General features: G+C 52.1%; 2 long non-coding RNA genes across 2 annotated transcripts; both read left to right on the forward strand.

The window, feature by feature from the left end:
• The first annotated feature begins 15,682 nt into the window (after nt 1–15,682).
• Nucleotides 15,683–23,659, forward strand: LOC122457261. Its single transcript, XR_006276737.1, has 4 exons — nt 15,683–15,729; nt 19,458–19,541; nt 20,632–20,656; nt 23,610–23,659. It is a non-coding gene; the product is annotated as an uncharacterized LOC122457261 (long non-coding RNA).
• A 14,111-nt stretch (nt 23,660–37,770) lies between these two features.
• LOC122457247 lies at nt 37,771–52,958 on the forward strand. The gene is made up of 3 exons (XR_006276720.1): nt 37,771–37,817; nt 52,371–52,487; nt 52,586–52,958. It is a non-coding gene; the product is annotated as an uncharacterized LOC122457247 (long non-coding RNA).
• Nucleotides 52,959–71,426: the final 18,468 nt, after the last annotated feature.

Genomic DNA, 71,426 nt, shown 5'->3' on the forward strand with positions numbered 1-71,426 from the left:
TCCTTGGGTCCTGATTCTGTCATCTCAGATCTGCTTAGACTTTATCAGGGGACATTTGAGTAACTAGACTGAGGTCCCAGTTATGCTGGTATGCCCTAAATATGAGATTTGGACATTCGACTATGACCTATGAACTGAATTCTAAAGGAACTCTTTGCAACTACAAAGCACCATCTCTGCTGTGAATCTGAACCTCAGTGAACTGAACTCATGACTGTATATATATTGATCTTTTAACCATACTCTCTCTCTTTTGTTTTTTAATACATTTTAGTTTAGTTAATAAGAATTGGCTGTAGCATGTATTTGGGTAAGATCTGAAACATTCATTAACCTAGGAGGTAATGTGTCCGATCCTTTGGGATTGGTAGAGCCTTTTCTTTTATATAATGAAAAAAGATTTACAGAAATTTTCATCATATTTGACATGGGTACCAGCATGGAGGCCTGAGGCTGCATCACTTTAAGGGAACTGTGTTGTTTGAACTTTTGAGTAACTAGTAAGGCAATAAAGAAGCTGTTTTATGCTGGCTTGGTAAATCTAAGTATTGGAATATCCACCAGTTTAATGGGGATTGTCTGCCCCATTCTTTTCAGTTCACCATAAGTGAACCATAGCTGGCTCACCACTAGGACCCCGGTCACACAGTGATATAGACAAAGTCACATATTCCACTTTAGATCTTTTCAGTTACTACCCTTATCACCACCCTTATCCTTGTTCCTGCTAGTTCGAACAAATGTCCTTGTATTATCCTTAGCAGCGGTTGGTATGTTCCTCTATCATCTCTTAAGCCTGTATTTATGAAGTTACTTGAGAACTCTGTGTGTCTCTGTACCATCTCTCAGGTCAGGAGCTTGATTGCTTGGTTAGCCAATACCCCATCTGTTACTATACTATCAAGGCCTACTTTAGTTAGCAGCCTTAGGTTCATATTGCTAGTTTTGCCTATGGCTCCAACATGGGCAGCACGTAATGGAGGCTGAGGGAGACTAAGCCACCACAGACCTCTGCTAATGCTCCCCGCCACGGCCCCAGGGCTGGGCCATGGTGGGGCTCATAGCTCCTCCAGGCGACCGGGGCCTGGGGTTCCTCCGGCTGGCTGGGATGGCTCACGCAGAACAGCGCTCAGGTCAGCTACGGTGGGTGGGCAGGCCGGGACTCGGGGTGGCTCGGGCTGGCCAGCCGGGGCTCCTCTGGCCGCGGTGTGGGACTGGGTGCTCCTCTGGTCCCGGTGGATGAGAGCAGAGGGTGGGACCTCAGGCAGAAGGTGTGATGTATGGGGCTAGCCTCCCCAAATGGGTGTTTTGTGCACCATCCATGGGCTCCAGCAAGGCCTTCACACCTATTCCCACATTTGTCACACAGGGCTTCAGGCTAATTAACCTCTAGGATAGTGGTTCCCAAACTTGTTCCGCCGCGTCCGCAGGTTCGGCCGATCGTGGCTCCCAGTGGTTCGGTGCTCCAGACCAATGGGGGCTGCTGGAAGCAGCGCAGGCCGAGGGACGTACTGGCCATCGCTTCCAGCAGCTCCCATGAGCCTGGAGCATCGAACCTATGGACGCGGCAGGTAAACAAACCGGCGTGGCCCGCCAGGGGCTTTCCCTGCACAAGCGGCGGAACAGGTTTGGGAACCACTACTCTAGGAGATCACAGGGGAATCCTGTGGGCATAGGGCAGAACAAAGCATTGGCAGAGTCCACCTGTGACCCTTGAGGGCTTAAGCATGGTGCACTCTGGGGCAGGGCAGAAAATGGAATTTCTTTCCCTGTGCAAAATTTACATTAATTTCCCTTGAATTTTTCAGCAATTAAATTTTAACTTTTCATTAAAAAATTGATAACCTGAAAACTGACAGGCGGCAGGGAATATTAGGTTTTGGCCACTTCTAAAATGTTTTGGGTTTTGGTTTTCCAAAAAAAAATCAAAAATGTTCAAAGAAAGGAGGGGCTTCCACAAATAAAAATTTAAATAAAAAATCATTTAGTCAAAATATAGTTTTCTATCAAAAAAAAAATCTTGATGTAAAATTCTCAGCTGGGCCTGCTGCAGTTGTCATTATGAATGTGTTCTCTGTGCTATTGGTGTGCTGTGCTGTACAGTTAGGTATCATATAGCACGGTCCATGCCCTGAAAATGTGCCATGGGTTATATTCTGAACTGGAGCATTAAACTTTCCAGTATCCTTTGTGTAAGGGTCCCCTTACTAACATTCGGTGGGGGTATTTTGGTTGCTAGCTCCCAGTACCAAAAGGGGAAGGGTCTATGGGAAATCAGGGACTGAGACTGACCGTCCCCAGGAACAATGGGGAGAGGCCAATGCTCCAGGTCAGCCTGATTGACAGGGCAGGCAATTGTCAGGAGGCCCAGGTGGGTCCCGTCCTCCCTGTGAGCTGGAATTGCCTGGGGCAGACAGAGTGGGACTGAGCTAAGGAGAGAGCCGGGGCTCAAACTGAGCTGGGGAGCAGGGCCGGGCCAGCCAGAAGGGCCAGGGCAGCAGCTCAGGAAGTAGGTCAGTGCTGGGAGCAGAGTCACAGAAGCAGCCCACAGAGCAGACCTGTAGCAACCAGAGCCAGAGGGGCCAGAGAAGCAGCCCAGGGAGATGGAGGCAGACCAGCAATAGCAGCCGTGCTGAGGCAGAGTGGAGCTGGAGCTGAGGCAGAGGAGCTGGGGCTGGAGCAGTCCGGAGCCGGGTGCAGTGAGCAGCAGCAGGTCCAGCACAGGGAGACGCCCCCAGCCAAGAGGTCTTGCAGGCCAGACTTGGAGGGGAACCATAACCCTGACGGGACGGGGGCAACGCTGGGAAGAAGGGTCCTGCATCTAGAGCCTGAGAGCGTGTGGCCACCGCCAGAGCAAGTGTCCGACCCGCAGCATCCCTACAGCACAGCCAGGGCCTGAGAAGGGGCCTTGGACGTGTGTGGAACAGACTGAACTTCCCTTACATCCCAGAGACGCTGGTTGTGACGTCCCCATGCCACAAAGTGGGGTGACATGTTTTCCTTTAATCTTTCCTATTTTTTCCTTATTTTTTTTAAAATTGGTTGCCGTTTAATAAATTGTATTTGCTTTGAACTGTATGTAATAATCAGTGGGTCAGGGAATCATTCAGTGTAGAGAAAGCACCCCGGAGTGGGGTCACCCTAGCTCCTGCCCTAAGTGACCACGACAAGGTTGGGGGTCGAGACCCCCCAGGAATCCTGGGCCCAGCCTTGTTGGGGTTATGCGGAGTGTGCCACACAGCAGAGTGGAAGGGGAGTCCTTGAGGTCAAGCAGGCCTCTGGGTAAAGGGAGTGGGAGCGAGGACTCAAATCCTTTCGCTAGCCCAATTCACCGGGATAGTGTATACACCAGAAAAACTCCCCACAATAACAGGATCATTCCCCTGCTTACATTTGTTGCAGTCTATCCTGGGCATGTCTGTGGCCTGGTCTAGCTGCCCGGTCAGTCTGTCAATGTCGGGCCTTTGGTACACATCAGATCTGCACGCACCACTGAGCTTCCTGAAATCTCTGCCAAGGCCAACAGCTCCATCTGGTCCCTGTTGCTCATTCACCGTTAGGTGGTTTAGCCATCCCAGATTGAGCATCTTCTTACCCTCTTCAGTCAGACTCTGGATCATTGTCTCTGGTACCTATTGCTTAGAGGGAGAGTCCCCACACCCACACTTTGGGGTAGTCTCAATAATAAACTCAAACCAGAACCCCAAGTCCATACCCCCAAACTCTGGGGAATTTCAGATTAGGAGCCACAGCTGGAACTAAACCTCAGGGCCCATCTCCAGTTGCTCTGTCCCAGTCCAGCATCCCCCTTCCCCCGGTCCCCTCTTTCACTGATGAGCCACAACAACCTTAGTGTTTAGAAATGTGAGCTGGCTTGGAATCATTAAACCGAGAGGGGACGTCTCTTTCTACCAGACATGCTCTAGCTCAGCCAGAAGTTAGCAGCTCAATGCAGGGATCCCTGGGGGAGGCTCTCTGGCGTGGCCTGTGCAGATGCTCTGACTAGATGGTCCATTGGTCCCTTCTGGCCTTTAAATGTATGACTATGAAAATAAACTGCCCTGGAATCCTCATGAGAACAGACTAAATGGAGAGAGAAAGAGAGAATGAGGCAGGTTAATGTGTGAGGACAAAAATAACATTGTGAGAGCGGATTTTTCAATCCCACATCACAGCGTGTGACAAACCCAAGCCCTGCTGGGCTGCTAGCTCGGGGTCAGGCCCAGGGAGAGCTCGCTGCTGGGCCGGGGAAGAAGAGTTTGCACAGCTCATCCTGCAGTTTCCGCCCTGCGCGACTGCACGGAGCAGCCGGACTGTGTGTGCAGAGAATCGCTGAGCAGGAGCCGCTACTCTTGGCACCAACTCTTCTCTCCCTTCCCTCTTCTGAGCAGCAGCCTGTCACTCTCTAGTCTTGCAGCTTCTGGCCCCATTAATAAACTCTGCAGGGTTGGGGAGCTGGGTCTAATTCTGCCCGGGCTGCCCTGGGGTTTGGGCCAGTGGAGGGAAGCAGGATCTAGCCCAGAAGCAACAGGGGGTGGGACGGTCTGTGAGATCAATTAAATCCCCTGGGGCAGATTTCCCAGCTTGTGTCTCTGACATTTTCCCTGTTTCCCTGTCCCATCTCAACTAGGTTCTTCCCCTCTTTGGATGAAATAGCCCAGGGTCATTGGCCTTCCAGGCAGGTACCAAGTTGGTCATTGTTACCCAGGCTTTCGGGACGGCCGGGGGCTAATGGGAGGAAGGACAATCTTGTGTCTATGGTAGTAGACTGGTGCTCAAGAGCCCTGGGTTCAACCCCTGACTCAGCTGCAGACTCCTGTGTGCCCTGGGCTCAGTCACTTAGTCTGTCTCTGTGCCTCAGTCTCCCCATCTGTGCTAGGAAGATGAACTTCAGGAGTGTCTGAGGATAAACCCATTAGTGATTGTGAGGGGTCAGATACTCCAGTGACAGGGGATGTACAAGGAAATGGAGAGCGTTGATGGGAAAAGCATTTTATGCCAGGGCTTCTCTATAGACAGGGAAATTTACCAGTGTAATTAAACCGCTCTAGCTTTGCTGGTGTAACTCCCGCAGGGACACTTATATTGTGGAATCAGAGCCTTTGTCAGGTTTATTCATAGATTCTAAGGCCAGAAGGGACCACTGTGACCTCCTGTATAACACAGGCCAGAGAACTGCCCCCAAATAATTTCCATTTGAACTACTGTATCTCTTTTAGAAAAACATCCATGCTTGATTTAAAAATTGCCAGTAATGGAGAAACCACCATAGCCCATGGTAAGTTTTTCCCATTGTTAATTATCCTCACCGTTAAAAATGTACGGCTTATCATTAATATTGTTTTCAAAACAAGATAAGATATATCAGAAAAAGGTTCTCTTATACAAGAACCCGGGTGTGTACAGGGACTTACACTGGTATAATTTGAGCGCTATAAATTCACCCCTTAGCTGATACCAGATAATTTCCCATGAAGTACTCTAGTGGCAGGGGTTGTGTGTTTCATGGGCAGGTGCTTTGTTGAGTCCAGCTGCTTTGGGAACATGTCAGCGGTGCCCACAGCTTTCACACAGCTGCCTTTGTTGCCTCAGCAGGAAATGATAAAGGTTCACCTTACAGTGAAGGTTGGGGCAGCCAAGAACTGGACTTGCCGCTCAGCATCCGCGCAATGTGGTTGTGCCAGAGGAGCTTTAATTACAAAATCACCATCACAGGTGGCACTGATCGCCCTTGATTGTAGTCTCCCCAAGGGACAAGGATAGAATGGGTCATGGGGATGCAGCCCCTCGCACCCCTGCAGCTGGTCTCACACACAGATTCAGCTCATACATAATTGGCACAAGCACTTCTGGCCAAACCTTCCAAAATGTCCAGTGATTTTGGGAGACCAATGTGAGATAGCTTATGGGGTGACAGACAGACTGCACTGAGCCCCCACCTGTTGGTAATCAATCCCTTTAAGGTGTCTTAAATGGGGGCCCCAAATCACTAATAGTTTTTGAAAGTCTTGGTCTCTGTGCTTAACGATGCAATAAACCGAGCATGGTATTTAAAAATAATATTGTATCTATCTACTCCCATATACATCCTCTGTCTATCTCTCTATCCATTGATCTATCTATCAGTCTCTCTATCGCAGGCTCTTTGCAGCTGATTCCTTTCAAGTCTCTGTTAAAGCACTAGCACAGAGAGGAGCCCTGGTCATTTCTTCCCTGTGTGGAGTCATCTCTCTGCTCCTTTCAGGGTCTGAGTGAGGCAGCTGCAGGATCTGTGGAGCAGGGGGACCTCACTCTGTGGATGCTCTTGCTTCACATCTCAGCTGCACTTGCAGCTCTGGCTGGGGGATGGGGTGAATTCCCCTTCTTTACATCCCGCTATGCACAGTTCATGATCCCGTCATCAATCTCCCCTTCACCCTCCCATGGTGGAGACTTTCTCTGTTTCTGTGGCCAGTCTGGGTTGGGGTCTCTCCAAATGAAAGCTCCAGAGCCATTTCTCTGTCAGAAGAGAACCGACCCTCTTACACGGCAACCTGATCCCCAGGCCAGTTAAGTCAGTGGAGTCTTTCCATTGACACCAAGGAGCTTTGGATCGGGCCCTTTTGGGGCAGCATTGTTTGAGCTACAAGCAGTTCCCGGCTGCCATCCAAGGGTGCCAGCCGCTCAGCCTGAACCACAGCCCCTGGGATCACTCTGAGCTAGAGCCACCACAATGTTGTGATCTAAAAATGACAGATTTTTAAGTGAGAGATTTTATCAAACACTTTCATTATTTCCAAAGTTTCCATTTTTACAAATGAAAAATTAAAACTGCTTTGGGAGTTTTGTAAAAACAAAACTGGAAAATTAAAAGAAAAAATGAAAATTTACATTTAAATAACCCACTTTTCGGACAATTTTTAAAAGGTTTTGAAACAATCATTTTAAAAAACTTGCCACAATATTTATCCTTTTCCACACTGGCATTTTCTGGGCACCGCTTATAAGAAGAGGTAGTGTTAAACTCTGCTCCTCTGACCCTCACCTGAGCATCTGAGCTCCCCCAAACATCCCTTGTCCAGCTGCTGGCAGAGCTGACTCCATCCCAGCAGTGAAATGTGTCCAGCCACCATCCCAGGACAAACCAATCCTGCATCAATTATTATGAAAAGTTGATCTGCAAAACTTGTACTCCTGACACATTTCCCTTGAGGCCCTCGGCTGCTTGGCTTCCCGCAGAGGTGTAAACGTCTGTTCACAAGACTTTCTTTCTGTAAGTCGGAGAATGGTCCCACTATTGTGGGGAACTTTCCTGGCGTATGCACTACCCGGGTGGAATGGGATAGCAAAAGGATCTGAGTCCTTGCTCCCAATTCCTTTACCCAGAGGCCTGCCTGACCTCGAGGGCTCCCCTTCCACTCTGCTGTGTAGCAGATTCCTTGTAACCCCAAGAAGGCAGCACCCAGGTTTCCTGGGGGGCTCCTGCCTGTGTCCTGACTGTAGGGATGCTGTGGGTCGGATTCTTGCTCAGACAGTAGCCACACACGCTCAAGCCGTAGGTGGCAGGACCCTTCTTACTAGTGTCAGCCCCCACCCCCATCAGGATTATAATTCACCCCCAAGTCTGGGCTACAAGACCTCTTGACCAGTGGCATCTCCCTGCGCTGGGCCCTCTGCCCAAAAGTCCCCCTCACACTCCCTAGCTGCTCACTGCATCCGGCTCCAGGCGGCTGTAGCCCGAACTCCAGCCCCAGCACTGCTGCTGCTCTACCTCCTCTGGCCTCTCTGGCCCTGGTTGCTGCAGCTGTCCTCCCAGCATGGATCTGCTCCCTGGGGTGCTTCTCTGGTTCTCTTTGGCTCCTGTTGGTGCAGCTCTGCTCCCAGCTCATCTCAGGATCCTGCTCTCTCCTTAACTCTGCCCCACTCTGACCCAGAGCAGACATGGATTACAGGACTCCTCTGGACTTCTGATTCCCTCATTAGCTTGCCTGCCCAATCAATTAGGCTGACCTGGAGCGTTGGCCTCTCCCTATTTCCCCTGGGGACTGTCAGTCTCAGGGTCCTGACTTTCCATCAACACTTCCGCTTGGTACTGGGAGCTACCTAGCCAAAATCCCACATCAGTTTTAGTGAGGGACAAACAGTCCTTAACATTTCTATTACACATTTTTCTTTGGCTTTTTCCCTTGGTCCCCCTACTTCCTTAGTCACATTGATTCCAGCTCCTCACCTGCTCACAGCTCATTTCTGGATGCTCTTTCTCAACTGCCTTTTGTTCTTCCCAACCTGGCAGTGGGGGGGTGGGTGACTTGAGAGGGAACAGGATATGGGGAAGGGACCTAGGGCCCATCTCTCAGCAGGGACAGCAGACTCCTCAGCAGCCCAGAATGGGGAGCAGGGGCAGTCAGGGATGGACGGGTGGAAGTGGCTTGAGCTGATTGCGGAGGACAGGGAGGGTGAAGACTAAGCAGGTGGGGAAGCCAGTGCAGACCTGTAGTTGCTGTTCTCGGGGGCAGGGGGAAATTCACCTCTGTGCAGAGGGTCTAGGATGAGGCCAGACACCATCTATGTCCCTGTTAAGCCCAGAGGGTAAATTTCCCCCTGGGGGAGCTGGGTCCTTCTCACCAGGGACTGGAGGCAAAAGATTCAGACTCATCCAACATCCCAGGCCCCCCAATCACGCAGTGACCTTTCACCCTGGCCCAGCTGTGCCTTTAGCCAGGGGCTGTCTCCGTCCCCAGGCAGTGAGATGGGATGGGAGGTGTTTCCTCTGTGATATGTTTAGACTCAACTAAGTAAACCAGGCCCCTTTGGTTCTTAATCTTGGAACTCTAAATAGAGACGCTGTGGCCGGAGCACGGAAGGGGGGCGGCTCGGGGCAGGAAACGGGGAGCAATAATGACTATCAGACCCAAGGAGGAGACAGAGCAGGTCAGAGAGAAGCTGCAGCATTTCTGCTGCCTGAGCCCTGCAGACCCCAGGGATCCTGGGAGCAAGGAGGGGGCTGGCTGGAGTATTCAATGTGGGGGAGCAAACGGGGGCAGATGGGAGCAGAGAGAGAGACCGGAGCTTCCCTTCTGCTGAAGTCAGACAGGGCAGATTAGGGAGGTGGGAGCAGGGAGCGACTGTGAATTGATCCCTCCGCATCCCCATCAGAAACAGGAGCTGCTGGGCTGTTTCCATTTCAATTGGTTCCCATCACCACCCTGATGATCCTGTCTCTGTGCCTCTTGCTGCCCGGTGAGTATCTGGGACCTCTGTGCTAATTCGCAGCAGGTTGGTGGGAAACAAAATCGAGAGCAGCCCCTGGCCCAGACTGTCGGCAAATCCTCTTCAGTGGCAGAGAAATGGGAACCAGTGTAAATACTGAGTGTGAGAGCTACTGGGCCAAATCCCCAGTAGGTGTAAATCAGTGTAGCTCCACTGGAGTCAATGGCAGTTTACACATGCGGAGGATCTGGCCCTCTAGAGAGCTGAAGGGAAAGGCGGTTCCCAGCTCAGCCAAGGTCTCTGTGTGCGAGGAACCTGCCATGCCCCAGATCTAACGTCCTGCCTGGTTTGCTTCTTCACCAAAACACAAATCAGGAATTTTTTCCTATTAAAGGCAGTTTTTGTCCCTGAAGAGGGACCTCAGACGGGGGGAGGGGGGATTTTATCTCCAGCACTAACCACACGGCACCTTCCTGTTCCCAGTGCTGAGTGCCAGCAGCCAGGAGATCTGCTCAGCTCCCGGTGAGTCCGTGTTTCTATCTGTCTGTCTGTCCCCAATCTACCCATGGCATTTACCCCTCCCCCTTCAGGCATCCAGCTACCAACCCTTCGGCTGCTCCCTACTCACTGTGGTGTCAGCGGAAATGGCAGGGGAAGGCAGACGTGGCTGTGTGGGATCTGACCAGGGTGAGCAGATCTCCTGGTCCACTCCTCCCTGTCCTGCTACCTCTCAGCTCAGCTCTGACCTGAGGCCAGTGTGACACATCGCTCAGAGAGTCACATCCACAGCCTGTCCCACCCCTGGGGCACTGGCCCTGGGAAGCAGAGAACCCCACGGCTCTGACCCCAAGGGATTTACCTTCCCATGGCACCAGCTCCCAGCCCCTCACAGGCACAGGCCTCTCCTCTGCAGCTCATCCCCCACATGGACTCAGCCTGCATCTCAAAAATGTCAGCAGTATCATTAATAGTCAGCCCTGGGCAGGCAGGCAGCATTCAAGAGGGTACTGCCAGAAGGGACCATTATATAATACAGACTGAGCTCCCGTATGAGCTGGGCCAGGGAGCCGCACCCAGTGACCCTGTGTCCAGCCTAGCAGGGGCTGATGCAGCCGTTTTCTTTTCTGGCTGCCAGGGCAAGGCAGCAGCGGTGTGCACTGCGGGGACGGGGAAGGTGGTGGGTAGATACTGGCCTGCCCAGTGACAGTAGCAATTCCCCTGTGAGTTCAAAGCTGAGTCCCATTACCCTGGCGATTCCTGGGAAAGGGGGGTCCGGTCCCTGCCGCTGTCGAGCACCTTCCCTTAGCCTGGGCCTGGAATTGCTGCCAGTGCCCCCTGTTCCAGCTGGTGACTGGGGACGGGAGGGGCACAAGGACAGGGAGGATGTTAGAGCAGACGTCGGAGTGGTTAGGACACAGCTCCTGGGCTGTCAGCTGGTGAGCTCCATGGGGCAGCAAGTGACCTTCACTGCATGGGCTGCTGGGGCAGACCGAGATGTTGGCTGTTCCCTGCCTAGACAGCCCTCAATGGCCAGGGGCTGGCCACGCTGAGGGGTCACCTCTCACCCGGCCATACTGCTCCAGCTGGATCAACAAGTTGCCTGCATCGGGGCCCCTTGTTCTAGGAGAGTGTGCAGCACCAGACAATGGGAACCAAGTCCATGTGAGCATCCAGGCTCTTTCCTAACCCAAATTATCCCATGGGATTAGAGCTTCCAGTCACCAGAGAGAGCTGAGCGCCGCCAGTGCCCCACCTAAAGCTCTGACCCATTCCCCTTCCCAGGTGCTCTACGTGCTCCCACCCTCTACCTGAGCCAGATGTTGGCCGGGCCAGGGGACTCCATTCGGGTCCAGTGCTCCGTGTTCTCCCAGCTCCTGGTCACCCGCGTCATCTTCTGCAAGGATGGGGAGGAGATTTCATCCCAGAGGGGCTTGGAGAAGAAGGTCATCTATGGCTATAACCATGTTGTGTCTGGAGTCAGCTCTGGGAATTACACCTGTGGGTACGAGATCAAGGACAGTGACAACCGTGTGAACCAATCCCAGCTCAGCCCTGCCCAATGCCTAAGAGTCAGTGGTAAGGCATGTGTGTGTGAGTGTTTCTGTGTGTGTGTGTCCGTGTCCATATCCTTGCTCAGTCCTGCCCAGCAATTCAGCATCACGTGAATTTGGGGTTGAATGGCAGAGCGAGAACAACAATTCATTAAGAAACCCCTGAAAATCCAAATGCTGAAATTCATCAAAATCTGAAACGAAAAATTTCTAACAAAATAGCTTTCTTCAAAATTTGACGCAGGGCACCCTATCCCCAATTTTCACCCATTTCAGCTCAGACGGCCCAACCCAGACACGTGGGGGACGGGGATATCATAGAAATGTCTGCCTGGAAGGGACCTCAAGATGTCATTGAGTCCAGCCCCTTGCACTGAGGCAGGACCAAGTAAACCTGGACCATCCCAGGAATTTGTAATCTGTTTTCAAAAACCTCCAAGGACAAGAATTCCACAACTTCCCTTTGAAGCCTATTCCAGAGCTTAACTAGCCCTATAGTTAGAAAGCTTTTCCTAATGTCTAACCTAATCCTCCCTTGCTGCAGATTAAGCCCATTACTGCTTGTCCTACCTTCAGTAGACACTGAGAACAATTGATCCCCATCCTCTTTATAACAGCCCTGAACATATTTGGAGAATGTTATCAGGTCCCCCCATCAGGCTTCTTTTCTCAAGGCTAAACCATGCCCAGTGTTTTTAACCTTTCCTCCTAGGTCAGGTTTTCTAAACCTTTGATCATAGAGACTAACAAATTTATTAGAGCATAAGCTTTCGTGAGCTACAGCTCACTTCATCGGATGCATTTGGTGGAAAAAACAGAGGGGAGATTTCAGAGTAGCAGCCGTGTTAGTCTGTATTCGCAAAAAGAAAAGCAGTACTTGTGGCACCTTAAAGACTAACAAATTTATTAGAGCATAAGCTTTCGTGAGCTACAGCTCACTTCATCGGATGCATTTGGTGGAAAAAACAGAGGAGAGATTAATATACACACACAGAGAACATGAAACAATGGGTTTATCATTTACTGTAAGGAGAGTGATCACTTAGAAAGCGGTGTTGGAGAGCTGCCTAGTAGCCTCTTGTTCATACTCTGACCTATTCATGATGACGACAGCACCTCCTTTGTCAGCCTTTTTGATTATGATGTCAGAGTTGTTTCTGAGGCTGTGGATGGCACTGTGTTCTGCATGGCTGAGGTTATGGGGTAAGCGATGCTACTTTTCCACAATTTCAGCTCGTGCATGTCGGTGGAAGCACTCTATGTACACACAGAAAACATGAAACAATGGGTTTATCATACACACTGTAAGGAGAGTGATCACTTAAGATAAGCTATCACCAGCAAGGGGGGAGGGGGAAAGGAGGAAAACCTTTCATGGTGACAAGTGAGGTAGGCTATTTCCAGCAGTTAACAAGAATATCTGAGGAACAGTGGGGGGTGGGGTGGGGAGGGGGGAGAAATAACATGGGGAAATAGTTTTACTTTGTGTAATGACTCATCCATTCCCAGTCTCTATTCAAGCCTAAATTAATTGTATCCAGTTTGCAAATTATTTCCAATTCAGCAGTCTCTCCTTGGAGTCTGTTTTTGAAGCTTTTTTGTTGAAGGATAGCCACTCATAGGTCTGTAATCGAGTGACTAGAGAGATTGAAGTGTTCTCCAACTGGTTTTCAACTCTCAGTGGGATCAGAGGGTAATGGCTTGTAGAAAGTGGTGTTGGAGAGCTGCCTAGTAGCCTCTTGTTCATACTCCGACCTATTCATGATGACGACAGCACCTCCTTTGTCAGCCTTTTTGTTTTTGATGTCAGAGTTGTTTCTGAGGCTATGCCCTCTGATCCCACTGAGAGTTACCAAAAGAAACTACAGCATTTGCTCAAGAAACTCCCTGAAAAAGCACAAGAACAAATCCGCACAGACACACCCCTAGAACTCTGACCTGGGGTATTCTATCTGCTACCCAAGATCCATAAACCTGGAAATCCTGGACGCCCCATCATCTCAGGCATTGGCACCCTGACAGCAGGATTGTCTGGCTATGTAGACTCCCTCCTCAGGCCCTACGTTACCAGCACTCCCAGCTATCTTCGAGACACCGCTGACTTCCTGAGGAAACTACACTGCATTGGTGATCTTCCTAAAAACACCATCCTAGCCACTATGGATGTAGAAGCCTCTACACCAACATTCCACACAAAGATGGACTACAAGCCGTCAGGAACAGTATCCCCGATAATGTCACGGCTAACCTGGTGGCTGAACTTTGTGACTTTGTCCTCACCCATAACTATTTCACATTTGGGGACAATGTATACCTTCAAGTGAGTGGCACTGCGATGGGTACCCGCATGGCCCCACAGTATGCCAACATTTTTATGGCTGACTTAGAACAACGCTTCCTCAGCTCTCGTCCCCTAATGCCCCTACTCTACTTGCGCTACATTGATGACATCTTCATCATCTGGACCCATGGAAAAGAAGCCCTTCAGGAATTCCACCATGATTTCAACAATTTCCATCCCACCATCAACCTCAGCCTGGACCAGTCCACACAAGAGATCCACTTCCTGGACACTACGGTGCTAATAAGCGATGGTCACATAAACACCACCCTATATCGGAAACCTACTGACCACTATTCCTACATACATGCCTCTAGCTTTCATCCAGATCATACCACTCGATCCATTGTCTACAGCCAAGCTCTACGATATAACTGCATTTGCTCCAACCCGTCAGACAGAGACAAACACCTACAAGATCTCTATCATGCATTCCTACAACTACAATACCCACCTGCTGAAGTGAAGAAACAGATTGACAGAGCCAGAAGAGTACCCAGAAGTCACCTACTACAGGACAGGCCCAACAAAGAAAATAACAGAACGCCACTAGCCATCACCTTCAGTCCCCAACTAAAACCTCTCCAACGCATCATCAAGGATCTACAACCTATCCTGAAGGACGACCCATCACTCTCACAGATCTTGGGAGACAGGCCAGTCCTTGCTTTCAGACAGCCCCCCAGTCTGAAGCAAATACTCACCAGCAACCACACACCACACAACAGAACCACTAACCCAGGAACCTATCCTTGCAACAAAGCCCGTTGCCAACTCTGTCCACGTATCTATTCAGGGGATACCATCATAGGGCCTAATCACATCAGCCACACTATCAGAGGCTCGTTCACCTGCGCATCTACCAATGTGATATATGCCATCATGTGCCAGCAATGCCCCTTTGCCATGTACATTGGTCAAACTGGAAAGTCTCTACGTAAAAGAATGAATGGACACAAATCAGACGTCAAGAATTATAACATTCAAAAACCAGTTGGAGAACACTTCAATCTCTCTGGTCACTCGAATACAGACCTATGAGTGGCTATCCTTCAACAAAAAAGCTTCAAAAACAGACTCCAACGAGAGACTGCTGAATTGGAATTAATTTGCAAACTGGATACAATTAACTTAGGCTTGAATAGAGACTGGGAATGGATGAGTCATTACACAAAGTAAAACTATTTTCCCGTGTTATTTCTCCCCTCCACCCCACCCCACACCCCACTGTTCCTCAGATATTCTTGTTAACTGCTGGAAATAGCCTACCTTGCTTGTCACCATGAAAGGTTTTCCTCCTTCCCCCCCTGCTGCTGGTGATGGCTTATCTTAAGTGATCATTTTCCTTACAGTTTTCAGACTAGCAGCCCTGTTAGTCTGTATTCGCAAAAAGAAAAGGAGTACTTGTGGCACCTTAGAGACTAACAAATTTATTAGAGCATAAGCTTTCGTGAGCTACAGCATCCGATGAAGTTAGCTGTAGCTTACGAAAGCTTATGCTCTAATAAATTTGTTAGTCTCTAAGGTGCCACAAGTACTCCTTTTCTTTCTCCTTACAGTGTGTATGATAAACCCATTGTTTCATGTTCTCTGTGTGTGTATATCAATCTCCCCTCTGTTTTTTCCACCAAATGCATCCGATGAAGTGAGCTGTAGCTCACGAAAGCTTATGGTCTAATAAATTTGTTAGTCTCTAAGGTGCCACAAGTACTCCTTTTCTTTTTGCGAATACAGACTAACACGGCTGCTACTCTGAAACCTAAACCTTTGATCATTTTTGTTGCTCTCCTCTGGACTCTCCAATTTGTCCACAACTTTCATAAAGTGTCACACTCAGAACTGGACCCTGTAGTCCAGCTGAGGCCTCATCAGTGCAGAGCAGAGCGGGACAATGACATCCTGTCTCTTACATACGTTAGCCCTTTTCACAACTACGTTACACTGCTGATGCAGATTCAGTTTGTGATCCACTCTAATCCCAAGCCCCTTTCAGCAGCACAGCCATCAGCCAGTTATTGCCCCTGGTGTAATTGTGGTAGGGCAGTCTATGGGCCTGGAGTGGGGCCATGCTCTTTTCTTATCTCTTGTGTATTTATTGCCTAGGTGATGACTCCAGCAGCGGTGGTGTCAGGGGTTCCTCCCCACAAGGTAAATGCTTCTGAAGCATGTCTTTATTCTGGGGGCTCTATTTAGGGAAAGGTGGGTCCTGGGCTGGGCAACCCCTAGTCTGAATGTGATCACTGTGGCAATGGATGTAGAGGAAACACACAACCACAGAACAGGGTGCCAGGCTCATCCAATGCAGCACATTCTCCCTGCAGGTCTCCCAGGCTTTAACCAGCATTGCTGAGCTGGGCAACATCTTTGCAGGGCAGGAAAATGGCTCTTTCAAAGGGGGAATCCCAAATCCTTCTAATGGGAAAGTTTCATCTGGAGTTCCCTAACACCCCCTGCTAAACCGGCAGTCAGTGAATTATTTCCTCCCTCTGCACTCACTGTATTTGGTGTTGTTCTGGAAGGAGGCACCAGATGCGTCATCACACCTGGGCTCACAAGTTCTGTCTCTCTGTGTAATTAGTTATTTACGCTCTGTGCTCCAGTCCTGGAACAGAGATGTCACAACCAGCATGTGGGCAAACCCCTCTTTCAGGAATCTCTGCCCAACACCAGTGCCCGGTTCCCAGGGACTTTAGCAGAACCCCAACCTGGCTGTTTGCCTCAGCTCCACGCAAAGCATTTGTATCAGCAAACTAACCCACCCTCTCCTGAAGATACAGCTGGTGCCAAGGCCTTGTGCTGCCCTGTGCCCAGGGCAGGGTCACCCCCGCGGTGACCTGCCAGCCACACTGGAGAGGGGCGATAGGGCCTGGGCTGCTGCATCTGTCGCTGGCTCTTGTGAGGCCTTTACATAGAATCCTGGTGCAGCCTGAGCAAACTGGGGCAAGAGTGACCCTGTGCTGGGGAAAGGGAGGAGCCTCCCCAACAACCTCCCATCAGGGGAACGTGTCCCCTGCAGCATGATCCCCCCCCCCCCCCCCTTTAGATGTAGGACTCTGGTAGCTCACACGGGGTAGCTGCTGTTCTGTGTCTAGTGCTCGCACTGCAGCCCCACATGCTGATTTGCACACGGCCATCACCATGTCCCTTTCCATGTTGCAGGGCCAGACATGTTGTCCGTCGCCATCTGGGCCACTCGCTGCACCCTGGTTCTGCTCCTCCTGGTGTCTGCGCCCATCATCACCTTCATGCTGGAGAAACGGGGCCTGCCCCAGCCTGCAGGACTGGAGAAGACTCGTGGTGGGAGAGTCAGCATTTTCCGGGATGGGGAGGGGGACAATGGGGGATCTCCATTGACCAACTGTGAGCACGAGGAAGGGTGAGGAGGAGGCTGGGGAGATACCAGTGACCAGCTCTGAGAGGGTGTTGGGGAGACGCCATTGGTCAGTGATGCAGAATAGGCCCCTGTGATAACAGTTTTTGCCCAGGTAACTCCTCCAGCCTCCTTCAGTTCCCCTTCCTTCCCCCATCAGGGACTTTATCAGTCACTGACTAGGGTTGCCAACTTTCTATTGGCTAAAAACCAGACCCCTGAGGCCTCGTCTGTGCCCGCCTCTTCCCCAAGGCCCTGCCCCTTCTCTGCCTCTTCCCAGGCCCCACCCCCCGCTTGCTCCTCTCCTGCCTCCCCCATCATTCTCTGCTCTCCCCCCATTCCTCGTCTCTGGATCGTCTCCTGCCCCCTGCCCTGCTGGGCTCCCTCTGCTCCGGGGCTGAGATGGGAGCTGCTGCAGCCTGATGCAGGCTAAGCACATACTGACATGGGTTGATGACTTGGCGCCTCGCTCCCTCTCCCAGTAACTGGACCTTCAGGGTCTGATCAATACACCTGACCGGACATTGCTAGGTCCCCTTTTTGACTGGACATTCCAGACAAAACCTGGGCACCTGGCACTGGCAACCCACTGCCCTGCAGCCCTCTGCTCACTCTCAGCCAGTCCAGGGCCACGCCCGAGCTCTTTCAAATCTTAGCCCTGCCATGAACTGTCCTAATCAGACAGCCCAGCCCAGGTCCCTCCTTCTCTGCAAATAATCCCTCCTGCAGAGGGGCTGTAAATTTAGAGGAGGTGGATGAGTTAATGATTAAGGCACCAAGATAACACTTCTAGAAGGTTGAGGTTCATTTCCCAGCTCTGCTACAGAATCCATGGGCCTGTCACTTCCTCTCCCTGGACATCAGCTCCCCATCTTTGACATGGGGATAATAATTCTGCCTTGTCTCAGGGGAGAATTTTCAAAGCCCCTAAGGGATTTAGGAGCACAAATGCTCTGTGCCCACTGCCTTGTGTTCCTAAGTCCCTCAGGTGCTTTTGAAAATTCTCCCTTAGACTGTGAACTCTTCCAGCCAGGGGCTGTCTCTCACAAAGGGTTTGTCTGCACAAAGACAGGTTTCAGAGTAGCAGCCGTGTTAGTCTGTATTCGCAAAAAGAAAAGGAGGACTTGTGGCACCTTAGGGACTAACAAATTTATTTGAGCATAAGCTTTCGTGAGCTACAGCTCACTTCATCGGAAAAGATGTTAGACTTTGTGTAACAGCGCCACCTAGTGACTCCTGCCAGAGTGATACTAATGCTAATTGTGCCTCAAGAGCTCCTGGGGATACGACATTTCTGTCCTGTGAGAAATTCTGACCTTTCACATTTTATTTTCATCCTGAATCAGGATGAAATGTCAAAATTTCAGATTTTGCAAGGAACACAAATTCAACAACATTTCAATTCTGAAAGACTGAAGAGCCGTGTCGAAAGGTTTTGATTTTGAAGAAACAGCATTTTCTGATGGAAAACTCTTCCACTGGGTATTTTTCAACAAGTTCTGCACACATCTCTGCATGCTGTACAGATCTCTGGCCCTCACTCAGGAAAGCTCTCAAGCGTATGCTCCAGTCCAACCCTATCCACGACAGCACCTATGTTTGTGCTTAACTTTAAGCACTTGCTACAGTCCTTAAAATGGCTGAAGTTAAGTTTTAACCTGGGTGCTGTCCCAAATAGTGATGCAGATGATACAGGGGGAGGGATAGCTCAGTGGTTTGGAGGAGACACTTGATCTGCTAAACCCAGGGTTGTGAGTTTAATCCTTGAGGGGGCCATTTAGGGATCTGGGGCAAAAATCTGTCAGAGATGGTACTTGGTCCTGCTGTGAAGGCAGGGGACTGGACTCAGCTCAACTCAATGACCTTTCAAGGTCCTTCCAGTTCTATGAGATAGGCATATATTATACTATATTCCCTGAAGCAGGGCAGTTCCCACAGGATTGTTTCCTGCCTTGAGAGCTGGGTGGAAATCCTGGTTTGTTGTCACAAAAAAATTGTGAAGAAAACTATTTCATTCAGAACTTTTTATGGAAAATTTCAGTGTTTTGATGAAAAAATATTCATGAAGCTCAACACAAATTTTTCATTTAGCCTCATTTTGACAAGACAGTTTCCTTTTCTGGGGGGTTTCGGAACCAAAATGAGACAAAACTGTTAATTCAGAACTACACAAAATGTTGTCTTTCATTTCAAAATTATTTTTGTGAAAAGACTAACATGGTCCTTGCATGTGAATTGTTTTGGGGAAAGTTTTTGATTTCAGTTAAACTGTGTTTTGATTTAAAAAAAATGTTTAGCAAAAGAAATTTTTTGGAAAATCTTCAACAAACTTTACTCAGAAAGAACAGCCAATAACCTCACCCTGCAGATAACCGTGGGCTGAACTCCCTGGGTAAGTTCATGAGGATATTAGGGGTCAATTACCACAGGGTTCAGCCAGCTCCAGCCAGTGCGGATTTGCTGGTGGCTGCTTGGAGAGGCCATTCACAGCACGGTTTTTTCCTAGGGCTGCATCTAAACCTCCTGTTGGGAATTACAATCCCTACCGTCCTGGTTCTGGCTGTGGTGCTTTATCTGCTGGGAAAGAAAGGTGGGTATGAGAGTGATGCCAAGCAGTGTTAGCAAATGTACAGACAGATGTGGCAGAGACAACCCCTTTGATCCCCTGTACCCAGTGTCTCTGGAATGGTGGGGAGAGAGATGATCAAAGACACAGTGAAATTGATCATTTGTTTTTGGGAATCTGGCTGGGGAGAAAGATCAAAAGATGATAAAAGGGATTATCATTGTGATCAATTATTTCTATTGCAATAGCACCATGGAGCCTCAGTCACAGATCAGAGCCCCACTGTGCTAGGTGCTGTACATTATTTATTAGGTGTGTTACTGTAATGCCCTGGAGCCTTAACCAGGGATCAGGACCCCACTGTGCCGGGTGCTTCACAGATCAGTAACGAAGGGGACAGACCCTGCCCCAGAGAAGGTCACAATCTAGGACCCAGCCAGGGGCGTGTGTATGGATGGAATATCATCACGCAGGTACCTAAGGCTGCAGTTCAGGAAGGCATCCCCTAGTCAGGAAGGGCCCTTATGCCTGTGCCCGTGTGTTAGTGCTTTCCTGAATCAGGACCTAACAACTCTGAAAATAGAGCTCTGGACACAGCTCTGCCCTGCCAACCTTTCCTCACCCAGCGTCTCAAGCCCCAAGCTTTCACAGCACTCGAGTCACCCCAACAATCTTGAGATTGGCTTAAAACTCAGGGGATTTCGAAGAAGTCACCAGTGTGGGTTCTTTGTATTTGTCTGGGGGATTTGATCTTTGGGGGTCTTTGGGTCATATCTTCAGGCTTTTCTCCCCAAACATGAGGGTTATAAACTTACTTTTTTTTTTTAATGAAAGCCGAGATTCTCACTGAAGCCCCTGACTCTCAGACCTGGGGCTTTACATAGAATATGAAATACCATGAGATTGCCACTAAAATTGTCAGACTTGGCCACACCACTCCAGGGGCAGTCAGTGGGGCTGGCGCAGGAGAGAGCTGGGCTGGGCCGTGGGGACAGGCTCTGCATCAATATGATGATGAATTTGGGCCCTGTCACTCAATTTCTCTCTCTCTCTCTCTCTCTGCCCATGAGGAAACGTGGCCGCATCTCTGATAACATTGTCTCATTGCTTCCAGTTGTGTCTCTACCAAGGGATCAAAGGTAGGAGGAAATTACTCCCTTTCCCATCTCATTTTCTTTCTTGGTCTGTTCTCTCTGTGTCAGATAATGGCCAGCAGCCACTCCAGAGTCCAAGTGGATCTCAGCTCTCCTGCTGCGAGGGACAGGGGGGAGGGAGGGGGGGTTCAGTCTGGTTATTGTGCAGGGATTTTTGAAAAGGCCAGGGAAGGATGGATTTTACCTAGGGAGGTGGTGGAATCTCCATCCTTAGAGGTTATTAAGGCCCGGCTTGACAAAGTCCTGGCTGGGATGATTTAGTTGGGTTTGGTCGTACTTTGAGTCGGGGCTTGGACTAGATGACCTCCTGAGGTCTCTTCCTACCCTAATCTTCAATGACTCTATGATTTCCTGGTCGGGATGGGATCTGGGGGTTAGGAGGAGACACTTTAAGGAAGGGGTTAGCCAAAGAGGCATGTTCCCATTGAATTCACCTGCAGCAGAGTGAGCGTGTTTGAAAATCACCCTGACGTGTTTGAAAGAATGAAAGTAACCCCATTTCACACTCAGGGGGTGTCGGGGCTACTCACCCACAAAGCAGCCATGACCAAGCCAGCTAGTTCCCTAGAACCAGGTCTGTTCTTCCGGGGCGGGGCTAGGAGTAGCCAGTCCTGGCTGGGAACCAAGGATCTCCTGTCCATCTAGCTGCAGTGGGTAACGTGCAATGTTAACTCCATCGGCTACAGCTCCATGGGCAGCATGTGAGTCCCCCGTTCGGGAAGACAAGCCCTGGCCCGATCTCTTCCCCCCAAGGCTGTGCCCCTCCCCTCCCCTTTTGCTCCCTTCCCCCACCAGATCCTTGAGCCCCCACCATGGCCAGAGGAGCCCTGCCTCAGCCACCCTGAGTCCAGGCCCACCGGCTCGCCCAGGCCACCGGCCGACCTGCCCCAGCTGCCCCAGGCTGCCAGCTGGCTCACCCGCCCTGCCCGCCCTAGCCTCAACCGCAGCCAGCTTTGGGGGAGAGGCTGAGTGAGGGCGGGAAGAGGAGTAGTGTGGGCAGGGCCACGGGGGAAAAGCAGGAGGTGGGAAAGGATCCTCGGGGCAGAGTGTGAGTGGGGCTGTTTTGGGAGACTTAGCCTCCGCTGGTCTATGATACCCGCCACCCATGTGCAGCTGGTTTAGTGCCAGGCAAGGTGCGTCCACACATGGACTCGCCCCAAAACACTCACAGTGGGTTCACTCACAGCATTCATGAACTTGGTGCAGGTCTGTGGGGCGGGTGACCAAGGCGTTGCCCTGCCACACGCCTGCTGGGGAGAGCTGGGCAGCAGGGACGCCTGTGGGGATTCAGAGTGCGCCGTACGTGTGAATAACACACAGGGCAGAGGGGGAGCTTCCAAGTGCTCCTGGCTCCCTGTCTGCCCAGCACCACACCCAGAGACCCTGCAAGGACCCTGCAGAGAGTCTCTAAGGGTCACTTCCCATTGCTCTGCAGCCAGCACCTGTCACACAGGACTCCCCTCGACTCCTGCTGCCTTCCCCCTCTGTCCCTTCTGCAGCCCGCAGGGCTCACTGCAGCCCTTCTGAGGGCCACGGGGCCCATACACTCATTCTAAGCCCTGAGGGTGGGTCAGAAAGAGCAAGGTGGGAGACCCGGGAGTCCATGGGTTGACCAGGTGCACACAGAGAGGGAAAGGCGCATGGGGAGATTAGAGACAGTTTCCAGGCTCTGGCAGTGTCCTGCCCAGACTGGGTTCCCAGTGCAGCGACTCTCCCAGTAAAACTGGTGGGGGTAGAGGGGACATGACACACAGACCCTCAGTGCTGAGAGACCCCACCCCGACTCCCAGCTGTGTATGTTCCCTGCCTGCCTCCTGTGCCCCCCACCCATAGGGCTCTGTAGCTGCCTCTCCCCAAACATTCCTTCCTTCCCTGCTCCTCCCATATGACCATACTGTCCCACCAGACACCCCCACCCTGCCTTCCTGGGTCATGGGAGCTGATTAGCAGACTGGGATAGAAAGAGGGCTCTGAAGATTCAATTCCACATTATGCAAAGACATTAAAGTTGAGCCTTGAGGATGAACATTCACCCTTTCTACATTGTGAGCAGCCCTGGGCCAAAAATCCAGCTTTATTTTGGTGAAAAAAATTCAAAAAAAAATTTTGTTTGAAATTTTTCACAGAAAATGTGGGGGTTTTGACAAAAGAATTTTTTGACAAAAGAATTCAGAATGTCCATTCAAAAGAAAACAAAATCAACATTTTCTTTAAGGATTTTTTTTCACTGAAAAATTCATTAAATCATACAATTTTGGCCAAACATTTGACTTTGGTTAAAATATTGTTCATGAAAAAAATTCCTGTTGAAAAAGGTCACCCAGTTGTAACTTTGTGAAAATGACAGTGTTCTCTTCAACTTCTGTCCTGAGATGTCAGGGTTTTTCTGTTTCCCCCAATCTTAACCCTGTGCTGACCTAGTGGGGTTTTGAGTGGTGGGTTTCTTGGCCATTTTGCTGAAGTAGAACAGGATGTTCAAGTCTCAGCCTTATTAGACTTTCCCTCCATAAATGATGAAGCTGCTACCTTCCCTGATTATCCAGAAGTAGGGCTTGCTGCCTTTCCACTGAGTGTGAGCTGAATGGAGATGTAAGGTCCTAGCAGGAGAACCAGCCCTGGGAAGAAATCTCCTCACAGCTGGACCTCTAAAAACAGACTCAGTGTCACTAAGTTTCAGAGTAGCAGCCGTGTTAGTCTGTATTCACAAAAAGAAAAGGAGTACTTGTGGCACCTTAGAGACTAACAAATTTATTTGAGCATAAGCTTTCGTGAGTTACAGCTCACTTCATTGGATGCCGATGAAGTGAGCTGTAGCTCACGAAAGCTTATGCTCAAATAAATTTCTTAGTCTCTAAGGTGCCACAAGTACTCAGTGTCACCAAGGTGACACACAGCACGCGGCATCGCTGACACCCCCTGTCCTTATTACTCCCCACAGGGAACGAGCCCAGCGTGACACCAGCAACACTCCTGCAGATCATATTGAATGTAAGAACTTTTGGAGAGTATTGGAGTTACCGGGGTCACCTGCACATGAGGGAGAAAGGCGAGGGCTGGGAGTAAATGTGTTAAAGTAGGGGGTGGACAGATCCCAGGTCAGACTGTCTGGCCAAGAGTTAGAGAAACAAACTGCCTGAAATCAAAGTGAATGAGGAGAAAATGTTCTCAGGGTCCCAGGGCTCATGCATCTGAGTCCCTGAGGTTCCTTTGTCCCATCCTTTGCCTGTAATACCCAGTCCTGCATTGCCATGGCTTAGGACAGTGGTTCTCAAACTAGGGCTGCCACTTGTTCAGGAAAAGCCCCTGGCGGGCCAGGTCAGTTTACTTGCGGGAAGGGCGGCAAGCACATCCTTCGGCCCACGCCGCTTCCCGCAGCCCCCATTGGCCTGGAGCGGCGAACTGCGGCCAGTGGGAGCCGTGATCGGCCGAGCCTGCGGACGGGGCAGGTAAACAAACCGGCCTGGCCTGCCAGGGGCTTTCCCTGAACAAGCGGCAGACCGGCTTTGAGAACCACTGGCTTAGGGCACTGTGGCAAATTGTTACCACTTCCCCTCCTTCATGGAAAGGGCACATGCCGGGGAACGCTCCCATTGGAAAGTGTCCCACCCCCTTCTCTGGGAGCTGGGTGCCTCATAGGCATAGTTTAGGTGCCTCATGGTCCTGGTCTCTTCTTTGAGCCAGGGTCTCTGACTCTCCCATGATGCACCACTTTCTCCCCTCATGGTGACAGGAAATAGTACATCATGGGAGTCCCTGGTTGCAGTGAATCGCGGGAGATGAAGCCCGGCCAGTCCAGCCTGTAGAGGAGAATATGAGCATGAGGCAACTGACCTACAAGTCTCATGCGGATCCATGCTGGTTTTCTGAACCAGAATATTTCTGGTTTTGGCCAAAATAGTTCAGTTTGGGGACACTCATTTTTTTGAAATTTTCTGCCGAAAGCCACCTCCGTTTGTGACAAAATAGCTCTGTGGAAAACCCCGACAGACAGTTTCCACTGAACATCCTCAACAGCCACATTAAATCCTTCTGCTTTGGTATCACCTAGCGACTCTGATCAGGAACAGGTTCCATTATGCTCAGTGCTGCTCACCAGGGAGCCCTGCCCTGGTTGTGGGGAGAGGTAGGAGCCGTGGGGTTATAATTCGTGCTCAGTGAGGTGCCTTCCCTTAAGGACATTTACACCCAGTGACAATGTGTAACTGTCCTTCTCTCCCCAGATGCCTCCGTGAACTGGGTGGGAAGCTCCAGGGTGAGTCGCAGCTTTTATTAACGACAAAGTGAAATGATAGAAAAGAGCGATTTGTTTGCCTGTTCCAACTCAGCAGTGAGCCATGGGCTTCAAACATGGATTTACTCAGGATTCCCAGGCTTCAAGCTGTGTCTGTTACCCTGGTCTCACTGCTGGGGTCACAGATCTCCACCCAGGCGCAGGTGGCTGCCTCCCATAGCTGCTGTTAGCCTGGCCGGTCAGGCCCTACCCCCCATGGACACACAGACACGCATCCAGGTGAGAGGAAAACATCCTTCCCAAACTCCACACCGCAGCGATAGGAGAGAAACCCTCATGGCCTGAAAATCTATCAGTTATAGAGGGGCTCTCAGCACCAGCCTCTGCAGTCAGACAAACAACCAAAGCAGAGATGTTCAAGGTTAAAAGTCCCCATTAAAACTCCTGGGAACTGGACATTCCAATCCCACAGGCAGGTTTGAAAACCTCCTTCGAAATGTTACCCAAGTGGGAATCAACTCTAGTGAGACAGATCCTATAAGTGAAGCCCCAGCACCACTCGCTGGTAACCCCCCTCCCCATCATGGACCTCCCAAAGGGGAAGGAAGACAGAAAAGGGGTGAAATCCTGGCAGTTTCAAATTGACTTCTATGGGGCAGGATTTTCCCCCATGGGTCTCCAAGCAATGTAGGTGTCAGAGGGGCGTGCGCGGTCTCACACTGCTAGCAGCGGCTGTGCGGTGGTGCACACACCCTGGGTACCATGTTAGTGGCAGGGAAAGCTGCAAACACACAGCTTCCTTCCCCCAACTGCTTCCTTATGATAATTATTTGTCCACACTCCAGCTGACATTGGCAATGAACAATGTGATACAGCATGGCCAGAAGGCAGCAGGAGAGTGATATAGGAGAGATATGTAAGTCCCAGGATGAGGAGAAGCCTTATTCCCTGTTGAGGGAAGAAAGGTTTCTATAGATTAATTAAAAGCACCTGAAGCCAATTAGAGCACCGGAAGCTAGTCACCTGATAAAAAAACCCTGCTTCAATCAGCAGGGGAAGGAGATGGAGATGGAGATGGCAGTTTGGAGGAGTTGAAGTAGAGGAGAGTTAGGAGAAGTGCTGTGGCTGGCTAGAAGACCAAGACCCTAGGTAAAGAGACACCCGGCTTGTGCAGAGAGAGAAGGCAGGAACCCCACAAGCTGAAGAGCAGGAGAGGGAAGTAGCCCAGGGGAAGGAAGCACTAGTTCAAGTGGTTTACCACTATCCCTTGGGCCCCTGGGCTGGGACCCAGAATAGAGGGTGGGCCTGGGTCCCTTCCTCTCCACTACCCTTCTCTGGGTTACTAGTGGGACAGTAGATACCCTAGTTCAGGGGCAGGAAACTGTGCCCCGAACTTCCCCCCCTCCCAAAAAAAAGAGGAAGCGTGGGACCCATCACAATCGTACTGGCAATTTGCCACAACAATAACCCTGGATTTTTATTTCTCCTCCTCTAAAGATGGATGGGAGGAGTTTGGGTCACTGAAGTTCTGTCATTTTTATCATTATTAATTATTATTATTAATATAACATTGTATTGAGTGTTTAAAGCAGTGTCACAAAGGGAAGAGCTGTGTGTGGCTATCATGGAGGGCTAGCTGGTCTCCTTGGAGTTAAGGTTGATGTTAGCATCCCGTTATCAGCCTGAATTTCACACACACCCCGAACAAATCCATTCCAGAGGAAATGAAATTTGATAACCACATCACATGACTGTGTAGATCTTGTCCTGAAAATCTGGGGCAAAGACCTCAAGTGATCTCAGAGAGTTGGAGCCTCATTCACTTTTCAGAGATTTTCCGAGTATTACTTTGGCTGTTCTTATACTAACAAATGCCGATTTATCCTTTAGAGCTTTTAGTAAGTGGTTGTAGGACAGGGTACTACTTACAGAGATATTTATGACTCCTGTGAATTCAGAAGCTGGTTTAACCCTATCAGAATTATATATATAGGTTTCCCTTTCACCCAAGCAGTTAGTCAATACTCTGGGTCTGTGCATAGTTACAGTGAGAGGAGAAAGTGATGACAGAGTCAGGTATATTTGTTGATGCAACCCTACTTATTTACATCTACAAAGTCCTGTTTCCCTGAACACAACAGGAACCAAACAACAGGAGGCACTTTCTTTGATCCCAGCTGCAAGCCTCTTTCCAGCCAGCACGCTGCCCAAAAGCTCGCTCGCTCTCCCTCTTTCTCACTCTCTGAGCTTTCAGGGTCCTGCTACCTGTTCTTCTCTGGCTGCGTCTGGCTTTCTTATTGATTCCTCTGGTTGCTTCTGAGGTGTTTCTGCTGCTTCTCTCACACAGCCTGGCCCTGAGGAACCCTGACCACATGGCCCTGCCATGCCCAGGCTTTTCTGCGGTCTGCTCCTTGAGCGGTGGTTTTCCATTGCTTCAGCTGAGACCAAATAAAGGGACATTTAATGGTTCCCTTATTTAGCTTGAATGAAAGGCGGTTATCACAGCCACCAATTTCAGCAAGGAGCTGCGGTTGCCCATAGATCAAAGACACACTTGTTGGGAGCCAGCCAATCTTCAACATAACAATAAAATAATAAAAAGTGCTTGGAACCATTATAAATATTGCCATTAATAACATCAATCATTAAGATACCAAACTGAACAGGAAAAAGCTACACTGCCTACAGCACACATGAATCCTTATTTCAGATAAGATAAGCTGTGAAAAAGGCTAATGCAGTCTCCTAGGATATGTCAGGTGAGGTATTTCCAGTAAGGACAGGGAAGCGTTATTACCATTATACAAGGCACAGGTGAGACCTCATCTGGAATGCTGTGTGCAATTCTAGTCTCCCATGTTTAAGAAAGATGAATTCAGACTGGACCAGGTGCAGAGAAGGGCTACCAGGATGATCTGAGAAATGGAGAACCCACCTTACGAGAGGAGACTCAAAGAGCTTGGCTTGTTTAGCCTAACCAAACGCAGGCTGAGGGGAGATATGATTGCTCTCTATAAATACATCAGAGGGATAAATAACAGGGAGGTGGATGTTACGCGATTTATGTTAAGTGAATGTCTACACAAGAACAAATAGATATAAACTGGCCATCAACAAGCTTAGACTTGAAATTAGATGAAAGTTTCTAACCACCAGAGGAGTGAAGTTCTGGAACAGCCTCCCAAGATGAGCAATTGGGGCAAAAAACCAAAATTGCTTGGTAAGTTTATGCGGGGGATGAGACTATCTACAATCGCTAGTAGCTGATCTGCAACTGCTAGCAGTAAATATCTCCAACGGCCAGAGATGGGACACTAGATAGGTCGGGCTCTGACTTACTATAGGTAATTCGTTGCCATGTGTCTGTCTGGTGGGTGTTGCCCACATGCTCAGGGTCTAACTGAACACCATATTTGGGGTCAGGAAGGAATTTTCCCCCAGGTCAGATTGGTAAAGACCATGGGGTGTTTTTGTCTTCCTCTGCAGCATGGGGCACGAGTCACTTTCAGATTTAAACTAGTGTAAATTGTGGAGTCTCTGTAACTTTAAGTCTTTAAATCATGATTTGAGGACTTCAGTAACTCAGCCAGAGTTTAGGGGTCTGTTATAGGAGTGGGTGGGTGAGATTCTGTGGCCTGCAATGTGCAGGAGGTCAGACTAGATGATCATGGTGGTTCCTTCTGACCTTAAAGTCTATGAGTCTATAATAACAGCCCATCACAGAAAGAACCTGGAACTACCTCGATGGGTCAGCTGACTTGGAGAGAAGGTGAAAGACTCCTCTGCCCAGCTGGAAAGTGTCAGGGAAAAAGCCAAGCTGTCTGGGGAGCAGAAAAGGGACAGACCAAGTTCTGGGGAGGGGGAAATCTGAGCTTCCTGCCTCAGAGGGGTTTATGTAGGAAGTAAAAAGAAAAGGAGTACTTGTGGCACCTTAGAGACTAACAAATGTAGGAAGTGCGTCCATTGGTGTTTCCCAGCCTAGATGCCCATTAGAATTGCTCCTGCTATACGTTCAACGGTGGTGTCAGTCAGACATTTTCTGGCTTCATTTTTCTGGCTTTAGGCTGGCTTAGCAAAAAAGTAACATCACTGTGTTTTATCTTAAAGCATCCACCACCCCAGAGAGAAGAGACACCGACATACGCAACCATCGCTCTGCAGCGGGACAGATGTCATTAATGCTCTACTTGCTGAAATGCAGGACTCATCAGTATGCAGCTGCATCATAGAACCTCCAAAGGGGGACCTTCTCTGAGGCCACAGTTGGACAATGCACAGTGACCCTAAGTACTGTAGGACACCGGAATATTCTTAGGACAAATGTTGCCTTCTGGAAAAAAAGTTTCTTCTGAGTAAAATTGGGAAAAATACCCAAACTCTATATTCCTACCCCCTGACTTTTTATATCGACAGTTCAGCTCCCAAGTCCTCTTAGCTCTGTTTAGAGATTCCATTTTCAACCCAAAGTGTACAAAAATCATGAGGCAGCCCTCCCCCCCCCCATCCCAAGAGTGCCTTAAGAATTCATGAGATTTTTTTAAAATTATGCATTTTGCTTGCTTTTGTTTGACTTCTGGTGTTTGACTGTTTGGAGGTCAGGTTTTCCAGGTGTTCTTCATAGCCAGGAGGGCTAGAAACTTACTCATTTCAACAAAACCCAAGATTTTCACATAATCCCAGCACCTCAGGAGTTGGGCTTTAAGAAAAACAGCAAATATTATGAGATGCACTGTGAAATCATGAGAACTGACAACAGCGTCAGGGTCTCCTTTGAATTTGCAGGTCTGTTTAATGTCATGTGGGTTTGTAGGGATAAGATGAAATATAAATAACAACCAAAAAGTATTAGTCACAAGCTATGGCTTTGTGAAACTGTTTTTAGCCTCATCCAGAGAATGCAGCCATGTGGATGCAAGAGAACATCATGCCAGTATTTGGCTCCCTGGAAAGCAGTCACTGCTTGAAGCAATTAAACGGCTTTGGTGTTTGGGTTTGAGCTATGTTTGGCAGGAATTCTAGACTGACGGTCAGATTTCTGTAAGCACCCAGCAGCTGATAAAATTTTGCATTTGAGGTCAGCGATTGTCTGTTGCTGGGTCCTGGTTGCTTTGGAAAATCTAGCCACTGCATTTAGGAGCCTAACTGAGAGCTGAACAATGGAAAATCTGTCTGTGTTGTGAGCTTTCAAATGAGTGACATAGGCCCTGCTGCTAGTACAATCAGCACCTGATCAATGTCTCTGGATCATGCTGCAGATACTGGTGGATTTGGGAATCATACTTTCCCTTTTGTACCTTTGTTTTGTGTTGCTAGTTGAAGCTCTTTGAACAGTTGTGAGTGTGTTTAACTATCCAGAGAAGCACTTTTCTGCAGGGCTTCGAGCTCCCTTACACATTTCCATAGCGACTCAGGGCAACTTTCAACTTTCAGGTAATTAAGAAACTGAATTGTGCAAAAGAAAAAAAAATCATCTTCATTGTGACTGGCATCTTCTGCTTCAGGTTCATGCAGACGGTAACCCACCTCCTTTTCTCCCTCACAGCTGGCTTTAATTTAGCTTTGCCACTCCCAGCGCTCAAAAATCACAGGTCAGGCCGCCCAAATCATGAGAAGAAAAGGAGTACTTGTGGCACCTTAGAGACTAACAAATTTATTAGAGCATAAGCTTTCGTGAGCTACAGCTCACTTCATCGGATGCATTTTGGCTTAAAAAACAAGAGCCTCTCAGAAATAATCAGTGTTGGGTTTTCTATTTGCTTTTGGTGTTGGAGCCTTTGAAGTTTTATCTACATAGTGATGCTCAGGAACATTAATCCCAATTAACTAAAGGTATGCATCGAAAGTGGATTGGTTAAACTGCATTAAATTCCTGTGAGGACACTCTTACTCAGAATTAAACTCTTAATTCAACCGAAAAGAAAAGGAGTACTTGTGGCACCTTAGAGACTAACAAATTTATTAGAGCATAAGCTTTCGTGAGCTACAGCTCACTTCATCGGATGCATTTGGTGGAAAAAACAGAGGAGAGATTTATATACACACACACACAGAGAACATGAAACAATGGGTTTATCATACACACTGTAAGGAGAGTGATCACTTAAGATAAGCCATCACCAACAGCAGGGGGGGGAAAGGAGGAAAACCTTCCATGCTGCTTCGATGCTGCTTTTCCACAATTTCAGCTCGTGCACGTCGGCGGAAGCAGTCTATGTAGAAATCCAGGCTGCTGTTTCGACCTTCAGGAGGAGTCCACCCAGAATCCTTCTTTTTGTAGTGTTGGCAAGAAGGTCTCTGTGGGTTAATATGTTGGTCAGAGGTGTGTTGGAAATATTCCTTGAGTCTGAGACGTCGAAAATAGGATTCTAGGTCACCACAGAACTGTATCATGTTCGTGGGGGTGGAGGGGCAAAAGGAGAGGCCCCGAGATAGGACAGATTCTTCCGCTGGGTTAAGAGTATAGTTGGATAGATTAACAATATTGCTGGGTGGGTTACATTTGCTCCAACCCCTCAGACAGAGACAAACACCTACAAGATCTCTATCATGCATTCCTACAACTACAGTACCCACCTGCTGAAGTGAAGAAACAGATTGACAGAGCCAGAAGAGTACCCAGAAGTCACCTACTACAGGACAGGCCCAACAAAGAAAACAACAGAACGCCACTAGCCATCACCTTCAGCCCCCAACTAAAACCCCTCCAACGCATCATCAAGGATCTACAACCTATCCTGAAGGACGAGCCATCGCTCTCTCAGATCTTGGGAGACAGACCAGTCCTTGCTTACAGACAGCCCCCCAATCTGAAGCAAATACTCACCAGCAACCACACACCACACAACAGAACCACTAACCCAGGAACCTATCCTTGCAACAAAGCCCGTTGCCAACTCTGTCCACATATCTATTCAGGGGATACCATCATAGGGCCTAATCACATCAGCCACACTATCAGAGGCTCGTTCACCTGCGCATCTACCAATGTGATATATGCCATCATGTGCCAGCAATGCCCCTCTGCCATGTACATTGGCCAAACTGGACAGTCTCTACGTAAAAGAATGAATGGACACAAATCAGACGTCAAGAATTATAACATTCAAAAACCAGTTGGAGAACACTTCAATCTCTCTGGTCACTCGATCACAGACCTAAGAGTGGCTATACTTCAACAAAAAAGCTTCAAAAACAGACTCCAACGAGAGACTGCTGAATTGGAATTAATTTGCAAACTGGATACAATTAACTTAGGCTTGAATAGAGACTGGGAATGGATGAGTCATTACACAAAGTAAAACTATTTCCCCATGGTATTTCTCCCCCCCACCCCACCCCCCACTGTTCCTCTGATATTCTTGTTAACTGCTGGAATTAGCCTACCTTGCTTGTCACCATGGAAGGTTTTCCTCCTTTCCCCCCCCTGCTGTTGGTGATGGCTTATCTTAAGTGATCACTCTCCTTACAGTGTGTATGATAAACCCATTGTTTCATGTTCTCTGTGTGTGTGTATATAAATCTCTCCTCTGTTTTTTCCACCAAATGCATCCGATGAAGTGAGTTGTAGCTCACGAAAGCTTATGCTCTAATAAATTTGTTAGTCTCTAAGGTGCCACAAGTACTCCTTTTCTTTTTGCGAATACAGACTAACACGGCTGCTACTCTGAAACCTGTGATTAATTCAACCGGTAGCTGAACTCACTTCCAAAGTGAACTGAAGTGTGAGTGGGAGAGTGAAGAGGGGCCTAGGGAAATACCACTGACCAGCTCAAAGCAGGGTGTTGAGGAGACACCATTGCTCAGTGCTGCACAATAGGCCCCTGCTGTAAGAGGTAACTGCTGCAGCCTCCTTCAGTTTCCCCCTTCTTTCCCCCAACAGTGATGCTGTCAGTCACTCTGCCCTGCAGCCTACAGACCTCTGCTCACTCCCAGCCAGGCCAGGGCCACGCTGAGCTCTGTCAGATCTTAGCTCTGCCACAACGCCTAGTCAGGCAGCCCAGCCCAGCCCAGCCCGGCTCCTTCCTTCTGAGGATGGGCTTATGGTTAAGGCACCAGCATGGGACTTCTGGGAGACAGGGATTGAATTCCCAGCTCGGCTACATGTAAGGCGTCTTTTGGTCCTTTGCTAAAACTCAGTGGGGATTATTTGGTTGGGTAGCTCCCAGTACCAAGGGGAAGGGTCAATGGGACATCAGGACCCTGAGACTTACAGTCCCCAAGGGCAATGGGCAGAGGCCAATGCTCCAGGTCAGCCTGATTGACAGGGCAGGCAGGCTAATGAGGGAGTTAGGAGGCCAGGGGGTCCTATCCTCCATGTGAGCTGGAGCTACCTGGGCCAGAGTGGGGCACAGCTAACGAGAGAGCAAGGAGCCATGGGCAGCAGATGACCCAAGGGCTTGGGGAGGCTAGTCCCAGGCCGGCCCACCCCTTCTGCCTGGGGCCCTGCCCCTATCCCTATCCCTCAAAAGAGCCCAGAGAGTCCCCCCCCCCCAACCCCATCAGCCTCAGGCTGGCTGAGCACCAGCCCCCAGCCTGAGCCCCGGAGCGGCAGGCAGGCAGGCAGCTGGGCACGGCTCCCAGTGCTGCGGGTGGATGGGCAGCACGGCCCCCAGCCCTGAAGCACCTTGTGGGCGGACGGTGCGAGCACTGGCTCCAGCCACCAGCCGTTTCTGGCTGCAGGCCCGCCCCCAGTAGCCTCAGCCCAGGGCAAGGGAGCTGGAGCCCTCCCAAATGTGGAGGGGGGCCGCGGGCCCTCGCCTGAGGTGGAGGCGAAGGCAGGTAGCCCCCTGTTAGTGTCCCAGGCCTAGGGTGACCAGATGTCCTGATTTTATAGGGACAGTCCCGATATTTGGGGCCTTTTCTTATATAGGTGCCTATTACCCCCCACCCCCTGTCCCGATTTTTCACACTTGCTATCTGGTCACCCTACCCAGGTGCCCCCTCCCCGGCAGGTGGAGGGACCCAGGCTCCCCACAGCTGCCTGTGCAGCTCTCCCCAACCTGCCCAGCGGCAGCAGCAATTCAGAGCTGGGTCCCATCGCCCTGGTGATTCCCAGGAAAGGGGGATCCGCTCGCTGCCACTGCTCCAGGACCGTCCCTTAGCCTGGGCCTGGAAGTGCCCCCGGAGCCCCCGTTCCAGCTGGGGGGTGGGAGGGCGGGAGGAGCACAAGGAGAGGGAGGATGTTAGAGCAGGCGTCAGAGGGGTTAGGCTCTGGACACAGCTCCTTGGCTGTCAGCTGGTGAGCTCCTTGGTGCAGCAAGTGGCCTTCACTGCATGGGCTGCGGGGGCAGGCCGAGGTAGCAGCCAGGCCCTAGACAGCCCCCAGTGGCTGCCCTTGCTGAGGGGTTGCCTCTCTCCCGCCCATACTGCCCCAGCTGGGGCAGTGGGTGTTCACGCCAGGGCCGCTGGTTCTAGGACAGCACGCAGCACCCTGCCCCCACCCTCTATCTGAGCCAGGCGTCGGTCCGGCCCGGGGACTCTGTGCAGCTCCAGTGCTCCGTGTTGTCCTAGGCCCTGGCCACTCGCATCATCTTCTTTAAGGACGGGGAGGAGGTTTCGTCCCAAAGGAGCTTCTTGGGGAAACTCACCTACAACTTTGACCATGTGGTGTCCGGGGGCAGGTCTGGCAATTACTCCTGTGGGTACGAGATCAAGGCCAGCAAGAACCAGGTGACCAGATCCCAGCTCAGCCCTGCCCAGCACCTCAGCATCACCATAAGGTGCATGTGTGTGTGTGTGGGTCCGTATCCCAGCTCAGTCCTGTCCAGCCACCTAAATCTTCCATGCTGCACATTAAGCCCATTACTTCCTGTACTACCTTCAGTGGACATGGATACCAATTGATCCCCGTCCTCTTTATGGGCCTGGAGTGGGGCCATGGTCTGCTCTGGTCTCTTATTTCAGAGTAGCAGCCGTGTTAGTCTGTATTCGCAAAAAGAAAAGGAGTACTTGTGGCACCTTAGAGACTAACAAGTTTATTAGAGCATAAGCTTTCATGAGCTACAGCTCACTTCATCGGATGCATTTGGTGGAAAAAACAGAGGAGAGATTGATATACACACACAGAGAACATGAAACGATGGGTTTATCATACACACTGTAAGGAGAGTGATCACTTAAGATGAGCCATCACCAGCAGCAGGGGGGGGAAAGGAGGAAAACCTTTCATGGTGACAAGCAAGGTAGGCTATTTCCAGCAGTTAACAAGAATATCTGAGGAACAGTGGGGGGTGGGGTGGGGGGGAGAAATACCATGAGGAAATAGTTTTACTTTGTGTAATGACTCATCCATTCCTAGTCTCTGTTCAAGCCTAAATTAATTGTATCCAGTTTGTAAATTAATTCCAATTCAGCAGTCTCTCGCTGGAGTCTGTTTCTGAAGCTTTTTTGTTGAAGGATAGCCACTCTTAGGTCTGTGATCGAGTGACCAGAGAGATTGAAGTGTTCTCCAACTGGTTTTTGAATGTTATAATTCTTGATGTCTGATTTGTGTCCATTCATTCTTTTATGTAGAGACTGTCCAGTTATCATGCATTGCTATAACTACAATACCCTTTGGGGAGAGAGATAGCTCAGTGGTTTGAGCATTGGCCTGCTAAACTCAGGGTTGTGAGTTCAATCCTTGAGGGGGCTATTTAGGGATCTGGAGCAAAAATTGGGAATTGGTCCTGCTCTGAGCAGGGGGTTGGACTAGATGACCTCCTGAGGTCCCTTCCAACCCTGATATTCTATGATAAGAAATCTATGATAAGTGAAGAAACAGATTGACAGAGCCAGAAGAGTACCCAGAAGTCACCTACTACAGGACAGGCCCAACAAAGAAAATAACAGAACGCCACTAGCCATCACCTTCAGCCCCCAACTAAAACCTCTCCAACGCATCATCAAGGATCTACAACCTATCCTGAAGGACGACCCATCACTCTCACAGATCTTGGGAGACAGGCCAGTCCTTGCTTACAGACAGCCCCCCAATCTGTAGCAAATACTCACCAGCAGCCACACAACAGAACCACTAACCCAGGAACCTATCCTTGCAACAAAGCCCGTTGCTAACACTGTCCACATATCTATTCAGGGGACACCATCATAGGGCCTAATCACATCAGCCACACTATCAGAGGCTCGTTCACCTGCGCATCTACCAATGTGATATGTGCCAGCAATGCCCCTCTGCCATGTACATTGGCCAAACTGGACAGTCTCTACGTAAAAGAATGAATGGACACAAATCAGACGTCAAGAATTATAACATTCAAAAACCAGTTGGAGAACACTTCAATCTCTCTGGTCACTCGATCACAGACCTAAGAGTGGCTATCCTTCAACAAAAAAGTTTCAAAAACAGACTCCAACGAGAGACTCCTGAATTGGAATTAATTTGCAAACTGGATACAATTAACTTAGGCTTGAATAGAGACTGGGAATGGATGAGTCATCACACAAAGTAAAACTATTTCCCCATGTTATTTCTCCCCCCCACTCCACCCCCCCACTGTTCCTCTGATATTCTTGTTAACTGCTGGAATTAGCCTACCTTGCTTGTCACCATGAAAGGTTTCCCTCCTTTCCACCCCCTGCTGCTGGTGATGGCTTATCTTAAGTGATCACTCTCCCCCTGCACTGGGCAATTCTCTGACCCACTGACCATTACATACAAGTTAAAGCAAATGCAAGTTATTTAATCAACAATTAATTTGAAAAAAGAATAAGGAAAAATGGGAAAGGTTAAAGGAAACACATCACCCCGCTCTGTGGCAGGGAACATCACAAACAGTGTCTCTGGAACATCAGGGCAGTTCACAGTCTGTTCCTTGTAAGTCCCAGGCCTTCTTCTCAGGCCCTGGCTGTGCTGTAGGGATGCTGTGGGTTGGACACTTGCTCAGGTGGTGGCCTCACATTCTCAGGTTCTAAGAGGCAGGACCCTTCTTCCCAGTGTCGCCCCTGCCCTGTCGGGGTTATGATCCAAGCCTGGCCTGCAGAGCCCCTTGGCTGAGGTGTCTCCCTGTGCTGGGCCCGCTGCCCAGGGTCCCCCTCGCTCTTCCCAGCCACTTACCACACCCAGCTCCGGACTGCTCCAGCCCCAGCTGCACCACTCGGTCTCTGCACTGCTGCAGCTGCTCTGCCTCCAGCTCCCTGGGCTGCTTCCCTGGCCCCTCTGCCTCTGGTTGCTGCAGCTCTGCTCCCAGGACAGGTCTGCTCTGCCGGCTGCTTCTGTGACTCTGCTCCCAGCACTGAGCTGCTGCCTGGGCTGCTTTTCTCGCTCCTCTGCCTCTGGTTGCTGCAGCTCTGCTCCCAGGACAGGTCTGCTCTGCCGGCTGCTTCTGTGACTCTGCTCCCAGCACTGAGCTGCTGCCTGGGCTGCTTTTCTCGCTCCTCTGCCTTTGGTTGCTGCAGCTCTGCTCCCAGGACAGGGTCTGCTCTCTCTGGGCTGCTTTTCTGGTCCCTCCGGATCCGGCACAGCTCTGCCCCCCAGCTCAACCTGGGCCCCCGCTTGCTCCTCAGCTCGGCCCCACTCTGCCTGCCCCAGGCAATTCCAGCTCACAGGGAGGCGGGTTCCCATCCTGACTCCCTGATTAGCCCTCCCGCCCCCTCAATCAGGCTGACCTGAGCGTTGGCCTCTCCCCATAGCCCCTGGGGGCTGCCAGTCTCAGGGTCCTGATTCCCCATCGACCCTCCCCCCTTTTAGTACTGGGGGCTAGCAACCAAGGCTGACTGTTAGCGAGGGGGCAGCAGGCCCCTGACAGACCGCGGGGGGGCTCAGCTCTGGAGCTTGTGGAATCCCCTCAAGGCCGGTTGTTAAGACCAGGCCGGACAAACCCCATGGCGGGGCCGAGCCCCTGGAGTCCCCGCGCCGCGCCAGAGCCGGCGGGGGCCGGGGCCGGGGATGCAGCTGCGCCTCGGCTCCCGCCGCCGGTAAGAGCCGCCCGGGCCGGGGCCCTGGTGTGTCGCTGGCTGCCCCCGACCTGCCCCCCGACCTGCCCCCCCACAGCCCCTCCCTGCCCCCCTCCCTGCACCCCGACAGCCCCGGCTACCCCCTGCCCTACCCCCCTCCCTGCCCCCCGACCTACCCCCTCCCTGCCCCCCCACAGCCTCGACCTACCCCCTCCCTGCACCCCGACCTACCCCCTGTGCTACCCCCCCACAGCCCCGGCCCCTCCCTGCCCCCCGACCTGCACCCCGACCTACCCCCCGACCTATCCCCTGCCCTACCCCCCCACAACCCCGACCTACCCCCTCCCTGCACCCCGACCTATCCCCCGCCCTACCCCCTCCCTGCACCCCGACCTATCCCCTGCCCTACCCCCTCCCTGCCCCCCGACCTACCCCCCACAGCCCCGGCCCCGACCTACCTCCTGCCCTATCCCCTCCCTGCACCCCGACCTACCTCCTGCCCTACCCCCTCCCTGCACCCCGACCTATCCCCTGCCCTACCCCCTCCCTGCCCCCCGACCTACCCCCCACAGCCCCGGCCCCGACCTACCCCCTGCCCTATCCCCTCCCTGCACCCCTCCCTGCACCCCGACCTACCCCCTCCCTGCACCCCGACCTACCCCCCGACCTACCCCCTCCCTGCACCCCTCCCTGCACCCCGGCTACCCCCAACCTACCCCCTGCGCTACCCCCCCACAGCCTCGGCCCCGGCTACCCCCTCCCTACACCCCGACCTACCCCCTGACCTATCCCATGCGCTACCCCCACAGCCCCGGCCCCGGCTACCCCCTGCCCTACCCCCCCACAGCCCCGGCTACCCCCGACCTACCCCCTGTGCTACCCCCCCCACAGCCCCAGCTACCCCCTCCCTGCACCCTGACCTACCCCCCGACCTATCCCCTGCCCTATCCCCGCTAAAGCCCCGGCTACCCCCGACCTACACCCCGACCTACCCCCTGCGCTACCCCCCCACAGCCCCAGCTACTCCCGACCTACCCCCTGACCTATCCCCTGCGCTACCCCTCCACAGCCCCGGCCCCAGCTATCCCCTGCGCTACCCCCCCCCAGCCCCGGCTACCCCCTCCCTGCACCCCGACCTACACCCTGTGCTACCCCCCCACGGCCCCGGCCCCAGCTACCCCCTACCCTATCCCCGCTACAGCCCCGGCTACCCCCGACCTACTCCCTGCGCTACCCCCCCACAGCCCCGGCCCCAGCTACCCCCTGCCCTATCCCTGCTACAGCCCCGGCTACCCCCGACCTACCCCCTGCGCTACCCCCCCCAGCCCCGGCTACCCCCTACCTACCCCCCGACCTACTCCCTATGCTACCCCCCCACAGCCCCGGCTACCCCCTCCCTGCACCCCGACCTACACCCTGTGCTACCCCCCCACGGCCCCGGCCCCGGCTACCCCCTGCCCTACCCCCGCTACAGCCCCGACCTACCCCTCCCTACACCCCGACCTACCCCCTGGGCTACCCCCGCTTCATCTCCAGCCCCAGCTACCCCCTCCCTGCACCCCGACCTACCCCCTGCCCTACCCCCTCCCTGCACCCCGACCTACCCCCTGTGCTACCCCCCTACAGCCCCAGCTACCCCCTCCCTGCACCCCGACCTACCCCCTGCCCGCACACAGTCCCCAGCTACCCCCGTGCTACCCCGCTACAACCCCGGCTACCCCCTGCACTAACCCCTGCACCCTGACCTACACCCTCCCTGCACCCTGAGCTACCCCCCTACAGCCCCAGCTACTCCCTCCCTACACCCTGACCTACCCCTTGACCTACCCCCTGTGCTACCCCCCACAGCCCCAGCTACCCCCTTGCCCGCACACAGTCCCCAGCTACTCCCTCCCTGCACCCCGACCTACACCCTGACCTACCCCCTGTGCTACCCCCCCACAGCCCCAGGTACCCCCCACCCTGCACCCTGAGCTATCCCCCTGCCCACACCCTGAGCTACCCCCCGCCCTCACACAGCCCCCAGCTACCCCCTCCCTGCACCCTGACCTACTCCCCTGCCACAACACCTGAGCTACCCCCCCGCCCTCACACAGCCCCCAGCTACTCCCTCTGGGCACCCTGAGCTATCCCCCCCACCCTCACACAGGCTCCAGCTACCCCCTCCGGGCACCCTGAGTTACCCTCCCGGCTGCACACAGCCCCTAGCTACCACCTCCCGGCACCCTGAGCTACACCCCTGTCCCCACACAGCCCCCAGCTACCGCCTCCCTGCATCCTGAGCTACTCCCCTGCCCACACACAGCCCCCAGCTACCCCCTCCCTGCACCCCAACCTACACCCTGCCCACACATAGCCTCCAGCTACTCCCTCCCTGCACCCTGTGCTACCCCCCCACAGCTCCAGCTACCCCCTCCCTGCACCCCGACCTACCCCCTGCCCAGACACAGCCCCCAGCTACCCACTCCCTGCACCCCAACCTACCCCTGCCCTCACACAGCCCCCAGCTGCCCCCTCCCTGCACCCCAACCTACACCTTGCCTGCACCCTGAGCTACCCCCTCACAGCCCCAGCTACCTCCTCCCTACACCCTGACCTACCCCCTTTGCTACCCCCCCAGCCCCAGCTACCCCTACCCTGCACCCCGACCTACCCCCCTGCCGCAACACCTGAGCTACCCACCCCCTGCCCTCACACAGCCCCTAGCTATCCCCTCCCTGCACCCTGAGCTACACTCCTGCCCCCACACAGCTCCTAGCTACCCCCTCTCTGCACCCTGAGGTACCCCCCTGCCCACACAGCCCCCAGCTACTCCCTCCCTGCATCCTGAGCTACCCCTCTGCCTGCACACAGCCCCCAGGTACCCCCTCCCTGCACCCCGACCTACACCCTGCCTGCATCCTGAGCGACCCCCCCACAGCCCCAGCTACTCCCTCCCTGCACCCCAACCTACCCCCTGTGCTACCCCCCCACAGCCCCAGCTACCCCCTCCCTGCACTCCGACCTAACCCCCTGCCCGCACACAGTCTCCAGCTACCCCCTCCCTGCATCCTGACCTACCCCCCTGCCCGCACACAGCCACAGCTACCCCCTTTCTGCACCCCGACCTACACCCTGCGTGCACCGTGAGCTACCCCTCCCTGCACCCCGACCTACCGCCATGCTACCCCCCCACAGCCCCAGCTACCCCCTCCCTGCACCCTGACCTACCCCCTTGCCCGCACACAGCCCCCAGGTACCCCCTCCCTGCACCCTGACCTACATCCTTCCTGCATCCTGAGCTACCCCCCACAGCCCCAGCTACCTCCTCCCTGCACCCTGACCTACCCCCTGTGCTACCCCCCCCACAGCCCCAGCTACCTCAACCCTGCACCCCGACCTACCCGCCTGCCGCAACACCTGAGCTACACCCCTGCCCGCACCCTGAGCTACCCCCCCGCCCTCACACAGCCCCTAGCTACCTGCTCCCTGCACCCTGACCTACCCTCCTGCCGCAACACCTGAGCTACCCCCCCCGCCCTCACACAGCCTCCAGCTACCCCCTCTGGGCACCCTGAGCTACCTCCTATCTGCACACAGCCCCTAGCTACCCCATCCCTGAACCCTGCCCTACCCCCTGAGCTACCCCACCTGTCCACACACAGTCCCTAGCTACCCCCCTCCCTGCACCCTCAGCTACCCCCCCGTCCTCACACAGCCCCCAGCTACCCCCACCCTACACCCCGATCTGCACCCTGACCTATCCCCCTGCCACAAAACCTGAGCTAACTAGTAAGGTTACTACCCTTATCACTACCCTTATCCTTGTTCCTGCTGGTTTGAACAAACATCCTTATCCATTATCTTGTCAGCCCCTCTTCATCCTTAGAATCAATAGGTGTGTTCCTGCGCCATCTCTTAAATTTGTATTTTTGGTGTTACTTGAGAACTTTGTGTGGCTCTGAACCATTTCTCAGGTCAGGATTGAGCTTACTTGGTTAGCCAATGCCCAGTGTTACTATTCTCCCGAGGCCAGGCTTACTTCGGTTCACAGCCTTTGGTTCATACTGGTAGTTATGCCTAGAGCAGCAAGGCCACATTGGTCACACAGGCCTTCAGACTAATGTGCATAAAACTCTAGGACTTCACAGGGGAGTCATGTAGACATAGGGCAGAGCAGAGCATTGGCAGATTCCACCTGTGACCCTGGAGGGCTTAAATGTGGTGCACTGTGGGGCAGGGCAGGAATTGGTATTTTTTCCCCTGTGGAAACTTTAAATGAATTTCCATTGAAATTTTCAGTAATAAAATTTTAACTTTTCATCAAAAAGCTGATCACCCGAAAAGTGTGTGTGTGGGGGGGGGGGGGGAATATTAGGTTTCGGCAAATGAACGATGACGATTTTCAGCTGAAAACTTCCAAAAACAAAAATATTTTGGGGCTTTTGGTTTTCCAAGGAAAAATCAAAAACGTTCAAAGAAAGTAGGGACTCCACAAATAAATAAATACATCATTTAGTCAATCTACTTTTATATTGAAAATAGCTCTGGATTTAAAATTCTCAGCTGGCCCTGACGCACTCATCATTACGACTGTGTTCCTTCCTCAGTACCATTGGTGGGCTGGCACTGTACAGTCAGGTTTCATACAGCACAATCCCTGCCCTAATAATCTGTTTTAGGTTATACTCTGAACTGGAGTGTTAAATTTTCCAGTATCCTTTGTTACAGTCTATCCTGTGTATGTCTGTAGCCTGGCCTAGCTGCCCAGTCAGTCTCGGTGTCAGATCTTGGGTACACACCAGATCTGGATACTCCACTGAGCTACCTGAAATCTCTGCTAAAACCAATTTCACCTTGTCCCTCTTGCCCATTCACTGTTAGGTGGCTCAGCCACCCAAGATTGAGCATCTTATTCCCCTCTTCAGTGAGACACTGGATCATCTTATCTGGTACCTATTGCACTTTTGCTCAGAGGGAGAGTCCCCACACCCAGACTTTGGGACTCTCCCTACAATAGGCCCAAACCAGAACCCCAAGTCCACATCCACAAACTCTGGGGAAGGTCAGATTAGGATCCGCAGCTGGAGCTAAACCTCAGGTCCCATCTCCAGTTGCTCTGTCCCAATCCAACATCTCCCTTCCCCCTGGTCCCCTCTTGCACTGATCAGCCACAGTCATCTTAGTGTTTAGAAATGTGAGCCAGTTTAGAGTCTTTAACCCGAGAGGGGACGTCTCTTTCTACGAGAGAGAGAGAGAGAGAGGGAGGGAGCCAGGGATAGCTCAGTGGTTTGAGCATTGGCCTGCTAAACTCAGGGTTGTGAGTTCAGCCCTTGAGGGGGCCATTTAGGGATCTGGGACAAAAATTGGGGATTGGTCCTGCTTTGAGCAGGGGGTTGGACTAGATGACCTCCTGAGGTCCCTTCCAACCCTGATATTCTATGAAGACATGCTCTAGCTCAGCCCGAAGTTAGCAGCTCAATGCAGGGATCCCTGGGGGAGGCTCTCTGGCCTGGGCTGTGCAGATGCTCTGACTAGATGGTCCCATGGGTCCCTTCTGGCCTTTAAATGTATGACTCTGAAAATAAACTGCCCTGGAATCCTCATGAGAACAGACTAATGGAGAGAGAATGAGGCAGGCAGGTTAATGTGTGAGGACAAAAATAACACTGTGAGAGTGGGTTCTTCAATCCCACATCACAGCATATGATACGCCGCTGGGCTGCTAGCTCGGGGTCAGGCCCAGGGAGAGCTCACTGCTGGGCGGGGGAAGAGGTGTCTGCACAGGGGACTCTGCAGATACTTAGGGCATTATTGGCTCATCCTGTGGTTCCCACCCCACACAGCTGCACAGAGCAGCTGGACTGGATGTGCAGAGAGTTGCTGAGCAGGACCCTCTGCTTAGGGCATGAACACTCCTCTCTCTTCCCTCTTCTGAGCAGCAGCTGGTTGTTCTCTAATCCTGCTGCATCTGTTTCCATTAATATCCCCATGAGGGCTGGAGAGCCAGGTCTAATTCTGCCCTGGCTGCCCTGGGGTTTGGGCCGGTGGGAGAGAGGCAGGCTCTAGCCCAGAAGCAATAGGGGGTGGGATGCTCTGTGAGATCAATTATATCCCCTGGGGCAGATTTCACAGCTCTTGTCTCTGTGGTTTTCCTGTTTTCCAGTGTCCAGGCGCTTCCCCTCTTTGGGTGAAATAGCCTGGGGTCATTGGCCTTCAAAGCAGGTTCCAGGTTGGTCATTGTCACTCAGGCTTTTGAACAGACTGGGGGCTGCAGGGAAGAAGGACAATCTTGTGGCAAGGGCAGTGGACTGGCACTCAAGAGCCATGGGTTCAGTCCCTGACTCAACTGCAGACTCTTGTGTGCCCTGGGCTCAGTCACTTAGTCTCTCTCTGTGCTTTGGTTTCCCCATCTTAGAAATAAGGATGAGTTGCCCTACCTCTCGGGTATGTGTGAGGATAAACCCTACTAATGATTGTGAGAGGCTCAGATACTCCAGTGACAGAGATGTACCAGGAGAGAGAGAGCATTGATGGGAAGACCTGTTTTATCTCAGGGCTTCTCTATAGACAGGGAAATTTACCAGTGTAATTAAACCGCTCTAGCTTTGCTGGTGTAACTCCCATGGGGACACTCTTATTGTGGAATCAGAGCCTTTGTCAGGTTTACTCATAGATTCTAAGGCCAGAGGGAAGCACTGCAGTCACATTGTCTGACCTTCTGTATAACACAGGCCAGAGAACTGCCCCAAAATAACTCCTGTTTGAACTAGAAAATCTCTTTTAGAAAAATATCTACCCTTGATTTAAAAATTGTCGGTAAAGGAGAATCCACCACAGCCCTTGGTAAGTTTTTCCCATGGTTAATTATCCTCACCATTAAAAATGTACAGCTTATCATTAATATTGCTTTCAAAACAAGATAAGATAAACCAGAAAAAGGCTCTTTTAAACCAGAACCCAGGTGTGCACAGGGACTTACACTGGTATAACTGGAGCGATATAAATTCACTCCTTAGCTCATACCAGATAACTTCCCATGAAGTACTCTAGCGCAGGGGTTCTCAAACTTTTGTACTGGTGACCCCTTTCACAAGCCTCACAGTGTTTTCGCAAGAATTGAAATTAAGGGGGGTGTTCAAATGTACCGAGGGGGGTCAGGGCCGATGAGGGGTGAGACCGTGAGGATGAAGGTGGGCTGTATGGCACATAGTAAAAACGGAAAAATGTTTCATGACCATTTTATTAGATTTTAAAGTTATCACTTAAATTAACGTTGGCTACTCAAGCCTTCTATGAGGCACTACGTCTACATCCTTCTTCGTTTCTTGTTATAATTTTGCACAACTCTGTTAATGAACTTCATGAATGTAATGCCTTCATCTTTGGTGGCTTCTTGTGTGTCCGGTACTTCCATTCCTTCAATTGATATGCTCATTAGTTCATTCACATGATCAGGCAGAAGGCGACTTCTTTCAAAACACAAAATTCTATTCAATGTTGAAAAAGAACACTCAACTGTAGCTGTTGTGACTGGGAGTATCAAGAGATTAATTCCTACTTTGTTCATCCCAGGAACCAGCATAAAGATCGGGTCGAGCCACTAGTGATGATAAAAAAGAAGTTGAAGTCAAATCTTCATTCATTCGTCATATGATATTCCACTCTGTGTTCAAATTCTCTATTCTTTCCTGAGTACATGGCAGCCCCATTGCTGGTAGTGCCTTGCTCCACTCAACTGTCGGTGTTTTATAAGACAGGGATCTGTAAAAGCTACGTAGAGGTTGAGTAGAATCTAGAAGTCGCTTTTGTAGATTTTTAAGAATCAAGTCTGTGTACTTTTTCAGTTGTCTTAACGAACACTTCTTGTCCTCTTCACTTAAGGATTCCATGTAAAGGCCTTCATTAGTCAACTTCTGGACTGAAGTCTTTGCTTCTTCCAATACTTTTTCAATGGCTAGCTCTCTGATTGATCCAAATGTAGCTTCTATTGCTGGACAAAGATCTACTACTGTTGAAGTAGATGCCTGGATGGCATTGTTTAATGACCCAAGTGGTTTCAACAGCAGATTTAGAAGAGAGAGAATGGCAATAGTAGTAGCAATCTGAACGTAGTAGCAAAAGTAATCCACCAGCCTCACTACTTAGATCCATCCCATCTTGGTAGATACTTTCCAAAGCCAGTAATACCAGCTGGAGTAATTTTAAGACAACAGCCAAGGCTCGCTCATGAGAAAGCCAGAGGGTTTTCCCAGGTTGGACTAATTTGAACTTCAGTTCCCATACATCTTCTATTTGTTAGTCTCTAAGGTGCCACAAGTACTCCTTTTCTTTTTGAGTATATCTTCTATATTTTCCAAGATATTCAGGCTTTTTGGATTCTTGCTGAAAAAAGAATATAATGAAGATATTAAATTTATAGCTTTTTTAATGTCTTTTGAAGAGTCTGCAGCTCATACTAGCGCTATTTGAAGTAGATGGCCTCTGCAGTGTGTATAGGAAAGACTAGGGTTACACTTTTCTCTGAACAAAGCTTGTTCTCCACCATGTCTTCCAGAGAAGTTTGCAGCTCCATCAAATGCACAAGCAGCCATCTGTTTGGGGTCCCATTGACAAGCATTTAACTTTTCTAAAATGTGGGTTATCACAGAAGCAGCCAATCTGTCTTCTATAACTTGAACATCTAGAAATGTATCTACTGGCCTATCACTGACATCAAGATAATCTACACAATGACTTAATACTTGATGACCATTTGCATTGGTGCATTCATCAGCCATGTATGCAAATTTTTTGAATGTGGTGAGAGAGTTCTTCACTTTTTCAACTGCTGAGTCTTTCACTGTTGCACCATATGCTTCTAGCCAGTCAGTTGAGTTTCTTGCAGAAAGATAGATTTGCTGGTCTTGTTCGGAACCAGCGTTCAACTTCAGGATGAACAAGTGACAATGCACTTAACATTGGCTTCCAGTCTGTAGTGTGTGGTATCTCTTGTCTAAATAGAAAGTATGATGCCATGGCCATGTTTGTTCGCGTGAACTGTGTTGTGTCTCCAGCATTCTTAACAGCCTCATTAACACTCACCAGCGTTGTCCTTGGTCAGTGGAGACTCAGAGTTCAGAGGTGCTTTCACATGAGTTCACCTCCCAGGTTGGGGGGGGCAAGAAGGCACCTTGCTCGTTCCTCCAGCTGCTTACTGTTCGCTCTGGCCACTGTTGTTCGTTGTGCCACCGTTCGGTCCATTGCTCTGTGGCCAATGGCCCTGCGCAGTCACCTTCTGCTGCCATCTGCCACTGTGACCTCTGCGAGTTGGTCTCTTGAGGTTCCACCCACCTCTTAGTGATTTCAACTGAGCTCTCAGTGGGGGAACCTCGCTGCTAGTGCAGACTGGGCCATCTCTTCCACAGAAACACTGTCCCACAGCAAGTCTGAGCACTTAGACCTGATTATCAGTAATTGCAGCTGTAGTGATCACTTAACAGAACAAGAGATTATCTATGGAGCCTAATCACCTCTGTCTTTAAACAGTGGAGAGGGGCAGGTCAAATAGTACTTGTGACTCAGGCAGACCATCAAGCAAAACACCTGTCCCCACCCTCTCTCTTGATGCCTTCAATCAGCACAGGCTAAGTACAGTTCTACTGCCCTTTACTCATACAATAAGAACAACAACATGTCATTACCCCTCCCCCTACCCCCGCATTCAAGTGATTTGTAACCCAACCCCAGCCAAAATCTATCACCTGGGCAACACAGCTCTATTTGCTGGACAACTAGGTAGATTAAGTGTGACTGTAAATATAATCTGTTCCTGAAGCCTTTCCCCTCAGCCCCTAGCTCATCACTAGCTGTCAGGGAGAGCTCACTTAGACTTCGCTTACAAATCATAATTTGAAATTATTAGGTTGGCCAACATCACCAAAATGAATGCACTGACGTGGTCATATAAACACGAGCTGTATAAGGAATCTAGTCTCTGTTCATACTTTTCAAATCTATTACATTTTTTCAGATACATGTATTTTATGATGCACTTTATATGTTTTTAAAGTGTGTATTAATGTTTCAATTTCAATTCAAATTTCCAAACAATCACTAAATTAGCAACACTGCATGTAAGTAGTTCACAAAACTGGGGGGGGCTGGGGAAATTCGGGGGGGTAAACACCCCCATGAGGGGTGTAGGGAAATCCTTGCATGAGTGTAACCATCCTTATAAATTAAGAACACTTTTTTATGTATTTAGCACCATTATAAATGCCCCAAAATAATTCCTGTTTGAACTAGAGCTTCTCTTTTAGAAAAACATCCACCCTTGATTTAAAAATTGAGTAATGGAGAATCCACCACAGCCCTTGGTAATATTTCCCATGGTTAATTATCCTCACTGTTAAAAATTTACTCTGTATAGATTATATTGCTTCTAAAATGACATAAGATAAACCAGAAAAAGGCTCTCTTATACCACAATCTGGGTGTGCACAGGGCCTTACAGTGGTATAACTAGAGCGGTATAAATTCACCCTTTAGCTGATACCAGACAACTTGCCGTGAAGTACTATAGCGGCAGGGGTTGGGTGGTTCATGTGCTGGATTGAGTCCATCTGCTTTGGGAACATGTCAGGGTGCCCACAGCTGCCTCTGTTGCCTCAGCAGGAAATGATCAATGTTCACCCTGCAGGGAAGGTTGGGGCAGCTGAGAACTGGACTGGCTGCTCAGCGTCCGCGCAGTGTGGTTGTGCCAGAGGAGCTTTATCAAAAAATCCCCATGACAGCTGGCACTGATCATTCTTGTTTGCAGTCTGCCCGAGGGCCAAGGATAGAATGGGCCATGGGGACGCAGCCCCTCGCATCCGTACAGCTGGTCTCACACACAGATTTGGCACATACATAACTAGCACAACCACTTTTGGTCAAACCTTCCAAAATGGGCAGTGATTTTTGGAGCCCAATGTCAGACAGCTTATGGGGGTGACAGACAGACTGCACTGAGCCCCCCCTGCTGGAAATCAGCCTCTTTAAGGTGGCTTAAATGCAGCCCCCAAAATCACTAATAGTTTCTGAAAGTCTTGGTCTCTGTGCTTAACGATGTGATAAGCCAAGCATGATATTTAAAAACAATATTATATCTACCTACCCCCATATACATCCTCTGACTGTCTCCCTCTCTCTATCCTCATACAGAGCCATTTATCTATACATCAATCTATCAATCGAGCTTTCTTTTCCCGGCTCTGTGCAGCTGGCTCCTTCAAGTCTCTGTGTGGCCTCGTCTCTCTGCTCCTTTCAGGGTCTGTGCAGTGAGGCAGCTGCAGGGTCTGTGCAGTAGGAGGAACTTACTCTTCCGATGCTCTTGCTTCATTTATCAACTGCACTTGCAGCTCTGGCTGGGGGATGGGGTGAATTCCCCTTCTTCACATCCTGCTATGCGCTGTTCATGATCCTGTCACCAACCTCCTTTGCACCTTTCCACAGTGGAGACTTTCCCTGTTCCTGCAGACGGTCTGGGTTGGGGTCTGTGCAAGTGAAAGCTCTGGAGTCATTTCTCTGTCACAAGAGAACTGACCCTCTTACACAGGGGCCTGATCCCAAGGCCAGTGAAGTCACTGGAGTCTTTCCATTGCCACCAAGGGGCTTTGGATCAGGCCCTTTCTGGGCAGCATTGTCTGAGCTACAAGCAGGGCCCTGCTGCCATCCAAGGGTGCCAGCAGCTTAGCCTGACCCACAGCCCCAGGGATCACTCTGAGTTAGAGCCACCAGAATGTTCTCATCTAAAAATGACAGATTTTTTCAAAGTGAGAATTTTTGTTAAACATTGTCATTATTTCCAAAATTTTCATTTTTTCAGACAAAATTAAAACTGTTTTTGGAGTTTTCTAAAAACAATCTGAAAACTTAAAAGAGAAAATGAAAATTTATATTTAAAAACAATATTTGCAGAGAATTTTTTTTTATTAAAGTTTAAGCTTTTGGATTTCCCCTCCCTCCATTTTTACTATTTTGGCACCAAGAATGGGAGGGAAATGGGGGACAACATCAAAAAACATTCTTCACAAATGGTTTTGAAACAGATTCTTTTAAAAATGCAAAACGTATTTACCCTTTTTCACCCCGTCGTCTTCTAGGCTCTGCTTATGACAGGTAGTGTCACCCTGTGCTCCTCTGACCCTCACCTGAGCATCTGAGCTCCCCCAAACATCCCCAGTCCAGCTGCTGCAGAGCTGACTCCATCCCAGGGGTGAAATGCGCCCAGCCACCATCCCAGGACAATCTGTTTTTGCATCAATTACTATGAAGAGTTGATCTGCAAAACTTGTATTCCTGATACATTTCCCTTGAGGCCCTCGGCTGTCTGGCTTCCCGCAGAGGTGTTAACTTCTATTCACAAGACTCCCACTTTTTTTGGTCTTTTTCCCTGGTTCCCCCACTTGCTTATTCACACTGATTCCAGCTCCCCACCTGCTCAGAGGTCACTTCTGGATGCTCTTTCTCAACTGCCTTGTGTTCTTCCCCATCCAGCCGTGCCCTGGGACCCGTGTCTCAGCAGGGACAGGAGAACCCTCGGGAGTCCAGAATGGGGAGTGGGGGCAGTCAGGGCAGATGTGGCTGGAGCTGGGTGTGGAGGACGGGGCAGAGGAGACTAAGCAGTCTCATGGTAGGTGTTCTCTTGAGGAGGGGGAAAGTCACCCCTATGCCGCGGGTCCCACATGAGGCCCAGGCCCCATTTATTTCCCTCTTAAGCCCAGAGGGTGAATTTCCCCCAGAGGAGCTGGGTCCTTCTCACCAGGGACTGAAGACCAGGGTGGAGGCAAAAGGTTCAGGCTCATCCAACATCCCAGGCTCCCAACCACCCAGTGACCTTCCACCCTGTCCCAGCTGTGCCGGTAGCCAGGGGGTTGTCCCCAGGCAGTGAGATGCGACAGGAGACATTTCCTCAGTGACATGTTTAGACAAGCAAGTAAACCAGGCCCCTCAGTTCTCAACTCTCCAGCCCTAAATAGAGACGCTGTGGTCAGGGCGGGGAAGGTGGGTGGTGCAGGGCAGGAAACAGGGAGCGGTGACGAATATCAGACCTGAAGAGGGGAGAGAGCATGTTAGAGAGAGGCTGTGACGACTGCCTTAGTGCTGCAGAGTGCAGGGGGTCTGGGAGCAGGGCGAGGGGCTGGCTGGACAATCCAACCCTGGGGAGCAGATGGGGACAGATCAGAGCAGAGAGACACCAGAACTTCCCTTCTCCTGAAGTTGAACAGGGCAGAGGGGGCAGGTGGGATCTGGGTGCCACTGGGGATTGTGCCCTGCTGATCAAGAGCAGCCCCTGGCCTAGGGAGTCAGCAGATCCCCTTTAGTGGCAGAGAGGGTTGTGCTGTTATGATATTCAAGGGAGTGGGACTGTCCCAAACTAGCACAGGGCCAGCGCTCAGGGATGGGGATGGGCCGCGGCTAGCAGTTGGCACAGGCTGGGGTTACAGTCACGGCTTCACAGAGTTTAAGGCCAGAAGGCACCATTCGCCTATCCAGTCTGACCCCCTGATAGCCCAGAGCAGAGAACTTCCTCCAGCTCCCCTGCACTGAGGCCAGTCACTTGTGTTTGACTAAAGCATCCCCCAGAAAGGCCCCCGGCCTGGCTGTGACTCCCCCACTTCCCCGGGGAGCTGGCGCTGGGGGGGTTAATCCCCCGCATGGGGAGAAACTGCTGCCTCCTTTCTCACTGGAATTTGCCCAGACTCAGCGTCCAGCCCTCGGGTCTGTGCTGCACTGAGGAGCCCGTCAGCACCTGGGGTTTCTCCCCTGGAAGGAGCTTAGACACCGCGACCAGCCCAGCTGTCTGACCAGCTCCACACACGCAGCTCCCCCGGCCTCTCCTGTGACGCCTCTTCTCCAGCCCTCGCAGCATTTTTCTGGCTCTGCCCTGCACCCGCTGCACTTTTCCAAAAGCCTTTTGAACTGGGGCCCCCAGAACTGGACGCAGAATCCAGTATCGGCCTCACCAAGGCCGCACGCCGGGGGAAATCTCCTTCCTGATCCTGCTCCCTGCTCCCCTCCTTACACAGCCCAGGAGCGCATCAGCCCTAGGGTTGCCAACTTTCTAACTGCATAAAACTGAACACCCTTGCCCCGCTTCCTGCCCCACCCCTTCCCCAAGGCCACACCCTCCGGTCACTCCATCCCCCCTCCCTCCTTTGCTTGCTCTCCCCCACCCTCACTCACTTGCTCATTTTCACCAGATTGGGTCAGGGGATTGGGGTGTGGGAGGGGGCGAGGGCTCCGGCTGGGGCTGTGGGTTCCGGGGTGGGGCCAGAAATGCGGGGTTCAGAGTGCAGGAGGGGGATGCGGACTGGGTCAGGGGATTGGGGTGCAGGAGTAGGTGAGGAATCTGGCTGGGGGTGCAAGCTCTGGGATGGGGCCGGGGCTGAGGGGTTTGGGTGCAGGAGGGGGCTCCGGGCTGGGTCAGGGGTTGGGGTGTGGGAGGGCGTGTGGAGTGCAGGCTCCGGCCAGCGCTGACCTCAGGCAGCTCCTGGAAAGCAGCCAGCATGTCCCTCCAGCTGCTGATTTCCCTGTCCGAGCCGCCGAGTGACTCTCCCCTTCCCCCCGCAGCACCGGATTTCACCCACGGCAACATCGCCCGCCTGGGGCTGGGCACCATGGTCCTGCTCGTCCTGGGGCTGATCCTGGCTAAGGCCTATTACAGCAGCCCGACGGGAACGGCTCTAGGTGAGGTGACCCCCCCATTTCTGTGCCCCTTGCTCCCCCAGGGGCTGGGCCCAGGGCGACATGGGCCCCTCTAACCCGCTGTCTCTCTGTGCTCCCAGGAGCCTGGATCCGGCCATGCGGAGAAAAGAATCTCCCCAGGGGTTGAGCTGCTTCCCCTTGGGGGGCTGAGACTCCAGCACAAACTCCGCTGCCCCACAAACACGCCTGCCTCCGAGATCCCCACCACCACCACTCCCGATTTGACAGCCGCACCTCAATATTGAATCCCTGATCCCTGGCCCCGCAGCACCAGCCCCTGTGATGGGCACGTTGGGCTCCCCACAGAGCAGTCCCTGGAAGGCGCCAGGGTCTTACTCTCTGGCCCAGCTGGGCCGGTCTCTGCTCCAGGCTGGACTGAGGGGATCGGGGGTGGGCAGGGATCAGGGCTGGGACTGGGGCAGAGGGTTGGGGCCCAGGAGGGAGTCAGGGGTGCAGGCTCCAGGTGGCGCTTAACTCAAACAGCTCCCAAAAGCAGCAGCATGTCCTCCCTCCAGCTCCTACACTGAGGCACAGGCAGGTGGCTCTGCGCATTGCCCCGTCTGCATGCACCGCCTCTGCTGCTCCCATTGGTCATGGTTCCCAGCCAATGGAAGCTGCAAGGGTGGCTCTTGGGGCAGGGGCAGCATGCGGAGCCCCCTGACTGCCCCTACATGTAGGAGCCGGAGCGGGGACATGCCAGCTGCTTCCCGGGAGCTATGTGGTGCGGAGGCTAGCAGGGAGCCTGTCAGCCCTGCTGCGCACCACTGCCAACCAGACAGTCAACGGCCTGGTCAGTGGTGCTGACCAGAGCCACCAGGATCCCTTTTCGACCGAGTGTTCTGGTTGAAAACCGGACACCTGGTCACCCTACCTAGCATTTTCCCAACTGGTGGCTGGGTAGTTAAATCCCCCAGTACCAGCAGGGCTCATTGCCGAGCCCCGAGCTGGACCCCACATCCTGCAGAATCCCAGCGCCCTGAGAGAGAGAGCCTACTGTAAGGATAAGGTCTTGTCCTGTACCCATATTTTTTGGCCTGTAGCCATATTGGAAGGCCTAAAGCCTAAGGCCTTCATCTGTGGCCAGATAAAAAGAGCAGCAACCATTAGCTGAGAAGCAGGAAGTCACATCCTCACGTTCCATCTAAATGATATTAAAACAATGTAATATCAGACTGTTAAGAAGGGGACCCCGTCCTAACGGCACCCACTACCATCAAATAAAGAAACAGATCTTAAGATGGTTAAAGAAAACTTACTTTGATAGCATTCTGTCTGGCAAGAAATCACTGCTCAATAACTGGTTGTGAACTCCTCATTTCTTTATTGTTCTGTCATGATGGTCCCCATTTCCCTATTGTTTGTCGGTATGATCTCTGTCTGGTTCTTTGATTATTTGGTTTTTTCCACCAAATGCATCCGATGAAGTGAGCTGTAGCTCACGAAAGCTTATGCTCTAATAAATTTGTTAGTCTCTAAGGTGCCACCGGTACTCCTTTTCTTTTTGATTATTTCTGTTTGTTACTGAGGAAAGCACATGTCCTGGATTTCAGCACAAGACATTTATAATCTCCTCCTCCTTGGGCATTGGTGTTTGTTCCCTCTCTGCATCTTCTGCTTGAGTTGCCCAAACAAAAATAATTAATTTTGCTAGGTGTAAATTAATTAAGGTGGTGGGGAAGGCTTGGTTAGAGAATTTTGTTAGGATTGGTTAGTAAAATTTTAGTATAATGATTAGTTAAGGTATAGCTAAGCAGGACTCAAGTTTCACTATATAAACTGGGGTCCAAAAGGAAGTTCTTTGGGACCCAACTCCATAACACAACCCCAAGATCAGAGCTGCCAGACCTCAACACTCTGCCAATGACACCGTGCAGAAACTGGAGTCCCCCAGATGGACCTGATCCTGACTGGCCATCAAGACAAGTTAATCTGTCTGATTGGGAGTAGCGAGCACTGTTGTATGCTTAGCGTGTGCAGTCTGTTTTTCATGATTGTCAATAAATAGTGAATAAGGATATTACTGTGTAAGGCTCTGTCACTGGTAAAAGGTCCTGCAAATCCGCAGAAAATTATGCCCTGAGCCCTAGGAATTGGATACGGGTGGGTACCCCTAGTGTGAGTAACAGAATTTTGTGCCAGTAACACCCAGCCCCCTGTGTGTGGGGATGCTGCATCTGGCCCTGGCACTGGAATAACAGCACTTACTGCCCCCCAGGTGTCTGTCCCCATCCTCTCTCTGCAGGGGGGTCCCCCAGCCCCTTTTCTCTCCCTCCTTTCTCCCTAGACCTCCCTCTGCATCTGTTTTTATTGCACAAACCCCCAGAGCTTTCTTTCCCCTGCCCCCCCAAATCTCCCCACCCCAGGGAGGCTGTGAAAACGGAGCCTCCAAATGTCTCCTCATGGTGGGTTCAGCCGAAGGTGAGTGAGACATTCAGGCAGCATCACGAGAACCTGGATGAATGAACGTTGAGGGGAAAGTTATAAAAATGGGACAGAAAGACGGGATTAGTCCAACTCGAGCAGCCGCTAGACAGAACCCATGGGCCGGATCAAGGGTATGCCTGGAACACTAGAGAAGCAGGGAGCAGAAATCTGTGACCCAAAATTGGGGTGTCAGAAACAAGGCCGCATTGGTAGACAGAATATTGCAGGGACGGGCTGTGCCACCCACCATCCCTTTGGGGGGCCTTAAAGAAAGAGATTTGCTTCACTGTCATGGCTGCCACCCCCTGTCTCCCAGTACCCCGACCATTCGGACCCTGCTCCACAGAGACGTCCTGAGCAGAGCGGGCGGAGAGAGGGATCCCGACGCCATCACCCCTCCTCCGGCTGAACCCCCAACCCGGGAGGAAACGGGGTCAGACTTTAACAGCAGCTGCGGCGATGCTGGCTCTAGCCCAGCTCCACAGGCTCCTCTGCTCCCCCAGGACAGTCGCTAGCGTCTCCGGGGCCAGTGGGGAGATGTCCAAACCCGGGGGATTTTCCGGCTAGAAACTCACTCCAGGGAACGGGGCCGGGGCTGGAACAAACCCCTCGTTTCACACGGCGCCTGCTACGGCTCCCTGGTTCCTGCTCTGCTGTGTCTGTAACAGCCGGTCCCAGGGGTCAATATGGGGTTTGCTGTGGGACTTGAGCAGGCTGTGGGCTCTTGACCCCTGCCCTGGCCTGTGTTTAGCCCTGTTCAGTGTGGGGCAGGGGCTGGGGCCTCTCCATGAACACAACAGGACACAGAGTGATTTAGCTGCTGGCTCTTCTGGGCCCCCCATGGCGGGTGTTTGTGGGGAGCCGGATGCAGGCAGCCGGGAGTTTGAGGGAAGTAGGTTGGGGGTGTCAGAAGGAAGATTGAGGGGAGAGGGGCCGGGATGGGGGACAGGAGTTTGAGGGCAGACAGGCTCCTCCCGCAAGAAGGTCGGAGCCGGGGGCAGGATTACTGGGGGGTCTGAGAAGCAAGGAGGGAGCTGGCACCCACCAGTGCCCCTGGGCTGCCATTTCTACTCCCAGCAGCCTCCCTTCCTCACCTCCCCTCAGCTCCAGCCCCCTCAGCCTCAGGGTCCCCCATTCTTTTTCTGTCCACTCAGTCTCCCTCCCACAGCCCCCCTGCCCCACATGCCCTGCCCCATAATAGCCCCAACCCCACAGTCACCCCTCCCCCTCTCCCTGCCCCTCTAGACAGTCCGGGGGAGCAGGATTGTTAACTCCCCCACCACACCCAGGCTGAGGTGTCCATCGTAGCCAGGGAGCAGCATGTGAGGGCTTCAGGGGGTGACGGGGTGGCCCTGGTAACTGAGGGCAGCCGGGGGCTTCCTTCCCTTGGGGAGTAATGGGAGATGGCGGCCATGGCTACTGGAGGGGCTTTGAGGGGGGACAGGCCGGGGGGCAGAATGGGGGAGGAGCCGGAGGTCTGTGAGGGGATGCAGGCTGGGGGAGCGTAATGGGGGAGGGTCTGGAGAACGTCTGAGGGGACACAGGCAGTGGGAGGGGGGTGCAGAACGGGCGAGGGGCTGGGGCATGACATGGGTTCAGGGGTGGGGGGGGCAGAACAGGGAAGGGGAAAGGGTACTGGGAGATGGCGACTATGGCTACTGGGGGGCTGTGAGTAGGGACAGGCTGGGCCAGCCCTGCTGCCCCTACAGCACCCTGGGAGCTCATGTTGAGTTACTTGTCCCCTGGGGCCCCTAAATCCTTCCCCAGGTCCCTGCTGTCCTGGCCCAGGCCCCAGGCTGCAGGTCTGGCCGGCGTTCCTTGTAGGGAGCTGTGACCTGGCCTTTGGCTGTATTCAAACCCCTGGTGTGTCACTGGGCCCACGCCAGACACATGGAGTCAGGAGGCGCGGGGCTCGGGGCAGGACTCGGGGCAGGATGCTCATGGGATATCAGCTCAGCCTGGAGGCAGAGAGAGCAGGGAGGGCCGTTGTCATTGGAGTGTGGGGGATCATCGGGGTCCAGCCCCAGGGCTTCCTGTTACCGATGGGAGGGGGTTGGGATCGAGGGTTCTGCTTTCGGCCTGACACTCAAACATCCATATCAGGCCTGGCCCCGACCCTCTGTCTGTCACAGCGTGTTCCCTGCTGCAGGCTCTGCTGGGGAAGTGAGGGGCTGAGCTCAGTTACTGGGGCTGGGGATGAACGTAGGAGCTGCCGGGCTGTCAGCAGAGCCCCGTGCAGACACGTTCAGTGCTGATTCCCTGGGGGCATGAGAAGCCCCCAGGTCGCCCCCATTGGAGTCACTGGCCCAGTGGGGACCCGGGGGTCAGGGCTCTGCACAGTGCCTGGCACAGCCTCATGGAGCAGGTGGGGGTGTCCCTAGTGCTACAGGTGGGGCTGGAACTAGGCACATCATCTTTCTGTTCCCAGCGCTGAGTCCCAGCAGCCAGATCTGCTCAGCTCCCGGTGAGTCCGTCTGTCTGTCTGTCCCCAACTTACCCATGGCATTTACCCCTTCCCCAACAAGGCATCCAGCCACCACCCCTTGGGCCGCGCCCTGCTCAGTGCAGCGGCAATGGCACAGAAAGACGGACGAGGCTGTGTGGGATCCGAGCATGGTGCATAGGTCTCCTGGCCAACCCCTCCCTGCCCCAATGCTTCTCTCCTGTCACCTGGGGCCAGTGTAAAATTCAGATAGAGAGTCACATTGACAGCCCATCCCACCCCCAGAGCACTGGCCCTGGAAAGCAGAGAACACCATGGCTCTGACCCCAAGGGATTTACCTTCCCATGGTCCATCCAAGAGGTGGCACATTCACACCTGCTATTTTCTTCCTGTCCCATTGACAGCTGTGACCCATTCTCCTTCGCAGCTGCTCTCCCTGCTCCCATCCTTTAACTAAGTCAGATGTCTCCCCGGCCAGGAGACTGTGTGGCTCCAGTGCTCCATGATCTCCCAGCTCCTGGCCACCCGCATTGTCATCTGTCAGGATGGGGAGGAGGTTCGGTCCCAGAGGGGCTTATTGGGGAAACTCACCTACGACTCTGACCATGCAGTATCCAGGGCCAGCTCCGGGAATTACTCCTGCGGGTATGAGATCAAGGATAGTGACAACCAAGTGATCAGATCCCAGCTCAGTCCTCCCCAGCACCTCATCGGCACTGGTAAGGCTAGTGTGTGTGTGTGTGTGTGTACGTGTCCAACCATATCCCAGCACAGCCGTGCTCAGCATCCTGGAAAGGTGAGTGGGGGTGACCAGCAAAGTGAAGACAAGGGCTTTTGAGAGGGTATGGCCAGAAGGGACCATTAGATCACCCAAGCTGAGCTCTCATATGACCCGGGCCAGGGAGCCATGTCCAGTAACCCTGGGACCAGTCCAGCAGAGGCTGGTGGAGCTGGGATGTGCCTTTTGGTCACGGCCACAGTTCTTTGCTGGCTGTCTGAGCGGCCGGGGATGTTGCCGGCCAAGACACCAGCAGGGGGCACCGCTAGGACAGGGAAGGTGGTGGGCAAATATTGACCTACCCAGGGGCAGCAACAATTCACCTGTGAGTTCCCATCGCCCTGGCAATTACCGGGAAAGGGGGATCTGCTCCCTGCCGCTGCTCCAGGACCTTCCCTTAGCCTGGGCCTGGAATTGCTTACAGTGCCCCCTGTGCCAGCTGGGGGCTGGGAGGGGCACAAGGAGAGGGAGGATGTTAGAGCAGACATCAGAGAGGTTAGGCTCTGGACACAGCTCCTTGGCTGTTGGCTGGTGAGCTCCCTGGGGCAGCGACTGGCCTTCACTGCATGGGCTGCGCAGGCAGGCCAAGATGTTGGCCAGGCCCTAGATAGCCCCCAATGGCCAGTGGCTGCCCTCACTGAGGGGTTGCCTCTCTCCCAGCCATACTGCCCCAACTGGGGCAGTGGGGTGCCCGCTCAAAGCCCCCTGTTCTAGGACAGCGCGCAGCGCCAGATAATGGGAGCTCAGCCCGGCCGAGCCCTTAGGCTCTTACACAACCCCAATGATCCCAGGGAATAAAGCTCCTGGGTACTGGAGAGAGCTCGTCCCCCCGTCTGCCCAGCTGGGCTGGAATCAGAGCCTCCATCCCAGACAGGTTTCAGAGTAGCAGCCATGTTAGTCTGTATCCGTAAAAAGAACATGAGTACTTGTGGCCCCTTAGAGACTAACAAATTTATTAGAGCATAAGCTTTCATGAGCTACAGCCCACTTCATCGGATGTGTTCAGTGGAAAATACAGTGGGGAGATTTCACAGACCCACCCCGTTTATCTACTGCCCCATCAACAGCAATGGGCACCACCAATGCCCCACTGACAGCTCTGACCCATTCCCCTTCCCAGGCGCTCTCCCTGCCCCCACCCTCTACCTGAGCCAGATGTCCGCCCGTCCAGGAGACTCTGTGCGGCTCCAGTGCTCCGTGTTCTCCCAGCTCCTGGCCACCCGCGTCGTCTTCTGTAAGGACGGGGAGGAGGTTTCGTTCCAAAGGAGCTTATTGGCGAAACTCACCTACAACTTTGACCATATGGTTTGGGTGGCAGCTCTGGGAAATACTCCTGTGGGTACGAGATCAAGGACAGCAAGAACCAGGTAACCTGATCCCAGCTCAGCCCTGTCAAGCACGTCCGCATCACCAGTAAGGTGCATGTGTATGCGTCTTTGTGTGTGCAGGTGTGTGTGTCCGTGTGTCCGTATCCCAGCTCAGAGCTGCCCAGCAACTCAGCATCATGAGAAAGGGGGGTGAACGGACAATTAAATATAAACCCCCTGAAAATCCAAACACTGAAATTCATCAATTTTTAAAATCTGAAATGAAAAATTTCTCATAAGACATCTTCGTTCTAAATTTGTCACAGTGAACCCTCCAGGCCCATTTTCACCCCTCTCAGCTCAGATGGTCCAGCCCCGGCAGGTGCGGGACGGGGACATCATAGAAAGGTCTCACTGGAAGGGACCTCAAGATGTCATCAAGTCCAACCCCCTGCACTAAGGCAGGACCAAGTAAACCTAGACCATCCCTGACAGGGGTTTGTCCAACCTGTTCTTAATAACTTCCAATGAGGGGATTCCACAACCTGCCTTGGAAGCTGTTCCACTGATTAACTACCCTTACCACTAGAAAGTTTTTCCCAACATCTAACCTAAATCTTCCATGCTGCAGATTAAGCCCATTACTTCTTGTTCTACCTTCAGTGGACATGGAGACCAGTTGATCCCCGTCCTCTTTATGAGCCTGGAGTGGGGCTGTGGGCTGGCTCTGGTCTCTCATGTATTTACTGCCTAGGTAGTGACACCATCAGTGGTGTTATCAGGGATTCCCCCCTCCACCAAGGTAAATGATTCTGAGGCGTTTCTTTATTCATGGGACTCTATTTGGGGAAAGCCGAGTCCTGGGCTTGGCAACCCCCAGTCTGAGTGTGATCTCCAGGACAATGGATGTAAAGGAAATACACGATGATGCAACTGTGTGACGGGCTCATCCAATGCAGCGCTCTTGCTCGCTCTCTGTAGCTCTCCCAGGCTTTAACCAGCATTGCTGACTTCGGCAACATCTTTGCAGGGCAGGAAAATGGCTCTTGCACAGGGAGAATCCCAAACCATTCTGATAGGCAAGTTTCATCTGGAGTTCACTGACCCCCTCTGTTAAACCAGCACTCAGTAAATTATTTTCTTCCTTGTCACTCACTGTATTTGTTGCTCTGGCAGGAGGCACCAGACGCATCATCACACCTGGGCTCATAAGTTCTGTCTCACCATGTAATTAGTTATTTATGCTCTGTGCTCCAGTCCTGGAACAGAGGTGTCTACAAACAGCATGTGGGCAAACCCCTTGTTCAGGAATCTCAGCCCAGCACCAGTGCCCGGTTCCCAGGCAGCAACCGAGCCCCAGGAACAGACCTTAGCAGAACCCAGCCCTGGCTGTTTGCACCAGTTCCCCCCAAAGCATCTGCATCAGCAAACCAACCCCTACACAAAAAGAAAAGGGGTACTTGTGGCACCTTAGAGACTAACAAATTTATTTGAGCATAAGCTTTCGTGAGCTACAGCTCACTTCATTGGATGCCGAATGAATGAGAGGGGAAGTCTCTTTCTACCAGACATGCTCTAGCTCAGCTAGAAGTTAGCAGCTCAATGCAGGGATCCCTGGGGGAGGATCTCAGGCCTGAGCTCTGCAGATGCTCTGAATAGATGGAACCATTGGTCCCTTCTGGCCTTTAAATGTACGACTATGAAAATTAACTCCCCTGGAAACCTCATGAAAACAGACTAACTGGAGAGAGAGAGAGAGAGAGAGAGAGAGAGAGAGAATGAGGCAGGTTAACATGTGAGGACAAAAATAACACTGTGAGTGGGTTATTCAATCCCACATCACAGCGTGTGATACGCCCCCGCATCGCTGGGCTGCTAGCTCAGGGTCAGGCCTGGGAAGAGCTCACTGCTGGGTCGGGGAAGAGGTGTCTGCACAGAGGACTCTGCAGAAGCTCAGAGTGCTATTGGCTCATTCTGTGGTTCCCTCACTGTACAGAGCAGCTGGACTGTGTTTGCAGAGAGTCGCTGAGCAGGAGCCACTGGTCGTGGCACCAACTCTCTTCTCTTTTCCCTCTTCTGAGCAGCAGCCAGTCACTCTCTCATACCGCAGTGTCTGGCTCCTTTAATATTCCCTCCAAGGCTAGAGAGAGGCTCTAATTGTCCCCTGCCTGTCCTGGGGTTCGGGCTGGTGGGAGAGAGGTAGGATCTAGCCCAGAAGCAATGTGGGGTGGGATGCTCTGTGAGATCCATTAAATCCCCTGTAGAAGAGTTCCCAGCTTGTGTCTCTGACATTTCCCGTTTCCCAGTCTCCAGGCACTTCCCCTTCTTGGATGAAATAGCCTGGGGTCATTATCCCTCAAGGCAGGTACCGTTGGTCATTGTCACTCAGGCTTTTGGCCAGGCTGGGGGCAGCAGGGAGAAAGAATGATCTTGTGTCAATGGAAGTGGACTGGTGCTCAAGAGCCCTGGGTTTAATCCCTGAGTCAGCTGCAGACTCCTGTGTGCCCTTGGTTCAGTCACTTAGTCTCTGTCTGTGCCTCAGTCTCCCCATCTGTGAAATGAGAATGAACTTCCCTACCTCTCAGGCATGTGTGAGGATAAAACCCATTAATGACTGTGAGGGGCTTAGATACTCCAGTGACAGGGGATGTACCAGGAGAGGGAGAGCACTGATGGGAAGAGCTATTTACTTCAGAGTTTTGTGGGGACATTTACCAGTATAATTAAACTGCTCTAGCTTTGCTGGTATAACTCCCATGGGGACACTTTTATTCTTGAATCAGAACCTTTGTCAGGTTTATTCATAGATTTTAAAGCCAGAAGGGACCACTGTGATCATGTAGTCTGACCTCCTGTATAACACAGGCCAGAGAACTGCCCCCAAATAATTCCCATTTGAACTGGAGCTTCTCTTTTAGAAAAACATCCACAATTGATTTAAAAAATGACTAATGGGGAATCCACAACAGCCCATGGTAATTTTTCCCATGATTAATTATATTCACTGTTAAAAATATACACTGCATAATTTATATTGCTTCTAAAACTACATAAGATAAACCAGAAAAAGGTTCTCTCATACCACAGTCTGAGTGTGCACTGGGATTTATACTGGTGTCATTGGAGCAGTATACATTGGATCTGCTACCCGAAAGTAGTACAGCAGCAGGGGTTGGGTGGTTCATGGGGGTAGATGCTGGGTCGAGTCCAACTGCTTTGGGAACATGTCAGGGTGCCCACAGCTTTCACACAGCTGCTTCTGTTGCCACAGCAGGAAACGATCAATGTTCACCCTGCTGGGAAGGTTGGGGCAGCAGAGAACTGCACAGTGTGATTGGGCCAGAGGAGCTTTATCACAAAATCCTCATCACAACTGGCACTGATTGTCCTGAACTGCAGTCTCACCCGAGGGCCAAGGATAGAATGGGACATAGGGACGCAGCCCCTTGCACCTTACAGCTGGTCTCAAATATAGATTCAGCACATGCGTAATTAGCATGAACACTTCTGGCCAAACCTTCTAAAAAGGCCAGTGATTTTGGGAGCCCACCATGAGACACCTTAAGGGATAACAAACAAACAGCATTGAGCCCCTGCCCCTAGTGGAAATCAGCCCCTTTAAGGTGGCTTAAATGGGACCTCCAAAATCACTAATAGTTTCTGAAAGCTTTGGTCTCTGTGATAAACCAAGCATGGTATTTAAAAACAATATTATATCTAACTACCCCCATATACATCCTCTGACTATCTCCCTTTCTGTATCCCCATACAGAGCCATCTGTCTTTATATCGATCTATCGATCGATCTCTCCATTGCTGGCTCTGTGCAACTGACTCCTTCAACTCTGTTAAAGCACTAGCGTAGAGAGGAGCCCTGGTCATTTCTTCCCTGTGTGGAGCCGTCTCTCTGCACCTGTCAGGGTCCGTGCAGTGAGGCAGCTGCAGGGTCTGTGCAGCGGGGGAACTCACTCTGCGGATGCTTTTGCTTCACATCTCAGCTGCACTTGCAGCTCTGGCTGGCGGATGTGGTGAATTCCCCTTCTTCACATCCCACTATGTACTGTTCACAATCCTGTTATCAACCTCCCCTTCACCCTCCCATGGTCGAGACTTTCCCTGTTCCTGTTCCTGTGGCTGGTCTGGGTTGGAGTCACTCCAAGTGAAAGCTCTGGAGCCATTTCTCTGTCACAAGAGAACCGACCCTCTTACACAGTGGCCTGATCCCAAGGCCAGTGGAGTCTTTCCATTGACACCAAGGGGCTTTGGATCAGGCCCTTCCTGGTCATCATTGTATGAGCTACAAGCAGGGCCTGGCTGCCATCAAAGGGTTCCAGCAGCTCAGCCTGATTCATAGCCGTGGGGATCACTCTGGGCTAGAGCCAACACAATGCTGTGATCTAGAAATGACAGATTTTTAAGTTAGAGATTTTATCAGACATTTTCATTGTTTCCAAAGTTTCCATTTTTTCCAAGACAAAATTAAAACTGTTTTTGGAGTTTTGTAAAAACAAAACTGAAAACAAAAGAAAAAATGAAAATTTACAGAGATTTTTTTTTTTAAAATTTCAGCTTTTGGATTTCCCCTCCCTCCATTTTTTCCATTTTGGCACCAAGAATGGGGGGGAAATGTCAAAAAAAAATTCTTCACAAATGGTTTTGAAACAATTTAAAAAATACTGCCAAACATATTTACCCTTTTTCGCTCTGTCGTCTTCTGGGCACTGCTTTTAACAGGGAGTTTCACACTGTGCTCCTCTGACCCTCACCTGAGCATCTGAGCTCCCCCAAACATCCCCTGTCCAGCTGCTCTGCAGAGCTGACTCCATCCCAGTGGTGAAATGTGCCCAGCCACCATCCCAGGACAATCAACTTTTGCATCAATTACTATGAAAAGTTGTTCTGCAAAACTTGTACTCCTGGCAGATTTCCCTTGAAGCCCTCTGTTGTTTGACTTCCTGCAGAGGTGTTAACATCTATTCACAAGAGCTTCTTTCTTACTCACATGTTTCTTTGGCGTTTTGGCCTGGTTCCCCCACTTGCTTACACTGGCAAGTGAGAGACAAAACTTTTGTCATTTATAGGTGTTCCCCCCAAGACAAAAATTTGGTGACAACAACCCCCCCACACAAAAAAAATCCCCCAAAAGACAACATTTGGTGACGACAAGCGCCGCTTGTTGAGGGTGGAAGCTTTTTGTTGGCAGGAGAGCCGGCAAACAGTGGCTACACTGGGTGCCTTTTAGCAGCACGGCTGTAGCGGCCCAGCCAGGTCACTAAAAGTTGCATAATGTAGACATAGCCTAAGTCACACTGATTCCGGCTCTCACCTGCTCAGGGGTCACTTCTGGATGCTCTTTCTCAACTGCCTTGTGTTCTTCCCCATCTGTCAGTGACCTCTCAGCAGGGACAGCAGACCACTCAGGAGCCCAGAATGGGAGTGGGGGCAGTCAAGGCTGGATGGGCAGAAGTGGCTGGAGCTGGGTGTGGAGTACGGGGCAGGTGAACACTAAGCAGGTGGGGAAGCCAATGCAGACCTGTGGTAGGTGTTCTCTGGGGGTGAATTCACCCCTGTGCAGTGAGTCCCACACAAGGCCCAGACCCCATTTATGTCCCTCTTAAGCCCAGATGGTGAATTTCCCCCTGGGGGAACTGGGTCCTTCTCACCAGGGACTGAGATGGGGTGGAGGCAAAAGATTCAGACTCATCCAACATCCCAGGCCCTCCAATCACCTAGTGACCTTTCACCCTGGCCCAGCTGTGCCTTTAGCCAGGGGGCTTTCTCCATCCCCAAGCAGTGAGATGGGACAGGAGGTGTTTCCTCAGTGGTATGTTTAGAGTCAAGCAAGTGAACCAGGCCCCTTCAGTTTTCAATCCTCCAGCCCTAAATAGAGATGCTGTGGCAAGGGCGGGGAAGGGGGGCGGCACGGGGCAGGAAACAGGGAGCGGTGAGGAGTATCAGACCTGAGGAGGTGACAGAGCAGGTCAAACAGAGGTTGTGACATCTCTGCTGCCTGAGCCCTACAAATCGCAGGGGGCCTGGGAGCAGAGAGAGGGGCTGGCTGGAGTATCCAACCCAGAGGAGCAGATGGGGGAAGACTGATGCAGAGAGACAGCGGAGCTTCCCTTCTCCTTAAGTTGGACAGGGCAGAGGGGGCAGGTGGGATCTGGCCACGACTGTGGATTGTGCCCTGCTGACCACATCAGAAGAAGACCCTGCTGGGCTGTTTCCATCCCAGTCGGTTCCCCCCACCACCCCAATGCTTCTATCTCTGTGCCTCTTGCTTCCCGGTGAGTATGTGGGAAATCTGTGCTAACTTGTAGCAGGTTGAGAGGAAACAGAACTGAGAGCAGCCCCTGGCCCAGACTGTCGGCAAATCCTCTTTAGTGGGAGAGAAATGGGAACCAGTAGAAACACTGAGTATAAGAGCTACTGGGCCAGATCCCCAGCTGGTGTAAATCATTGTCAGAGAGCTGACGGGAAAGGCGGTTCCCAGCTCAGCCAAGGTCTGTGTGTGCAAGGAACCTGCCATGCCCCAGATCTAACATCCTGCCTGGTTTGCTTCTTCAGCAACACACAAATCCGGAATTTTTTCCCTGTCTATTAAGGCAGTTTTTGTCCCTGAAGAGGGACCTGAGACAAGGGGGGGATTTTATCTCCAGCACTAACCACACGGCACCTTCCTGTTCCCAGTGCTGAGTCCCAGCAGCCAGGAGATCTGCTCAGTTCCTGGTGAGTCCCTCTGTCCGTATGTCCAGACACACTCACCCCTCTATCTATCTATCATGCCAGAGGGGTTTGTATTGACAGAAAAGGCTTCTAGCTACAGAAGATTATTATTAATTATTATTATTACTGTGGCCGCCAGATGCCCATCTGAGGGATCAGGGCCCCATAGCGCCAGGTGCTTCACACCCCTCTGTGATGCTCTGTTCCCTGCCCCCGAAGAGCTGACAGTCTCAGATCTGACATTATCCCCCTGGTACCCAGCTGTGCTGAAATAAGAGGCTGCTCCAGAGCTGTTGTGCAGATCCCACAGCCCTTCAGCAGGCAGAGCTCCTCCTGCCCTGCCCCACAAAGAGGTGTTAGCACTACAGAGCTCCCCGCACTGAGCTCCATGCACGTGGGCTATCCCGGCCGTCGCTCGCACGGGGCCGTGCATCCCACACAGCGTTCACACCCCACTCAGCACGGTCCCTGCTACCCAACTCCTGTGCTCGGTTATGTTTGCAGCCGCGCCTTCCCAGAATTGTGGGTGACTGCACAGGCGCCCAGGGGGATTGTGGGAAGACAGGCCAAACTCTCCAGACTCCCACAATCCCCACCTGGAACATCCCAGGCTCCCCAGGGGGCTATTCCATAACTCCTCTGCGGCCTGGGAACCACCTAGCAGCTGCGAACTGCTTCCATGGCGATTAACGTCCTTGGGCGCCCTGGGCTCTCCCTGAAATGGGCGCCACCGACAGCCCCACTGACAGCTCTGACTCATTCCCCTTCCCAGGTGCTCTCCGTGCCCCCACCCTTTACCTGAGCCAGACATCCGCCCAGCCAGGGGACTCCGTGCTGCTCCAGTGCCCTGTGTTCTCCCAGCTCCTGGCCACCCGCGTCATCTTCTGTAAGGACAGGGAGGAGGTTTCGTCCCAGAGGAGCTTGGAGGAGAAGATCACCTACAACTATGTCCATGTGGTGTCCATGGACAGCTCTGGGAATTACTCCTGCGGGTACGAGATCAAGGACAGCGATAATCGGGTGAACGGATCCCAGCTCAGCCCTGCCCAGCACCTCAGCATCACCGGTAAGGTGGATGAATGGCACAGTGAGTACAATAGTCCATGCAATGGCAGAGAGAGAATCCATATGCAGATAGCTGAGCGATAGGGGTGTCAGGAAGAAGTAGGCTGTTGTAATCTATGTGGATCAGATCCTCGTTGGAGACACGACACCTGCTTTGTCAGTGGGTCACACAACTGTTAGTGAGACAGCAGTGGGATGTTGGTTCCCAAGACTCCTCGGTTCTGTTCCTGGTTCCAGGAGCAGACTGTGGTTAGTGTTAGAGGCAGTACAGCCAAGCACATAAATCTGGCACATCCACTCTGAAAGGCAGCGAGACAACGTGGATGAGACTGGGGTTTGCTGTATTCGAGTCCTCTGCTCTAGTCCCAACTGTGCTTCATGTGACCTTGTGCAACTCTTCATTATCTATACAAGGGGTAGTGTGACTTCTATATTTGTGGGGGGGGGGAGCTCCAGTCAAGCCAATGGGGCCACACATGGCCTGGAGGACAAATTCTGTGCCTGTCGGAGGCTTCCAAATGATGCCCATGACAAGGGTTGAATGACAGCTGTCACCTATACCGTAAGGCGTGAGCTCTTAATTAGTACTAGGAGTGCACTAGTGGAAAGCACTGGTAAGTTAATAACATTCAGTGGAAGAGCTGGGCCTACAGTGCAGGGTCTCCTGACTTGCAGCTGAGTGCTACCCCCAGGCTCCAGGATGCCATGTGGGGAATCCAGCCCACACACACAGTTTCTGCGCAGGTGGGATGAGGCTGCCAAATGTCCATAATATGAATGACACTTGGCAGGTCTGACAGAGCCAGGCTGAACTTCTTTGTGGAGGTTCCCAGTCGGGGAACAGTCATGTCCCATTTGACTGGTGTAGGCAGCAGGGCTCAGTCATTACAGCCATGTTTCTCACACACGGAGTGTCACCTGGAGGCACAGACAGGCCCAGATTCTCCTTGTCCCCATTGCACAGGTCAGGCGAGCGGCAATGGAGAGGAGTCAGACCCCACAGCTCATGGAGACGCTCTTGGGCCAGACCCTGGGGATCTGAGCCCGGCTCTGTCCCCACAGCTCTCCCCTCGCTGCATAGAGACTTTGGGCCAAACTCACCCCTGTGGTAACTCCTCTGCCTGCAGCAGTTACACCAGGGGGAGACCCAGCTCTCTGTAGTGAAACCTGGCCTGTGCAGAGGGGCCAGCCCCAGGGCCAGGCAGCACTTAACTCCCCTGAACCCTCAACACTAGGTGTAAGCAGGGTCTACGCCTGGTGCTGCCCCAGGCACATGGGCGGCTAGGGAATGTCGCCCGTGCACACAGCCTATCGCACAACCCGCTCTGCCCACCAGGCGAGCCCCGGGCTGTCTGAAAGGTGAAAGGTCCCCAGCACATTCAGATCCCCCGGAGTGCTCCACAGACTAGTGCGTCTGACTGGGGGGCAGGGAAATCCTGGCTCAGGGCTTCTTGGGGCATTTTCACCCCGTGGAGCTTCGACCTCAGTGACAGCTGCCAGGGATCAATGAAATGAGGGTTTGTTAAATGGACAGTGACGTCCTCGCTGAGTCTGCAGTGGGGAAACTCAGTGTGACACTCAGAGCAAGAGAGAGAGTCCAGGGACCAGCTCCTCGGCTAGTGTAAACTTGCAGAGCCCTATGGACTCCAATGGAGGGACGCCAATTTACACCCACTAGGGATCTGGCCCCAGTGACTCCAGTAGTGTGATGTTCATTTACACCCACGGGGGAACTGGCCTCAGTGGCTGGTAGAACCGCTCTGTCTGTCGCTGGGAGCCATGTCCCTGCGGAGGCTGCAGGCGTCTCTCCCACACGGTGCGATTCTGTTGCCCTGGTCCCACAGGCGGCGCGAGGACCAGTGGAGGAGGGAAGGAGCCGACCCGCACAGGTAACGGGCTATTGCTCTGTCACTCCCTGATTGTCAGAGCCCGGCTCTGTGCCCCCAGCTCTGACCTCAGGGCATAAAGTTTGGGCCAAACTCACCCCGGGGTGGGTAACTCCTCGGCCTGCAGCGCAGTCACCCCGGATGGGCTGGGCTCTGCTGGTGCAATTTCCCCAGGACAGAAGGGTAGGACAGCCCCACGACATTGGTTACCTCCCACTTTCACCCTTTTCTGAGGACACAACGGGTGTTAAGGCCTCGTGCTGCCCCTCTGCCCAGGGCGGGGTCGCCCCTGTGGTGAACTGCCAGCCACATTGGAGAGGGCGATAGGGTCTGGGCTGCTGCGTCTGTCACAAGCTCTTGTGAGGCCTTTGCACAGAATCCGGGTGTAGCCTGAGCAAACTGCAGCAAGAATGACCCAGTGCTGGAGCAAAGGGTGGACCCTCCCCAAAAAGTGCCATCACTTAGGGCTCCCGTCAGGGGAACATGCCCCCTGCAGCATGATCCCCCCTTAGATCTAGGCCTCCGGGAGCTCAAATGGGGTCCCCATTACACAGCTGCTGCTCTGTGTCCAGTATTGGCACTGCAGTCCCACACGCTGCTTTTCAGACGGCCCTCACTGTGTCCCTTTCCATTTGCAGGGCCGACCACGTCCCTCGTCATCTGGGCTGCCCGCTGCACCCTGGTCCTGCTTCTTCTGGTGTCTGCGCCCGTCATCACCTTCATGACGGAGAAACGGGTCCTACCCGAGCCTGCGGAGCTGGAGGAGACTCGTGGCGGGAGCGCCAGCATTTTGGGGGAGGAGGCAAAGGGAGATCCCCACTGACCAGCTGTGAGCGGGGGGGGAGGGGGCTGGGGAGATACCAGTGACCAGCTCTGAACAGGTGTTGGGGAGACGCCATTGGTCAGTGCTGCAGAATAGGCCCCTCCGGTAACCGTTTTTGCCCAGGTAACTCCTCCAGCCTCCTTCAGTCCCCCTCCCTTCCACCATCAGGGACGTTGTCAGTCACTGACTAGGGTTGCCAACTTTCTATTGGCTGAAAACCAGACCCCCGAGGCCCCGCCCCTGCCCGCCTCTTCCCCTGAGGCCCCGCCCCTTCTCCGCCTCTTCCCCAAGCCCTGCCCCCCCCGCTCGCCCCCCTCCGGCCTCCCTCCATCCCTCATTGCTCTCCCCCCACTCCTCATTGCTGGATCGTCTCCACCTCCCCTCAACCCGCTGAGCTGCCTTTGCTCCAGGGCTGGGATGGGAGCTACTGCAGCCTGATGCAGATCCTGCCTGGAGGGAGAAGGCAGCCCTGGCTGAGCAGAGGCTGATGACCCAGTGCCCCCTCCCTCCCCCTTCCCAATCGGACCTTGAGGGATCCGGTCAGTACACCTGACTGGGCACTGCCAGTTCCCCTTTTCGACCAGACTTTCCGGACGAAAACTGGGTACCTGGCAACTCTCTGCCCTGCAGCCTGCAGACCTCTGCTCACTCCTAGCCAGGCCAGGGCCACGCTGAGCTGTCAGATCTTAGCCCTGCCATGAACTGTCCCAGCCAGACAGTCCAGCCCAGCTCCTTTTTTCAGTACAAAGCTTCCTTCCAGAGAAGCTGCACATTCAGGGGTTAAGGCTGGGCTCATGGTTAAGACACCAAGGTGACACTTCTGGGAGACTGGGGTTCAAGTCCCAGCTCTGCTGCAGAGTCCTTGGGCCTGTCACGTCATCTGTCTGGGCCTCAGCTCCCCATCTGTGAAATGGGGACAATAATTCTGCTGTTTCTCAGGGTTGAATTTTCAAAACCCCTAAGGGATTTAGGAGCACAAGTGCATGACTATGCTCTGTGCCCACTGCGTTGTGCTCCTAAATCCCTCAAGTGCTTTTGAAAATCTTCCCTTAGATTGTGAACTCTTCTGGGCGGGGACTGGCTCTCACAGAGGGTTTGTCTGCACAAGGAAATCATCCAGCAGAATTATACTGATGTAAATAATCATTGTTGTTATCTTGGAATAAAGCCCTGTGAGGACACCCTTATTCTGGAATTAGAGAGCCTTGATCAGGGTTAATTTACACCATTTTCGCTATGAGATAAACTGGAAAATGCCCCTCATACACTTGAGTAAGAGTGTCCCCAGGTGGAGCACCCTCTCGCACGCATGCCCAGCCCTGCCCCCCAGCAGTGATTGACATCTCCCCATGCACGCCTAGTTCCCCCACCCCGCAATGATTTACATCTCCTCCAGCTGCTTCTTGTGCAGACAAACCCTTAGTGAGGGACAACCCCCGCTCAGAAGAATTCACAATCTAAGGGAAGA

Source organism: Dermochelys coriacea, chromosome 23 (genome assembly GCF_009764565.3).
Source record: "Dermochelys coriacea isolate rDerCor1 chromosome 23, rDerCor1.pri.v4, whole genome shotgun sequence".
Taxonomy (NCBI): Eukaryota; Metazoa; Chordata; order Testudines; family Dermochelyidae; genus Dermochelys; species Dermochelys coriacea.